The 64,455-nt window shown below is 42.0% G+C and overlaps 2 protein-coding genes, 1 long non-coding RNA gene and 4 gene segments (V, D, J or C); 2 read left to right on the top strand and 5 right to left on the bottom strand.

Annotated features, from left to right (window-relative positions):
• Nucleotides 1-8,149: 8,149 nt before the first annotated feature.
• Nucleotides 8,150-11,133, bottom strand: LOC139299296 (Ig kappa-b4 chain C region-like). The segment is given in 3 exon segments: nucleotides 8,150-8,620; nucleotides 9,419-9,545; nucleotides 11,116-11,133. Coding segments are annotated over 3 exon segments (477 nt in total).
• A 14,531-nt stretch (nucleotides 11,134-25,664) lies between these two features.
• On the bottom strand, nucleotides 25,665-27,320 carry LOC139299295 (Ig kappa-b4 chain C region-like). The segment is given in 3 exon segments: nucleotides 25,665-26,084; nucleotides 26,886-27,012; nucleotides 27,264-27,320. Coding segments are annotated over 3 exon segments (513 nt in total).
• A 1,895-nt stretch (nucleotides 27,321-29,215) lies between these two features.
• On the bottom strand, nucleotides 29,216-31,006 carry LOC139299294 (Ig kappa-b4 chain C region-like). The segment is given in 3 exon segments: nucleotides 29,216-29,745; nucleotides 30,540-30,647; nucleotides 30,988-31,006. Coding segments are annotated over 3 exon segments (468 nt in total).
• A 1,520-nt stretch (nucleotides 31,007-32,526) lies between these two features.
• Nucleotides 32,527-34,180, bottom strand: LOC139299291 (Ig kappa-b4 chain C region-like). The segment is given in 3 exon segments: nucleotides 32,527-32,995; nucleotides 33,794-33,920; nucleotides 34,172-34,180. Coding segments are annotated over 3 exon segments (468 nt in total).
• Nucleotides 34,181-35,371: 1,191 nt separating this feature from the next.
• LOC139299397 (uncharacterized) lies at nucleotides 35,372-36,951 on the bottom strand. The gene is made up of 3 exons (XR_011598778.1): nucleotides 36,685-36,951; nucleotides 36,376-36,501; nucleotides 35,372-36,071 (listed from the first exon to the last, which is right to left on the bottom strand). It is a non-coding gene; the product is annotated as an uncharacterized lncRNA (long non-coding RNA).
• Nucleotides 36,952-39,243: 2,292 nt separating this feature from the next.
• Nucleotides 39,244-47,983, top strand: LOC139298975 (CD209 antigen-like protein E). Its single transcript, XM_070921807.1, has 6 exons — nucleotides 39,244-39,395; nucleotides 41,336-41,464; nucleotides 43,143-43,319; nucleotides 43,416-43,600; nucleotides 43,791-43,906; nucleotides 46,368-47,983. The coding sequence occupies exons 1-6, from the start codon at nucleotides 39,287-39,289 to the stop codon at nucleotides 46,546-46,548; spliced, it is 897 nt and encodes a 298-aa protein (XP_070777908.1). The 5' UTR covers nucleotides 39,244-39,286; the 3' UTR covers nucleotides 46,549-47,983.
• Nucleotides 47,984-55,934: 7,951 nt separating this feature from the next.
• gnb3b (guanine nucleotide binding protein (G protein), beta polypeptide 3b) lies at nucleotides 55,935-62,566 on the top strand. The gene is made up of 8 exons (XM_070921363.1): nucleotides 55,935-56,003; nucleotides 56,647-56,792; nucleotides 57,419-57,482; nucleotides 57,956-58,112; nucleotides 58,255-58,321; nucleotides 58,934-59,135; nucleotides 59,854-60,070; nucleotides 62,460-62,566. Exons 1-8 carry the CDS (start codon nucleotides 55,935-55,937, stop codon nucleotides 62,564-62,566), a joined length of 1,029 nt encoding a protein of 342 aa, XP_070777464.1.
• The last annotated feature ends 1,889 nt before the right edge of the window (nucleotides 62,567-64,455 follow it).

Genomic DNA, 64,455 nt, shown 5'->3' with positions numbered 1-64,455 from the left:
CATCAGGTCAAAAGATCCTGACTCAGTCTCCTGGATCTCAGTCTGTTGTTCCAGGACAGACTGTCTCTCTCAGATGTAAAGCCAGTTCAAGTGTTGGTACGTGCCTCAACTGGTACCTTCAGAGACCCGGTGAAGCTCCTAAACTCTTGATTTATTATTCTACAAACCGTCAGTCTGGAGTTTCAGACCGTTTTAGTGGAAGTGGATCTGGGACTGACTTCACTCTGACCATCAGAGGAGTCCAGACTGAAGATACAGGAGATTATTATTGTCAGCAGTGTAACAGCTGGCCGTTCACACAGTGATACAACGTCGTACAAAAACCTCCCTCAGCTGGAGAGGAACTGATCTGAATCAGCAGCTGCACAGAAATAGAGACACTTTAGAAGTTTGACTGACAATGAAGTCCAACACATTAACACTAGTTTGAATATTAGAATATTTATGACTTTTACAGATAATTCTTCAAGTGTAATTTGAAATTAATTTCATTGATATTGAAGTTTAGTTTTCAACAAACATAAACACATCACATGTTTTTAATGAGCTTGTGTTCATAGTAAAACACACAAGTTGTGTTATATTTTGAGATCACACTGCTGATACTGTTATAATATGCTGATGATATCCTACTTCATAATTCAAATACTTTGCAGTTTACTCATATTCAATAAACTTCATGAACACTACTAAAACTGTTTCAACATGAGTGTTTCTACCAACGGCACCCTTCATCTATAAAACACATACAGTTCATCTGATTGACATTTAAATTTTTTGGGGGGCATTTCTTGTTATTAGACAATGAAAGCTGTAGATAGACAGGAGAGGTGGGAGGATGATGCAGCAAAGGGCGTTAAGGACTCAGCCTTAACAGTACGCGCTCGACTAGGTGAACTACTCGGGCGCCCCTGAAAGTTCATTCTTGACCTCTGAAAAAGAAAAGCAATCTTCCCTCAATGTCCATCCACTGGCTGGTGTGGAGCTTTCAATCACACCACTTGATCTTCTTCAGCAGATGGAGTCACCCAGTTGTCTTTGAATTGTAGATGGGTTAGGGTTACGTTTCATCCCGATTTGTTCCACTGTGGCACAAGAAGTGTCTGACACACAACTTTGTTACAGCAACCTGATAGTCAGTCAGAGCATTTCCATAGAGAGCCACTTTGCATCAGCAGCTCCATGCTCCAGTGCTCTGGGAGAGTTTATAGTCCTGAGAGTTGAACACTGGATGACTGACAGCTGTCCTTCATGACAACAGAAGCCACAGAAATCCTCCTCATCAAAAACATGACTTTGACCTCCGTCCTCATCTGGACTCTCCTCTGCTGCTGCTTCACAGGTAAAGTCCAGAGAATCAAACCGCTCTCCTCTATGAACATCCGTCCCTCTGAAATGAAGCCCACAAAACCACGACGCTGCTTTATGTTGTTGTCTCTGTGTCCTCAGAGTCCAGAGGCCAGGTCACAGTGACTCAGCCTGGAGCAGTGAGCTCTGCTCTGGGAGGCTCCGTCTCCATCAGATGTAGGACCAGTCAGAATGTTAATGTTTGGAACAACAACCACCGTTTAGCCTGGTACCAACAGAGAGAGGGAGAAACTCCTAAACTCCTCATTTACTTTGCTAGCACTCCAGCATCAGGGATTCCAGGTCGTTTTACAGGCAGTGGATCAAACTCTGACTTCACTCTGACCATCAGTGGAGTCCAGACTGAAGATGCAGCAGTTTACTACTGTCAGAGTGCTCACCATATCAACAGTCAGTGGTTGTTCACACAGTGAAAAAGCGTCGTACAAAAACCTCCCTCAGTCAGACTGAACAGAAACTGAACTGACTGCTGCAGCTGGAAGCTACTGCAGAGACTGATACACTTCACTGAGGGCACATTACTCCATTAGAAAAACCAAAAGCAGTTATTTTACTTTGTCTCAAATTCACTGTTATACAGAGCAGTAACAGTGGAGACCTGAAGAAGAAATTGTGTAAAATCTAAAATAAGAAAATAAATGTTATCACCTCATGCTGATGACACTCTACATTTTCTTTCTTTTTCTTTTCCCAAATACTTTTATTGAAATCTACAATACAATACTTTCAATTTCAGAAATACAAATTGCCTTTTCTTTTCTTTTTTACCCACACATACGTACACAGTCACACATGCAAAACAAAACAGAAACACTCTGATAAAAATGTAGGAGAAAATAATTAAATTAATTTACAGAGTGCCACATAATAAACAGTGAACAACCCCCCACCCACGTCCCCACTCGGCTCACCACGACCAACACACATACTACTGGTTATTCATGTAATATAAAAGGTACAACAGTAACAGGCACACATTCAATCAGGTAGTACCTCTAAATTCGTGAAATAGGAAATAAAGGGTTGCCATTTGTGAAAAAAATTGACTGTACATCCTCTCAACGTATATTTAACTTTCTCAAGTTTTAAAAAAAAACATGATGTCTTTAAGCACCCAGGAAATAGATGGATATTTAGCAGACTTCCAATGCAACAATAATAAACGTCTTGCTAGTAAGGATGTGAAAGCTATAATATCCTTTTGTGTAGAGTTAAGTGCAAGTGAGGGGTCAGGAATCCCAAATATAGCAATCAGAGGGCAAGGTTGGATATTTACCCCAAGAGCAGTGGACATAATAGAAAAATACCCCGCCCAGTAACCTTTCAGATCAGGACAAAGAAAAAACATGGTGACAAGGAGAGCCATGGCATTCATCACATTTGTCTTCCACTTCCGGATACAATTTAGATAGTCTAGACTTAGAGAAATGTGCCCTGTATAAGACCTTAAATTGAATAAGTCCAAGACGAGCACAAGAGGTGGTAGATCGTACCCTCTGTATGGCCTGTTCCCAGGTCTCCTCATGTATTTGTATTCCCAGTTCCCCTTCCCATGTACACTTAAGATTAACATTTGGGTGGGTACTAAAAGCCAAGATAATATCATACAACTTTGAAATGATTCCTCTGTGATGAGGAATAAATGTTAGCATGGATTCCCACTGGTGTTCTGGGGGTAAAGAGGGGAAATTAGGGAAACACTTAGTAACAAAATTGCGAGTCTGAAAATAGCGAAACAGATGAGTAACAGGGAGGTCATAGCGAGATAACAAATTGGCAAAATTATCAAAGACACCATCTACATATAAATCTTTGAATTGTGTCATACCTTTGTCATGCCACACTGAAAATGTCGAGTCCGAAAGTGATGGAGGGAATAAATGGTTATTATTTAGAGGACCCGAAGAAGATGCAGCTACAAATTTATAGTGCCGTCTAAATTGAAACCAGATTTTGAGTGTGTTAAGAACCACTTGATTAACAGTATATAGAGAGGGTTTTGTAGGTAGAGAGGAATAAAGTAGAGCAGGTATAGAAGATCCCTTCAAGGAAGATAGTTCCAATTTACACCAAGAGGATCCAGGAGATTTTAACCAGTAGCAAAGTTTATGGATGTGGGCAGCCCAATAGTAAGCTAGAAAATTAGGTAATGCAAGTCCTCCACTAAGTCTGCATCTTTGCAGTAAAGATTTACGAACCCTAGGTGACTTCCCTCCCCAAATGAAAGAACCAATTATCTTGTCCAGTGAGTCAAAAAAGTGTTTTGGCAGAAAGAGAGGAATTGACTGAAATAAAAATAGAAGTTTTGGTAAGATATTAATTTTAACAACATTGATCTTGCCGATTAATGAAAGGGGGAGATTACCCCATCTTTGAATATCAAATCTAATCTTTGAGATGAGAGGAGTGAAATTAGCTGATGCAAGGCAAGATAAAGAACGAGTCACGTTAATACCTAGGTATTTAAACCCCGACGGACTAAATTGAAAAGGTAAATCTGACTGTTGAAGATGACGTGCTGCAGTATTAATGGGAAAACACTCACTTTTCCCCAGATTTAATTTATAACCTGAAAAGGTTCTGAAGTTCTCCAGAATACTTAAAACAGCAGGGATAGAGCGTGTAGGATCAGTTATGTACAATAACAAATCATCCGCATACAGCGATAATTTATATTCGACTCCATAATGGGTGATTCCCTTAAATAAGGGGGAAGATCTTAATGTAATAGACAAAGGCTCGATGGCGAAGAGCAATGGAGACAAAGGACAACCTTGGCGACATCCGCGACCAAGAGCAAAATAATCAGAATAAACATCATTAGTACGGACACTGGCTTTAGGGGACGAATAAAGGAGACGAATACAGGAGATAAATTTATCACCAAATCCGAATTTCTTCAAAACTGCAAACAAGTACTCCCACTCTACCCTATCAAATGCCTTTTCAGCATCTAAAGAAATCACAAGTTCAGGATGTTCAGTCGAATGTTCTGAATAAATTATATTGTAAAGTGTACGGGTATTAAAAAACAATTGACGTCCTTTTATAAAACCATTTTGCTCTTCAGATATAATATAAGGAAGCACATTCTCTAAACGCGATGCAATTACTTTAGCCAACACCTTAACATCAGCATTAAGCAAAGATAATGGTCTATAGGAACTACAGGAGGTTGGATCCTTGTCCTTTTTAAGAAGGAGAGCAATAGTTGCTTGTGTCAAAGTTGGTGGTAATGAACCACTTTCTAAGGATTCATTGAATACAGATAAAAGTAGTGGTGCCAATTTACCAGTAAATGTTTTGAAAAATTCAATCGGAAACTCATCAGGGCCAGGGGCTTTGTTAGATTGCATAGCTTTAATTGCAATTGGTACTTCTTCAAGGGAGAGTGGGGAGTCCAGTTGCATGGCAGTATTAGTATCGATGACAGGATTCGATAGGTTCTGAAGAAATTTGTTCATTTTAGTGTTGTCCGTAGGAAATTCAGATTTATATAATGAAGAGTAAAAAGATTTAAAGGTAGCATTAATTTCCAAGGGATCTGTAGTAATAGTGTCATGAATGTTTTTAATACTAGGTATCAAACGGGAAGTAGCTTGTCGTTGTAACTGATGTGCCAATAAACGACTTGCCTTGTCGCCATGTTCATAATATGAGCCACGACTACGTAGTAACAAGCGCTCTGCCTCTTTAGTTGAAATGAGATCGAATTCTGCTTGCAAATCAAGACGCTGCTTAAGTAGTTCCGGAGAAGGGTTCAGTGCGTAACTTTGATCAAGGTTACTAATTGCAAATGTAAGTTCATTAAGCCTAGCATTCATCTTTTTATTAGAAAGAGCAGTATAAGAAATAATTTGACCTCTCAGGTAACATTTAAGTGTCTCCCATAGCAATGAGTGTGAAGAGGAGTCATTTTGATTGAAAGAAAAGAACTCATCAATAGAATTTGAAATGAATTCGCAAAATTCTTTATCTGCCAAAAGAAGAGAGTTAAATCTCCAAAGTGGTGGGCTACGTTTATAGGTAGAAAGCTGAATATCCAATAATAAAGGTGAATGGTCTGATATTACAATACCTAAATAGTCAGATGAATTTACACATGAATTAAGAGTACCGTCAATAAAAAAGTAATCGATCCTAGAATATGAATGGTGCACCTGGGAGAAGAAAGACAATTCTTTAATAGAAGGGTTACTAAATCTCCACGGATCAATAAGACCATTCTGTTTCATAAAATCTGAGAATGTTTTAGACATAGCAGATTGAGTTAGATTGCCAGGATTCGACCGATCCAAGATTGGGTCAAAGACACAATTTAGATCTCCTCCGAGGATCAGCAGATGAGTATTCAAGAAGGGGATGTTTCCCAGCAATCTGTTAGCGAATTCAACATCATCGAAATTCGGGGCATATACATTTACCAACAAAACCTTTTTTTGCATTAGGGCACCAGCAACTATGAGGTATCTGCCATTCCTATCAGCGATAACATCAGTGGATAAGAACTGAACTTTCTTGTTAATGAGAATGGCGACTCCTCTAGCTTTCGTGTTAAAATTTGAGTGGAAGACTTGACCTACCCAGGGGCAATGTAACCTATGGTGATCTTTAATGCGAAGAAGTAAAAATACTATAACAGAGTTTAAACGTTTCAAGTGTGTAAAAACCTTAGATCTCTTAACAGGATTACCCATACCTCTGATATTCCAACTAATAAATCTGAGAGGTGTGCCTGACCCAGCAATGCTGGGATTTATATTGCCATTAACCATTTAAATAAAAAAAAAAATAAAAAAATGCAAATGGTCGTAGAGAGCCGAGGTGGGACACCCTCCCCCCAATATACCCCTACACACAAATACACCCAAAGTCCCCCTAAAACTACAGAACAAAGGAGACAGCAGTGTTTCCCACAATAACCAAAAGTTGTCCACAATAGTGTTGGAACAACCGGGAGACTAAGAAGAGCAAACAAAAGCAGAAGAGAGAAAGAAAAAAGAAAAAACTCCCGCCGACATCAACTCTTTAACCGCTGACGATAAACACGGTATATTGAAAAAACTCACATTACAAAATGTTGTTTCATCTAGGTGAGCATTCCAACAAAACAAAAAGATGATCACCTTAATAACACAAATACAATTTCCCCAAAGATCAGATGGATACAGTAGCAAAGCAAGTGAAAATACAAATTAACAACTAACAGTCAGTCCTGTACAAGTAGATGCAGATAGCATAACTGAAGTGCAAAAACACAAAATATGGTATAGCCTTGTTTTAGCCAGTATTCATTAAAAATGTATGCTATAAACAATCAATAGTAACACTAAGCTAGTTAGTGCAACAAACCAAACAACCACTGCACAGGTATAGAGTTAAGGCTAGTGAGACCACAAACTCTAAGCAATGATACAACACAGGACTAAAAAGCTACTGGAGCTCAGCTCACCCAGAAATCAAAGTTTTGACATAGTCGCTGGCTTCCTCCGCTGAAACGAAGTCCTTCTCAGCACCGTTGTATGTGATGCGAAGTCGCGCTGGATGAATCAGACCATACCGAGCACCGTCAATGCCACGAAGTTGCCGCCTGACCTCGTTGAATGCTCGGCAGTGTGGTCAGGGAAGACTGAGATGGTCAGGTCTCTGACTTTAATCTGTCGGAGCTCTCTAGCGCGGCGTAAAATGTCAACACAGTCACTGTGGTAATGAAATCTGCATACAATGGCTCGAGGACGGTCACCGGGCTTGGGTTTAGGTTGGAGGGTCCGGTAGGACCGGTCCAAAAGCGGCCCCTTTACCAGATCAAATGCTTCCTTTAGTAAGGCGGCTACAGCGGCAGTGGTACAGGTGTCAGGACCCTCCGGTACTCCCACTATCCTAACGTTGTTACGTCTCGACCTGGACTCCAAGTCTTCACATTTATTTTCCAGCTTGGTTACGTTAGCAGTTAGGGACTTGATAGTAGTTTTCATCTCGGCGATGTCATCGGAGCACTCGGTGAGTGCGTGTTCCATCTCCCCGACCATACCTTTTAGCTTGGACATGGTAGCATCGGTAGCAGCTTTATCGTTTGCTAGCTGTGTCCTCACCGCTTGCAGGTCGAGCTTGATAGTAGACAAAGCATCTCCGAGAGTATCCTGGAGTTCCTTTTTAAAGATGTCAGCAATATCTTTCCTCAGCGAGACCAGCAACTCGAGCTTGAGGGTAACAATGTCAGGGTTAGCATGCGTCGAGGCGACCACTGCAGGGACCAACGGCGCACTCTAGGATGTAGTCGCGGTTTGTGGACCAGGCCTCAGTTGTGTCTGAATAGTATTGCGAGTTTTAGGGTTCTTTCCAGCCATTTTACGCAGTCCAGAGTAAAACTTCCCAACAAAAAGTACTGCGGAGTAAGACAGGACTAAAAATGTGACAAAAAAGCGCAGAAGAATAACAATTTTAATCGAAATCGGCGGGAGCTTCCAAACTCACGTCCTACTCCATTAAAGCTCAGCAGCGCCCCCCCCTACATTTTCTTTCTAATCCTCAAAACACTCTTCAGTATTTTAGATTTATGTAAACACTTTGATCTACTTTTATAAAAATGGCCTCCTTCCATTCTTCATTCACACATTCTCATCACCAGTAAAGAGAAAATCTCTCTCTGACTTGAGTTATAATCCTGCTCCTTTAAAAATATAGAAAAAGGCACCTGTTGTTGGAATAAAGTCAACCATGAAAAGACGAATTGATCTGAAGAAAAATGATCTTTATTGTTTTACAACATTAAAAGCAGCAGCATTATTACAACGATGAAAATGTGAAGTTGCATAATGTTAAGTTTGTTTGAAGACAGAAAGAGAGAGAGACAGTGTCACAGAGTGCAGACTGAGAGCAGTAGCAGAGTAAAACCAGCAGCAGAGTCCCAGTGAGTCGGGTCAGGACTGGGAACACTGGTCTCTCCTCAGTGTCTCTGAGAGCGTAGCCTGGGAGCCCTGGGTGGCCTCGCAGGTCACAGAGCCCACCTTCCCCCACTGGTCTGCAGTTAGCCTCAGGGTGCTGCTCCAGCTGTAGTGGCCGTCCTTCTCCAGCACCCCGGGGCTCCTGCTCTCCTCCCAGCTGCTGCTGCTGCTGCTGCTGCCGTCCACCTTCCAGGCCAGACTCCAGTCTGAGGGGAAGCCCTTGTTGGCCAGGCACATGAGCGTGGCCTTCCCCTTCTCAACCTCCTCACTGGAGGGGGGCAGCACCGTCAGGGTGGGACGGACATCACCTAGGAGACACCAATCAGCTTAGAGGACGGGGACCACACAGCTGTCAATCAACCACCAGACACTTGGACACCTTCACTGTGTGAGAGCTGATTTTCTCCTTTAAGGAGTTTCTGTCAGATGGTTTTTCTGCTCCACCAGTCACTCACTCACACATTGTTTCACTTCCCTTTAAGAAGCCTCTCATGCATCTCAGCACAGAGAGAATCATCATACAGGACGACCTGAAATATATCAAACTACACTGGAAATAAAAGGAGCACGTTTGGCAAAAGATCTCAACTATACATAACTTTAAAGTATTCAGTGGAAACTTGAATAAATACAGAAAATGAACTGACGACAATCAAATGTCCATGTACATTTAAATCATCATCAGCAAACAGTTGAAAAGATTTCCAAACAGGATTTGAGACAATATATGACACAATAAAGAGATCAGAGATTTTACACATGTTCAAATACCCGTCTTTATCTTCACTCTGTTCAGTTTTACTTGAGCACGTTTGAATTCATCATAACAACAGTTATCATTGTGGTGTAAAATGTAAAACTAATCCTGGTGATTAAAGTTTGATCTTTTCTCCACTTGAAGCTGTTTAAACTTCAGTGTGACAGGAATGTGTAAAGACAGTTTAGTAAAGCTGCTCTGAGTCAGCCTCCATGATAAAGGAGGAGAAATAAAGACATGAAGACTAAAAGTGTTTAAACAAGATATATTTATCTGCCTCCAACATCCAAAAAGTGGATTTAAAACATTACTTTACAATATTTTATTGAGTATTTGTGCAGAAACTTACTTCCAACATCCAGTCTGGTTCCTCCACCGAACGTGTACCACAGTGATACAAAGTCATTGAGCCGCCGTACAAAAACCTCTGACTGTAGAGAGACACGGCTCTCTGACTCTGACAGACTGAACTGAACCTACAAGCCCTCAAGATGCAACTTTACCATTAAAGATGGAAGTAATGATTGGTCCTCCGGATTAATGTTTTATATTTACTACAATGAGTTTTGAATTTATATTGTTGAAGTGAACTTTGTCTCAGTGCAAAATATTTCTGTAAAAATTATACATTAATATAGAAAGTCAACCAGTTTTCTGGCATGCTGAACATGAAGGAAGAACAACAGCTACTGAAGTAAAAGAGGTTTTTAAAGGTTTGACTTACTTCCAACATCCAGTCTGGTTCCTCCACCAAAAGTCCACCACAGTGATACAAAGTCATTGAGCCGCCGTACAAAAACCTCTGACTGTAGAGAGACACGGCTCTCTGACTCTGACACAAATAAACTCAGCAAAATTAGATTCTGTTGCTCAAATTCTGTCAGATAAAATGAAAAGTGACAATAACACAGAGCCCCAGATTTACAGAATGTATGTCTTTATTACATATATATTCATTTAAAATCAAATCTATATTAACATTATATAGCAACAAATTTATAGAAGACAAAACATTTTGAAACTAAATTTGTCCTCGAGCATGAAGCCAGAATCATATAAAATGTGTATTAAATAATTTCAAATCAATAATGTGATAAAGTGATTGATCCATTGATTAACAGCATCATCAGAGTGATCCAAGTCCCTGTTGGAGTCAGTCAGAGCATTTCCATAGAGAGCCACTTTGCATCAGCAGCTCCATGCTCCAGTGCTCTGGGAGAGTTTATAGTCCTGAGAGTTGAACACTGGATGACTGACAGCTGTCCTTCATGACAACAGAAGCCACAGAAATCCTCCTCATCAAAAACATGACTTTGACCTCCGTCCTCATCTGGACTCTCCTCTGCTGCTGCTTCACAGGTAAAGTCCAGAGAATCAAACCGCTCTCCTCTATGAACATCCGTCCCTCTGAAATGAAGCCCACGAAACCACGACGCTACTTTATGTTGTTGTCTCTGTGTCCTCAGAGTCCAGAGGCCAGGTCACAGTGACTCAGCCTGGAGCAGTGAGCTCTGCTCTGGGAGGCTCCGTCTCCATCAGATGTAGGACCAGTCAGAATGTTTATAATAACTTCGGATACCACTACTTAGCCTGGTACCAACAGAGAGATGGAGAAGCTCCTAAACTCCTCATTTACTATGCTAGCACTCGAGCATCAGGGATTCCAGGTCGTTTTACAGGCAGTGGATCAAACTCTGACTTCACTCTGACCATCAGTGGAGTCCAGACTGAAGATGCAGCAGTTTACTACTGTCAGAGTTATCACTATATCAACAGTCAGGATGTGTTCACACAGTGAAAAAGCGTCGTACAAAAACCTCCCTCAATCAGACTGAACAGAAACTGAACTGACTGCTGCAGCTGGAAGCTACTGCAGAGACTGATACACTTCACTGAGGACACACACACACACACACACACACACACACACACACACACACAGTCATCAGATTGAACATTTCACCATTGTTGCTTTACAATGAAAAATGAATCAAAACAAGTTAAATGACTGGAAACTAAATTATTTTCTACATGACAGCTTCTCACCATCTCCTCGTATCTCATTATAACTCCATGTCCCAAATGAATAGAAAGGAGCCAACGTGGGATAATAAATATGAAAAGTCTTGGTCGTGATCTTTGACCTCAGCTTCATATTGAATCCCAGAAATCAGGAAAACCAAAAGCCACACAACAATCCCAGGCTGAGAGGCAGCAAGACCAGCAGTCCTTTCCAGGCCAGGTGCTCCTCACTGAAGACTGAAGATCATGATGTAGCACACCTGGGCAGAGCCAGAGAGGACAGAGGAGGCAAAGGAGACAAACAGCACAGGGAACGCATACAGCCCTTACAAAGGGACAGACACAGATCCAGGGCTGCTGCTGGCTTTGTGGTGCCCCCCCCCCCCAGAACTATACAATAACAGTATATATAAGAACATATATTAATATAGTATGTAGCAGGAGTATTCAAATACAATTCAAAGAGGTCCAGTTAGAGAAGATTTCCTCAAGCATAAAATAAAGTGCTTAATTTCAGAGAAGTGACAGAAAAAGTGTAGCTTGAGTTTGGCTTTTCCTTTTTTGTGAACTCCATTTTGGCTGTCTGTTTTCTCTTTTCAGAGCACGCCATGTGAAGTGACTTTTCTTTGACTCGTTGACTCTCGTCTCTCCTTTATGTGCGTCTCCCTCACCGACTCCAGTCGCAACACATGCAACTGGTCTGTGAGGTTCCTGGGCCGCTGAAACCAGTGCCGTAAAGGAAATCAAACAGAAGCGCTCCGTCAAAATGTAATAACTCTCCAGTTTCTGTCTTGGTGCCTCTCACATAGATCAGCATCCGAAACCTTCACAATCAAAATATTATTTTAAATATATAAACTCATGTTATGCAGCGAAAAAGCTCAATATTCATTGGAATCATTAAAAAAAGACATCATGACCTTCTTCGTATTACTAATTAATGATAAAATTCTCACTATTAGAGACAGAATTGATCACCTCCTGTCTTCAGGTGGTATCTTACCTTCAAACACAGGAATCTCAGAAATAGCTGTAAAACCTGATGTATATTTAGATTGCTTTTCTCCCATTGACCTTCACCAAATTACTAAAACCATCTCTTCATCTAAGCCATCAACTTGTCTCTTAGACCCCATCCCAACCTGGCTGCTCAAAGAGGTTTTACCTTTAGTCAGCACTTCTTTACTAGACATGATCAATCTGTCTTTATTAACAGGCTACGTACCACAGTCCTTTAAAGTAGCTGTAATTAAACCTCTTCTTAAAAAGACCACTCTTGATCCAGAGGTTTTAGTCAACCATAGACCTATATCTAACCTTCCCTTTCTCTCCAAGATTCTTGAGAAAGCAGTCGCCAACCAGCTGTGTGATTTTCTACATGACAATAAGTTGCTTGAGGACTTTCAGTCAGGTTTCAGAGCTCATCATAGCACAGAGACAGCACTGGTGAAAGTTACAGATGACCTTCTAACTGCATCAGACAAAGGACTTGTCTCTATACTTGTTTTGTTAGATCTTAGTGCTGCATTCGACACCATTGACCATCATATCCTATTACAGAGACTGGAACATTTAATTGGCATCAAAGGAACCGCACTAAGCTGGTTTAAGTCGTATTTATCAGATCGATCTCAGTTTGTACATGTTAACGATGAATCCTCCATGTACGCCAAAGTCAGTCACGGAGTTCCACAAGGTTCTGTGCTTGGACCAATACTATTCACCTTATATATGCTTCCTTTAGGAGATATCATTAGAAAACACTCCATACATTTTCATTGCTATGCGGATGATACCCAGCTATATTTATCGATCAAGCCAGAAGAACCTCATCAGTTAGCCAAGCTCCAAGCATGCCTTAAGGACATAAAGACCTGGATGACCTGTAATTATCTGATGTTGAACTCGGACAAGACAGAAGTTATTGTTCTTGGCCCTGAACACCTCAGAAACACAGTATCTAAGGATATTGTTACCCTAGATGGCATTGCCCTGGCCTCCAGCGCCACCGTGAGGAATCTCGGAGTTGTCTTAGATCAGGACATGTCCTTTAACTCCCACGTAAAACAAACTTCAAGGACTGCCTTCTTTCACCTCCGTAACATTGCAAAAATCCGGAAGATCCTGTCTCAAACAGATGAAGAAAAATGAGTCCATGCATTTGTCACGTCTAGGCTTGATTATTGCAATTCCTTATTATCAGGCTGTCCCAATAAGTCCCTGAGGACTCTCCAGCTGATCCAGAATGCTGCAGCACGTGTACTGACAGGAACCAGGAAAAGAGATCATATTTCTCCTGTATTAGCTTCGCTGCACTGGCTCCCTGTAAAATGTAGAATAGATTTAAAAGCCTTCTCCTGACTTACAAAGCTCTTACTGGTCAGGCACCATCATATCTTAAAGAGCTCATAGTACCCTATTACCCCACTAGAGCACTCCGCTTCCAGAATGCAGGGTTGCTTGTGGTTCCTAGAGTCTCCAAAAGCAGAACAGGAGCCAGAGCCTTCAGCTATCAAGATCCTCTCCTGTGGAATCGGCTCCCAGTTTGGGTCCGGGAGGCAGACACACTCTCTACTTTTAAGAGTTGACTTAAAACTTTGCTTTTTGATAAGGCTTATAGTTAAGGTTATGCTGCCCAGTTATGCTGCTATAGGCCTACACTGCTGGGGGACTTCCCATGATGCACTGAGCTTTCCTCCTCTCCCTCTTCATCTTTGCACATTCATCACAGTCCAATGCATGTTACTAACTTTATTTCTTCCCCGGAGTTTCTTTGTGCTTTGTCGTCTGGCAGGTTGCTGTGGATCGTGGTCCTGGTACGCCTGGGTGCTGCCGCCATGGGCCTGCCTGACTCTCATCACTACAGTTATTATGTTTAGTCGTAGTTCTGTTACTATTAAAGCTGCTATTATTAATGTCAGCTAGTATTACAGCTGTAACTATTAGTATCAGTCATATTTCCAGTATTATTATAATTATAGCTGCTATTTCTACGGCTAGTGCTGCCATACATCTCTGCCTGTCTGTCTGTCTGTCTGTCTATCTGTCTCTCCCCCTCTCTCTCTCTCTCTCTCTCTCAAACCCAACCGGTCAAAGCAGATGACCCCCCCAGCTAGAGTCTGGTTCTGCTCGAGGTTTCTGCCTCTTAAAAGGAAGTTTTTCCTTGCCACTGTCGCCAAAGTGCTGTCTCATGGTGGGACCTGTTGGGTCTCTGTAGTAACATTATAAAGAGTCGGTCTAGGTTATGCTGCTTAAGGTTATGCTGCCCAGTTATGCTGCTATAGGCCTACACTGCTGGGGGACTTCCCATGATGCACTGAGCTTTCCTCCTCTCCCTCTTCATCTTTGCACATTCATCACAGTCCAATGCATGTTACTAACTTTATTTCTTCCCCGGAGTTTCTTTGTGCTTTGTCGTCTGGCAGGTTGCTGTGGATCGTGGTCCTGGTACGCCTGGGTGCTGCCGCCATGGGCCTGCCTGACTCTCATCACTACAGTTATTATGTTTAGTCGTAGTTCTGTTACTATTAAAGCTGCTATTATTAATGTCAGCTAGTATTACAGCTGTAACTATTAGTATCAGTCATATTTCCAGTATTATTATAATTATAGCTGCTATTTCTACGGCTAGTGCTGCCATACATCTCTGCCTGTCTGTCTGTCTGTCTGTCTGTCTGTCTATCTGTCTCTCCCCCTCTCTCTCTCTCTCTCTCTCTCAAACCCAACCGGTCAAAGCAGATGACCCCCCCAGCTAGAGTCTGGTTCTGCTCGAGGTTTCTGCCTCTTAAAAGGAAGTTTTTCCTTGCCACTGTCGCCAAAGTGCTGTCTCATGGTGGGACCTGTTGGGTCTCTGTAGTAACATTATAAAGAGTCGGTCTAGACCTGCTCTATTTGTAAAGTGTCATGAGATGACTTTTGGTGTGATTTGGCGTTATATAAATAAAATTGAATGGAATTGAAATTGAATACTATATCGCCATTTATCTCTCCACATCAGTCGTCCACTAACTTTGTGGAGCTTTCAGTCATATCACATGATCTTCCTCAGCAGATGGAGTCGCCCAGTTGTCATTGAATTGGAGGTGCTGAAACTCCCATTCCTCCGAGCATTTGTGGGACTTCTTGGCCATGTTAGCTTCAAAGTTCAAAGGAATCCATGACACTAATATTAATATCACTAATTATTGTCATAAAAGACCATATTACCAAACTTGAAAGACAAAAAACTGTCCTCAAATCACTGGATGAGTTTACTACCAGACTTTTGGTGGTGACTCGACCAAGTGCAGAGAGAGAGACTAATAAAGTTCATATGAGGGAAACTAAACTCCATCCTGTTGGTTGCAGCAGAGGAGGCTTCTAGTTCTGTTGGTCCTCCTTAGATCAGATGAAACTGGTCTTAAACGTTTCACTTCCCTGTCTGAGCTCAGTAACCATGGCAACAGGTAGACATCGCTGCTGAACCATGGAAACAGACAGGTTTCAGTAGTGAAGATAAAAAGTTAAAGACGTCAAACTACAAAAATAGTTTTTCAGTAAAATGTATGACCTGATATTAAAACTGTGAGGTTTACATTGAAAACACCCCCGAAAAGACCTTGATGGTGTGTTTGCTTTGTTGATTTGCTTTGATTGATCCATTGATTAACAGCATCATCAGAGTGATCCAAGTCCCTGTTGGAGTCAGTCAGAGCATTTCCATAGAGAGCCACTTTGCATCAGCAGCTCCATGCTCCAGTGCTCTGGGAGAGTTTATAGTCCTGAGAGTTGAACACTGGATGACTGACAGCTGTCCTTCATGACAACAGAAGCCACAGAAATCCTCCTCATCAAAAACATGACTTTGACCTCCGTCCTCATCTGGACTCTCCTCTGCTGCTGCTTCACAGGTAAAGTCCAGAGAATCAAACCGCTCTCCTCTATGAACATCCGTCCCTCTGAAATGAAGCCCACAAAACCACGACGCTGCTTTATGTTGTTGTCTCTGTGTCCTCAGAGTCCAGAGGCCAGGTCACAGTGACTCAGCCTGGAGCAGTGAGCTCTGCTCTGGGAGGCTCCGTCTCCATCAGATGTAGGACCAGTCAGAATGTTTATGGCTCTGACCGTTTAGCTTGGTACCAACAGAGAGATGGAGGAGCTCCTAAACTCCTCATTTATCGAGCTAGCACTCGAGCATCAGGGATTCCAGGTCGTTTTACAGGCAGTGGATCAAACTCTGACTTCACTCTGACCATCAGTGGAGTCCAGACTGAAGATGCAGCAGTTTACTACTGTCAGAGTTATCACTATATCAACAGTCAGAATGTGTTCACACAGTGAAAAAGCGTCGTACAAAAACCTCCCTCAGTCAGACTGAACAGAAACTGAACTGACTGCTGCAGCTGGAAGCTACTGCAGAGACTGATACACTTCACTGAGGACACACACACACACACACACACACACACACATGCACATTTCATTTTATTTGAGAGACTACACAGTTCACCTTTCATATCTGTAATTATGAGTCACTTCTACACATCAGTACAAATGTATTTACAAAGCTCCAGTAGACATGACATCCTGTATCTCCACCACTTATTCACGTCTAAATTTAACTTCTGGTTTCTTCCATCAATAAAAGCACCAACATCTCAGATTCCCATCTCAGTCGCACTTTATTAAAACAACTTTTGTGCATATGACATCTTTCATATGTACAGCAAAGTTTAATCCACATTTCAGAACATGAAAATACTTAACTCAAGTAAATCCTCTGACCAAGAGAAATAAAACACACAAGCATTTAAACAATTCATGCAAATTACAAGAATGGCAGTGATGCACAGTGCCACAACACAAAAACACCCTTTATTTCTTACATTCCCAACAGGTAAGACACATCATCACATGTAAGACCAAGAGTGTTGTTTATTGTTTTAAAGGTTCTTGAGACAAAGGCCACCCATCCCCTGAAAGGGAGAATTAATCAACATGAAAGTTCAGTAAAGCAAAATGATTTTCATTATCCTGTTGGAAGTCACTTCTGTGAATATTCAGATCCTGTTTCTTCCCTTTAGATTTTAAAGAACTGAACATGGGAAGCTACACAAAAGAGAGATTCTGGTTCGGGTCGGGCTAATTACTGGAATGTGTACATGTTCAGTTAAGTGTTTTCTCCTTCTGTGATAACTCTGAAGAAAGTTTGGACATAATTAAACCAAGTGTACAGATCATTGTGTACAGACATTTTTTTAGCATGTTGGTAAGGTAATGAAAAGTATCAATCTTATTAAGTTTTAATAATTTAATAGAATCAGCACCACCCTAAATGACTGATGAAAACCAATTGAAGTTCTCCATCACGGCTCAAAGCCATCGTGGAGTGAAACATTAAACGGTTAAAGCAGTGAGGTGGAAACACCATGACGTGTTGAGGACAGCTACACTTCACTGACTCTGTGTGTTTGCATGTGTGTCCTGCCTCTCTGCTCCCAGACGTTAAGAGGACAGTGTTGATCAGCGGCTGTCCAGGCCTTTCAGAGCCACTGACACGCCGGCAGCACAATGATGATGTCACTGCTTCTACTGCTGGCCGCCCTGGGGCTCCTTGTTCAGGGTGAGACTCTCTTGTGAACACCAGGTTCACCACAATGATGTTCTGCTGTGACGGAGAAACACTGAAACAAGCAGCATTGACCTTCTTCCATCTATTCTCCGTGTTAAAGAAATTAGACTCTTCTGTTTGGATGTTGATCATCTTTCTCCAAACTGGATTTGCCTCAATAACCCTTCTCCTCTTGTTCATGTTTTCCAGGTTCATCAGGTCAAAAGATCCTGACTCAGTCTCCTGGATCTCAGTCTGTTGTTCCAGGACAAACTGTCTCTCTCAGATGTAAAGCCAGTTCAAGTGTTGGTACGTGCCTCAACTGGTACCTTCAGAGACCCGGTGAAGCTCCTAAACTCTTGATTTATTATTCTACAAACCGTCAGTCTGGAGTTTCAGACCGTTTTAGTGGAAGTGGATCTGGGACTGACTTCACTCTGACCATCAGAGGAGTCCAGACTGAAGATACAGGAGATTATTATTGTCAGCAGTGTAACAGCTGGCCGTTCACACAGTGATACAACGTCGTACAAAAACCTCCCTCAGCTGGAGAGGAACTGATCTGAATCAGCAGCTGCACAGAAATAGAGACACTTTAGAAGTTTGACTGACAATGAAGTCCAACACATTAACACTAGTTTGAATATTAGAATATTTATGACTTTTACAGATAATTCTTCAAGTATTTTAAGTGTAATTTGAAATTCATTTCATTGATATTGAAGTTTAGTTTTCAACAAACATAAACACATCACATGTTTTTAATGAGCTTGTGTTCATAGTAAAACACACAAGTTGTGTTATATTTTGAGATCACACTGCTGATACTGATATTACCATGTTATAATATGCTGATGATATCCTACTTCATAATTCAAATACTTTGCAGTTTACTCATATTCAATAAACTTCATGAACACTACTAAAACTGTTTCAACATGAGAGTTTCTACCAACGGCACCCTTCATCTATAAAACACATACAGTTCATCTGATTGACATTTAAATTTTTTGGGGGGCATTTCTTGTTATTAGACAATGAAAGCTGTAGATAGACAGGAGAGGTGGGAGGATGATGCAGCAAAGGGCGTTAAGGACTCAGCCTTAACAGTACGCGCTCGACTAGGTGAACTACTCGGGCGCCCCTGAAAGTTCATTCTTGACCTCTGAAAAAGAAAAGCAATCTTCCCTCAATGTCCATCCACTGGCTGGTGTGGAGCTTTCAATCACACCACTTGATCTTCTTCAGCAGATGGAGTCACCCAGTTGTCTTTGAATTGTAGATGGGTTAGGGTTACGTTTCATCCCGATTTGTTCCACTGTGGCACAAGAAGTGTCTGACACACAACTTTGTTACAGCAACCTGATAGTCAGTCAGAGCATTTCCATAGAGAGCCACTTTGCATCAGCAGCTCCATGCTCCAGTGCTCTGGGAGAGTTTATAGTCCTGAGAGTTGAACACTGGATGACTGACAGCTGTCCTTCATGACAACAGAAGCCACAGAAATCCTCCTCATCAAAAACATGACTTTGACCTCCGTCCTCATCTGGACTCTCCTCTGCTGCTGCTTCACAGGTAAAGTCCAGAGAATCAAACCGCTCTCCTCTATGAACATCCGTCCCTCTGAAATGAAGCCCACGAAACCACGACGCTGCTTTATGTTGTTGTCTCTGTGTCCTCAGAGTCCAGAGGCCAGGTCACAGTGACTCAGCCTGGAGCAGTGAGCTCTGCTCTGGGAGGCTCCGTCTCCATCACATGTAGGACCAGTCAGAATGTTTATAATAATAACTACTTAGCCTGGTACCAACAGAGAGATGGAGAAGCTCCTAAACTCCTCATTTACTTTGCTAGCACTCGAGCATCAGGGATTCCAGGTCGTTTTACAGGCAGTGGATCAAACTCTGACTTCACTCTGACCATCAGTGGAGTCCAGACCGAAGATGCAGCAGTTTACTACTGTCAGAGTCTCCATAACATCAACAGTCAGTGGCTGTTCACACAGTGAAAAAGCGTCGTACAAAAACCTCCCTCAGTCAGACTGAACAGAAACTGAACTGACTGCTGCAGCTGGAAGCTACTGCAGAGACTGATACACTTCACTGAGGACACACACACACACACACACACACACACACACACACACAGTCATCAGATTGAACATTTCACCATTGTTGCTTGACAATGAAAACGAATCAAAACAAGTTAAATAACTGGAAATCAAATGATTTTCTACATCACAGCTTCTCACCATCTCCTCGTATCTTATTATAACTCCATTTCCCAAATGAATAGAAAGGAGCCAACCTGGGATAGTAAATGTGAAAAGTCTTGGTCGTGATCTTTGACCTCAGCTTCATATTGAATCACAGAAATCAGGAAAACCAAAAGCCACACAACAATCCCAGGCTGAGAGGCAGCAAGACCAGCAGTCCTTTCCAGGCCAGGTGCTCCTCACTGAAGACTGAAGATCATGATGTAGCACACCTGGGCAGAGCCAGAGAGGACAGAGGAGGCAAAGGAGACAAACAGCACAGGGAACGCATACAGCCCTTACAAAGGGACAGACACAGATCCAGGGCTGCTGCTGGCTTTGTGGTGCCCCCCCCCCAGAACTATACAATAACAGTATATATAAGAACATATATTAATATAGTATGTAGCAGGAGTATTCAAATACAATTCAAAGAGGTCCAGTTCGAGAAGATTTCCTCAAGCATAAAATAAAGTGCTTAATTTCACAGAAGTGACAGAAAAAGTGTAGCTTGAGTTTGGCTTTTCCTTTTTTGTGAACTCCGTTTTGGCTGTCTGTTTTCTCTTTTCAGAGCACGCCATGTGAAATGACTTTTCTTTGACTGGTTGACTCTCGTCTCTCCTTTGTGTGCGTCTCCCTCACCGACTCCAGTCGCAACACATGCAAGTGGTCTGTGAGATTCCTGGGCCGCTGAAACCAGTGCCGTAAAGGAAATCAAACAGAAGCGCTCCGTCAAAATGTAATAACTCTCCAGTTTCTGTCTTGGTGCCTCTCACATAGATCAGCATCCGAAACCTTCACAATCAAAATATTATTTTAAATATATAAACTCATGTTATGCAGCGAAAAAGCTCAATATTCATTGGAATCATTAAAAAAAGACATCATGACCTTCTTCGTATTACTAATTAATGATAAAATTCTAACTATTAGAGACAGAATTGATCACCTCCTGTCTTCAGGTGGTATCTTACCTTCAAACACAGGAATCTCAGAAATAGCTGTAAAACCTGATGTATATTTAGATTGCTTTTCTCCCATTGACCTTCACCAAATTACTAAAACCATCTCTTTATCTAAGCCATCAGCTTGTCTCTCAGACCCCATCCCAACCTGGCTGCTCAAAGAGGTTTTACCTTTAGTCAGCACTTCTTTACTAGACATGATCAATCTGTCTTTATTAACAGGCTACGTACCACAGTCCTTTAAAGTAGCTGTAATTAAACCTCTTCTTAAAAAGCCCACTCTTGATCCAGAGGTTTTAGCCAACTATAGACCTATATCTAACCTTCCCTTTCTCTCCAAGATTCTCGAGAAAGCAGTCGCCAACCAGCTGTGTGATTTTCTACATGACAATAAGTTGCTTGAGGACTTTCAGTCAGGTTTCAGAGCTCATCATAGCACAGAGACGGCACTGGTGAAAGTTACAGATGACCTTCTAACTGCATCAGACAAAGGACTTGTCTCTATACTTGTTTTGTTAGATCTTAGTGCTGCATTCGACACCATTGACCATCATATCCTATTACAGAGACTGGAACATTTAATTGGCATCAAAGGAACCGCACTAAGCTGGTTTAAGTCGTATTTATCAGATCGATCTCAGTTTGTACATGTTAACGATGAATCCTCCATGTACGCCAAAGTCAGTCACGGAGTTCCACAAGGTTCTGTGCTTGGACCAAGACTATTCACCTTATATATGCTTCCTTTAGGGGATATTATTAGAAAACACTCCATACATTTTCATTGCTATGCGGATGATATTTATCGATCAGGCCAGAAGAACCTCATCAGTTAGCCAAGCTCCAAGCATGCCTTAAGGACATAAAGACCTGGATGACCTGTAATTATCTGATGTTGAACTCGGACAAGACAGAAGTTATTGTTCTTGGCCCTGAACACCTCAGAAACACTGTATCTAAGGATATTGTTACCCTAGATGGCATTGCCCTGGCCTCCAGCGCCACCGTGAGGAATCTCGGAGTTGTCTTTGATCAGGACATGTCCTTCAACTCCCACGTAAAACAAACTTCAAGGACTGGCTTCTTTCACCTCCGTAACATTGAAACATCAGGAAGATCCTGTCTCAAACAGATGAAGAAAAATTAGTCCATGCATTTGTCACGTCTAGGCTTGATTATTGCAATTCCTTATTATCAGGCTGTCCCAATAAGTCCCTGAGGACTCTCCAGCTGATCCAGAATGCTGCAGCACGTGTACTGACAGGAACCAGGAAAAGAGATCATATTTCTCCTGTATTAGCTTCTCTGCACTGGCTCCCTGTAAAATCTAGAATAGAGTTTAAAATCCTTCTCCTCACCTACAAAGCTCTTACTGGTCAGGCACCATCATATCTTAAAGAGCTCACAGTACCCTATTACCCCACTAGAGCACTCCGCTTCCAGAATGCAGGGCTGCTTGTGGTTCCTAGAGTCTCCAAAAGCCGAACAGGAGCCAGAGCCTTCAGCTATCAAGCTCCTCTCCTGTGGAATCGGCTCCCAGTTTGGGTCCAGGAGGCAGACACACTCTCTACTTTTAAGAGTTGGCTTAAAACCTTGTTTTTTGATAAGGCTTATAGTTAAGGGCTGGCTCAGGCCTGCCTGGACCAGCCTCTAGTTATGCTGCTATAGGCCTACACTGCTGGGGGACTTCCCATGATGCACTGAGCTTTCCTCCTCTCCCTCTTCATCTTTGCACATTCATCACAGTCCAATGCATGTTACTAACTTTATTTCTTCCCCGGAGTTTCTTTGTGCTTTGTCGTCTCGCAGGTTGCTGTGGATCGTGGTCCTGGTACGCCTGGCTGCTGCTGCCATGGGCCTGCCTGACTCTCATCACTACAGTTATTATGTTTAGTCGTAGTTCTGTTACTATTGAAGCTGCTATTATTAATCTCAGCTAGTATTACAGCTGTAACTATTAGTATCAGTCATATTTCCAGTATTATTATAATTATAGCTGCTATTTCTACTGCTAGTGCTGCCATACATCTCTGTCTGTCTGTCTGTCTGTCTGTCTGTCTATCTGTCTCTCCCCCTCTCTCTCTCTCTCTCTCTCTCAAACCCAACCGGTCAAAGCAGATGACCCCCCCAGCTAGAGTTTGGTTCTGCTCGAGGTTTCTGCCTCTTAAAAGGAAGTTTTTCCTTGCCACTGTCGCCAAAGTGCTGTCTCATGGTGGGACCTGTTGGGTCTCTGTAGTAACATTATAAAGAGTCGGTCTAGACCTGCTCTATTTGTAAAGTGTCATGAGAGTACTTTTGGTGTGATTTGGCGCTATATAAATAAAATTGAATTGAATTGAAATTGAATACTACATCGCCATTTATCTCTCCACATCAGTCGTCCACTAACTTTGTGGAGCTTTCAGTCATATCACATGATCTTCCTCAGCAGATGGAGTCGCCCAGTTGTCATTGAATTGGAGGTGTTGAAACTCCCATTCCTCCGAGCATTTGTGGGACTTCTTGGCCATGTTAGCTTCAAAGTTCAAAGGAATCCATGACACTAATATTAATATCATTAATTATTGTCATAAAAGACCATATTACCAAACTTGAAAGACAAAAAACTGTCCTCAAATCACTGGATGAGTTTACTACCAGACTTTTGGTAGTGACTCGACCAACTGCAGAGAGAGAGACTAATAAAGTTTATATGAGGGAAACTAAACTCCATCCTGTTGGTTGCAGCAGAGGAGGCTTCTAGTTCTGTTGGTCCTCCTTAGATCAGATGAAACTGGTCTTAAACGTTTCACTTCCCTGTCTGAGCTCAGTAACCATGGCAACAGGTAGACATCGCTGCTGAACCATGGAAACAGACAGGTTTCAGTAGTGAAGATAAAAAGTTAAAGACGTCATTTTTTTTATCGGCAAGCTACAAAATTGTTTTTCAGTACAATGTATGACCTGATATTAAAACTGTGAGGTTTACATTGAAAACACCCCCGAAAAGACCTTGATGGTGTGTTTGCTTTGTTGATTTGCTTTGATTGATCCATTGATTAACAGCATGATCAGAGTGATCCAAGTCCCTGTTGGAGTCAGTCAGAGCATTTCCATAGAGAGCCACTTTGCATCAGCAGCTCCATGCTCCAGTGCTCTGGGAGAGTTTATAGTCCTGAGAGTTGAACACTGGATGACTGACAGCTGTCCTTCATGACAACAGAAGCCACAGAAATCCTCCTCATCAAAAACATGACTTTGACCTCCGTCCTCATCTGGACTCTCCTCTGCTTCACTCAGGGTGAGGAAAATCATTTTTCTGTGATGTGCAAATCGTGGAGTGTAGCTGAGTTTCACCTCACCAACTCATGTCCAGTGTTTCTTCTCTCTCCTCAGGGTCTGTTGGACAAAATGTTGTCTTGACTCAGCCAGCAGCCAAATCACTGCAGCTGGGTCAAACTGTCTCTATTGATTGTAAGGCGAATCAAAAAGTAGCTCAGTACTCTGGTCCACAATATTACCTGGCCTGGTACCATCAGAAACCTGGAGAGGCTCCTAAACTTCTGATCTACAGAACATCAGACAGATTTTCTGGAATCTCCTCCAGATTCAGTGGAAGTGGAGCAGGGAATGGAGTTGACTTCACTCTGACCATCAGTGGAGTCCAGACTGAAGATGCAGCAGTTTACTACTGTCAGAGTTATCACTATATCAACAGTCAGTGGTTGTTCACACAGTGAAAAAGCGTCGTACAAAAACCTCCCTCAGTCAGACTGAACAGAAACTGAACTGACTGCTGCAGCTGGAAGCTACTGCAGAGACTGATACACTTCACTGAGGACACACACACACACACACACACACACACATTGTAAACACAACTTAATCAAACAGATTGAACATTTCACAATTGTTGCTTTAATGATAATTGAACATGTATCAAAAAAACAAAAAAAGTTCAACGAAAGTTCTCACCATGTGTTTATATCTCAGTATGATCCCATGATCTTGTCTGATTTGTCAAATATTCAAGAGGAGACATAAGTGACCTACATACATGAGTTTATTACTGTCAGCAGTGTGACAGCTGGCCGTTCACACAGTCATACAACGTCACACGAAAACCTCCCTCAGCTGGAGAGGAACTGAATCGTCAACATGTCTATACTACATTTAATGAAATCAATTTTATTCTTATCGACCACCTTGTTTTTGTCTCAAATGTATCGCCTTCTCTGAGTTGTAGTCAACTGATGTCAACTCTCTCACCAGACAGGTTTAGATGGCAATACTTTGTTTCTCCAATAAATTCAACAATCAGTGTTGAAGTAAATCCCTGAAATTGAACTGAAAAACATACAAGAATGATGAATTTATAAAGTCATGAAATCGGAACCTTTTTCACGCATGGTGAGTGTCTTTTTTATTCCACAAATTCAAACTCACGTCAGACTATTGTAGATTTCTTTAAAGGTCATTTCAACATGACCTTCATGCCCACAGGAATCCTGTCTGCTGTGTTATACCTCTGCAAACTGAAGACATTATCATGTTTTATGTAGTCAAAAAACCTCAGAATTGTTCTTATAAAATGAGCTACAACAAATAGAAGATGTCCTTCATTATCATTTGTTTAATACTTTTAGATGTTAAATACAATGAGACATTAGATTAAATAATAACTTCCTTGGAAACATTTTTGATTTAAAGAAAAACATCTTTATTGTCTGAAATGTTAATATGAGGAATAGAAAATATCACTATTGAAAATTTTATTAAGTCAGAGAGAGAGAAAGAGAAAGAGAGAGAGACAGTGTCACAGAGTGCAGACTGAGAGCAGTAGCAGAGTGAAACCAGCAGCAGAGTCCCAGTGAGTCGGGTCAGGACTGGGAACACTGGTCTCTCCTCAGTGTCTCTGAGAGCGGAGCCTGGGAGCCCTGGGTGGCCTCGCAGGTCACAGAGCCCACCTTCCCCCACTGGTCTGCAGTTAGCCTCAGGGTGCTGCTCCAGCTGTAGTGGCCGTCCTTCTCCAGCACCCCGGGGCTCCTGCTCTCCTCCCAGCTGCTGCTGCTGCTGCTGCCGTCCACCTTCCAGGCCAGACTCCAGTCTGAGGGGAAGCCCTTGTTGGCCAGGCACATGAGCGTGGCCTTCCCCTGATCCAGCTCCTCAATTGAGGGGGGCAGCACCGTCAGGGTGGGACGGGCATCACCTAGGAGACACCAATCAGCTTAGAGGACGGGGACCACACAGCTGTCAATCAACCACCAGACACTTGGACACCTTCACTGTGTGAGAGCTGATTTTCTCCTTTAAGGAGTTTCTGTCAGATGGTTTTTCTGCTCCACCAGTCACTCACTCACACATTGTTTCACTTCCCTTTAAGAAGCCTCTCATGCATCTCAGCACAGAGAGAATCATCATACAGGACGACCTGAAATATATCAAACTACACTGGAAATAAAAGGAGCACGTTTGGCAAAAGATCTCAACTATACATGACTTTAAAGTATTGAGTGGAAACTTGAATAAATACAGAAAATGAAATGACGAAAATCAAATGTTCTTCGTGTACATTTAAATCATCATCAGCAAACAGTTGAAAAGATTTTCAAACAGGATTTGAGACAATATATGACTCAATAAAGAAATCAGAGATTTTACACATGTTCAAATACCCGTCTTTATCTTCACTCTGTTCAGTTTTACTTGAGCACGTTTGAATCCATCATAACAACAGTTATCATTGTGGTGTAAAATTTAACACTAATCCTGGTGATTAAAGTTTGATCTTTTCTCCACTTGAAGCTGTTTAAACTTCAGTGTGACAGGAATGTGTAAAGACAGTTTAGTAAAGCTGCTCTGAGTCAGCCTCCATGATAAAGGAGGAGAAATAAAGACATGAAGACTAAAAGTGTTCAAACAAGATATATTTATCTGCCTCCAACATCCAAAAAGTGGATTTAAAACATTACTTTACAATATTTTATTGAGTATTTGTGCAGAAACTTACTTCCAACATCCAGTCTGGTTCCTCCACCGAACGTGTACCACAGTGATACAAAGTCATTGAGCCGCCGTACAAAAACCTCTGACTGTAGAGAGACACGGCTCTCTGACTCTGACAGACTGAACTGAACCTACAAGCCCTCAAGATGCAACTTTACCATTAAAGATGGAAGCAATGATTTATCCTCCGGGTTCATATTTGATTATTATTACAATGAGTTTTTGAATTTATATTGTTGAAGTGAACTTTGTCTCTCAGTGCAAAATATTTCTGTAAAAATTATACATTAATATCGAAAGTCAACTAGTTTTCTGGCATGCTGAACATGAAGGAAGAACAACAGCTACTGAAGTAAAAGAGGTTTTTAAAGGTTTGACTTACTTCCAACATCCAGTCTGGTTCCTCCACCAAAAGTCCTCCACAGTGATACAAAGTCATTGAGCCGCCGTACAAAAACCTCTGACTGTAGAGAGACACGGCTCTCTGACTCTGACACAAACAAACTCACCAAAATTAGATTCTGTTGCTCAAATTCTGTCAGATAAAATGAAAAGTGACAATAACACAGAGCCCCAGATTTACAGAATGTATGTTTTTATTACATATATATTCATTTAAAATCAAATCTATATTAATATTATATAACAACAAGACAAAACATTTTGAAACTAACTTTGTCCACGAGCATGAAGCCAGAATCATATAAAATGTGTATTAAATCATTTCTAATCAATAATGTGATAAAGTGATTGATCCATTGATTAACAGCATCATCAGAGTGATCCAAGTCCCTGTTGGAGTCAGTCAGAGCATTTCCATAGAGAGCCACTTTGCATCAGCAGCTCCATGCTCCAGTGCTCTGGGAGAGTTTATAGTACTGAGAGTTGAACAGTGGATGACTGACAGCTGTCCTTCATGACAACAGAAGCCACAGAAATCCTCCTCATCAAAAACATGACTTTGACCTCCGTCCTCATCTGGACTCTCCTCTGCTGCTGCTTCACAGGTAAAGTCCAGAGAATCAAACCGCTCTCCTCTATGAACATCCGTCGCTCTGAAATGAAGCCCACAAAACCACGACGCTGCTTTATGTTGTTGTCTCTGTGTCCTCAGAGTCCAGAGGCCAGGTCACAGTGACTCAGCCTGGAGCAGTGAGCTCTGCTCTGGGAGGCTCCGTCTCCATCAGATGTAGGACCAGTCAGAATGTTTATTTTAGCAGCCCATACCACTACTTAGCCTGGTACCAACAGAGAGATGGAGAAGCTCCTAAACTCCTCATTTATCTAGCTAGCACTCGAGCATCAGGGATTCCAGGTCGTTTTACAGGCAGTGGATCAAACTCTGACTTCACTCTGACCATCAGTGGAGTCCAGACTGAAGATGCAGCAGTTTACTACTGTCAGAGTCTCCATAACATCAACAGTCAGTGGTTGTTCACACAGTGAAAAAGCGTCGTACAAAAACCTCCCTCAGTCAGACTGAACAGAAACTGAACTGACTGCTGCAGCTGGAAGCTACTGCAGAGACTGATACACTTCACTGAGGACACACACACACACACACACACACACACACACACACACACACATGCACATCTCATTCACTTTATTTAAAAGACTACACATTTCACTTATTCACTTCTAATTTGTACTTCTGGTCCCTTCCATCTTCTTGTTGTGGCGCTTTCAATCCTATCACATGATCTTCCTCAGCAGATGGAAATTCAATCACTGACAGCAGATCAAGTGTTTCAAATGAAGCATTCACAAACAAACAGAAGGGCAAACAATGAATATGAAGCTGTCAAAATAAGTGTGATATGAAGATCAAAGTCTTTAAAGCTTCAGTTGAACATCAGGATCAAGGTGTCTCCACAGCACAGCAGGTGATTGACAGTTCTGTGTAGCCTCTACCTGTTATCTGCTCTGGTTCTGACACAACATTAGAGGGCAGAGATGTGCATTAACTCCATTAGAACAACCAGAAGCAGTTATTTTACTTTGTCTCAAATTCACTTTGTTATACAGAGCAGTAACAGTGGAGACCTGAAGAAGAAATTGTGTAAAGTCTAAAATAAGAACTATGTGTTATCACCTTACGCTGACGACACTCTACACTTTGTTTCTAGTCCTCAAAACACTCTTCAGTATTTTAGATTTATGTAAACACTTTGATCTACTTTTATAAAAATGGCCTCCTTCCATTCTTCTTTCACACATTCTCATCACCAGTGAAGAGAAAATCTCTCTCTGACTTGAGTTATAATCCTGCTCCTTTGAAAATATAGAAAAAGGCACCTGTTGTTGGAATAAAGTCAACCATGAAAAGACGAATTGATCTGAAGAAAATGATCTTTATTGTTTTACAACATTAAAAGCAGCAGCATTATTACAACGATGAAAATGTGAAGTTGCATAATGTTAAGTTTGTTTGAAGACAGAAAGAGAGAGAGACAGTGTCACAGAGTGCAGACTGAGAGCAGTAGCAGAGTGAAACCAGCAGCAGAGTCCCAGTGAGTCGGGTCAGGACTGGGAACACTGGTCTCTCCTCAGTGTCTCTGAGAGCGGAGCCTGGGAGCCCTGGGTGGCCTCGCAGGTCACAGAGCCCACCTTCCCCCACTGGTCTGCAGTTAGCCTCAGGGTGCTGCTCCAGCTGTAGTGGCCGTCCTTCTCCAGCACCCCGGGGCTCCTGCTCTCCTCCCAGCTGCTGCTGCTGCTGCTGCTGCTGCTGCCGTCCACCTTCCAGGCCAGACTCCAGTCTGAGGGGAAGCCCTTGTTGGCCAGGCACATGAGCGTGGCCTTCCCCTGATCCACCTCCTCAATGGAGGGGGGCAGCACCGTCAGGGTGGGGGTGACTCGACCCACTGCCGAGAGAGAGAAAGATTAATAAAGTTTATATGAGGGAAACTAAACTCCATCCTGTTGGTTGCATCAGAGGAGGCTTCTAGTTCTGTTGGTCCTCCTTTGATCGGATGAAACTGGTCTTAAACGTTTCACTTCCATCTCTGAGCTCGGTAACCATGGCAACAGACAGACATCACTGCTGAACCATGGCAACAGACAGGTTTCAGTAGTGAAGATAAAAAGTTAAAACTGGCACAGAAGATGCAGATTCTGAGGCTCTTCTTGTTTTAACTATCTTCAATATTTCTTGTCTCAATCCAAAACCTCATAAATGATGATATGTGTTTGTTCTCTTCATGTAAAGATGAATCATCACTGAACAGTCCGGCTTCATGACTGAAACATTTTATTAATATTGTTAATGACTGAACTCGTGAAATTCTCATTTAAAATATGTCGAATGGATTTAAAATCATTCGTCTGGGAGAAAGATCGAGTAATAGCCATGCACCTTAAACACTGAACCAAACGTTACTGGCAGAGTTCTTGAGCCAGAATATTAAAACTTATATATTATTATATATATATATTTCCTTTATACAATGCAGAGAAGTTTTTTACAATTTAATATTAAGAATGTACAAGTTTTAGTGCAACAACATTATTCATTGGAGTGGATTTTATTTTGGTTCACGACACTGTGAAGCCTTCAAGAACTGCTGCAAATACATCAAATTTCTAATGTCAGACAAAATATTTAAGTCAGATCTACAGCTATAAAATTTAAATAGAATACATATGTACATGTACTTACAGTTAACATCCAGTCTGGTTCCTCCACCAAAAGTCCTCCACAGTGATATAAAGTCATTGAGCCGCCGTACAAAAACCTCTGACTGTAGAGAGACACGGCTCTCTGACTCTGACACAAACAAACTCACCAAAATTAGATTCTGTTGCTCAAATTCTGTCAGATAAAATGAAAACTGACAATAACACAGAGCCACAGATTTACTGAATGTATGTTTTTATTGTATATATATTAATTTAAAATCAAATCTATATTAATATTATATAACAACAAGACAAAACATTTTGAAACTAAATTTGTCCACGAGCATGAAGCCAGAATCATATAAAATGTGTATTAAATCATTTCTAATCAATAATGTGATAAAGTGATTGATCCATTGATTAACAGCATCATCAGAGTGATCCAAGTCCCTGTTGGAGTCAGTCAGAGCATTTCCATAGAGAGCCACTTTGCATCAGCAGCTCCATGCTCCAGTGCTCTGGGAGAGTTTATAGTCCTGAGAGTTGAACACTGGATGACTGACAGCTGTCCTTCATGACAACAGAAGCCACAGAAATCCTCCTCATCAAAAACATGACTTTGACCTCCGTCCTCATCTGGACTCTCCTCTGCTGCTGCTTCACAGGTAAAGTCCAGAGAATCAAACCGCTCTCCTCTATGAACATCCGTCCCTCTGAAATGAAGCCCACAAAACCACGACGCTGCTTTATGTTGTTGTCTCTGTGTCCTCAGAGTCCAGAGGCCAGGTCACAGTGACTCAGCCTGGAGCAGTGAGCTCTGCTCTGGGAGGCTCCGTCTCCATCAGATGTAGGACCAGTCAGAATGTTTATGGCTCTGACCGTTTAGCCTGGTACCAACAGAGAGATGGAGAAGCTCCTAAACTCCTCATTTACGCTGCTACTTATCGAGCATCAGGGATTCCAGGTCGTTTTACAGGCAGTGGATCAAACTCTGACTTCACTCTGACCATCAGTGGAGTCCAGACTGAAGATGCAGCAGTTTACTACTGTCAGAGTTATCATGAAATTGGGAGTCAGTATCTGTTCACACAGTGAAAAAGCGTCGTACAAAAACCTCCCTCAGTCAGACTGAACAGAAACTGAACTGACTGCTGCAGCTGGAAGCTACTGCAGAGACTGATACACTTCACTGAGGACACACACACACACACACACACACACACACACACATGCACATCTCATTCACTTTATTTAAAAGACTACACATTTCACTTATTCACTTCTAATTTGTACTTCTGGTCCCTTCCATCTTCTTGTTGTGGCGCTTTCAATCCTATCACATGATCTTCCTCAGCAGATGGAAATTCAATCACTGACAGCAGATCAAGTGTTTCAAATGAAGCATTCACAAACAAACAGAAGGGCAAACAATGAATATGAAGCTGTCAAAATAAGTGTGATATGAAGATCAAAGTCTTTAAAGCTTCAGTTGAACATCAGGATCAAGGCGTCTCCACAGCACAGCAGGTGATTGACAGTTCTGTGTAGCCTCTACTTGTTATCTGTTCTGGTTCTGACACAACATTAGAGGGCAGAGATGTGCATTAACTCCATTAGAACAAGCAGAAGAAGTTATTTTACTTTGTCTCAAATTCACTTTGTTATACAGAGCAGTAACAGTGGAGACCTGAAGAAGAAATTGTGTAAAATCTAAAATAAGAACTATGTGTTATCACCTTACGCTGACGACACTCTACACTTTGTTTCTAGTCCTCAAAACACTCTTCAGTATTTTAGATTAATGTAAACACTTTGATCTACTTTTATAAAAATGGCCTCCTTCCATTCTTCTTTCACACATTCTCATCACCAGTGAAGAGAAAATCTCTCTCTGACTTGAGTTATAATCCTGCTCCTTTGAAAATATAGGAAAAGGCACCTGTTGTTGGAATAAAGTCAACCATGAAAAGACGAATTCATCTGAAGAAAATGATCTTTATTGTTTTACAACATCAAAAGCAGCAGCATTATTAGAACGATGAAAATGTGAAGTTGCATAATGTTAAGTTTGTTTGAAGACAGAAAGAGAGAGAGACAGTGTCACAGAGTGCAGACTGAGAGCAGTAGCAGAGTAAAACCAGCAGCAGAGTCCCAGTGAGTCGGGTCAGGACTGGGAACACTGGTCTCTCCTCAGTGTCTCTGAGAGCGGAGCCTGGGAGCCCCGGGTGGCCTCGCAGGTCACAGAGCCCACCTTCCCCCACTGGTCTGCAGTTAGCCTCAGGGTGCTGCTCCAGCTGTAGTGGCCGTCCTTCTCCAGCACCCCGGGGCTCCTGCTCTCCTCCCAGCTGCTGCTGCTGCTGCTGCTGCCGTCCACCTTCCAGGCCAGACTCCAGTCTGAGGGGAAGCCCTTGTTGGCCAGGCACATGAGCGTGGCCTTCCCCTTCTCAACCTCCTCCCTGGAGGGGGGCAGCACCGTCAGGGTGGGACGGACATCACCTAGGAGACACCAATCAGCTTAGAGGACGGGGACCACACAGCTGTCAATCAACCACCAGACACTTGGACACCTTCACTGTGTGAGAGCTGATTTTCTCCTTTAAGGAGTTTCTGTCAGATGGTTTTTCTGCTCCACCAGTCACTCACTCACACATTGTTTCACTTCCCTTTAAGAAGCCTCTCATGCATCTCAGCACAGAGAGAATCATCATACAGGACGACCTGAAATATATCAAACTACACTGGAAATAAAAGGAGCACGTTTGGCAAAAGATCTCAACTATACATGACTTTAAAGTATTCAGTGGAAACTTGAATAAATACAGAAAATGAACTGACGACAATCAAATGTCCATGTACATTTAAATCATCATCAGCAAACAGTTGAAAAGATTTCCAAACAGGATTTGAGACAATATATGACACAATAAAGAGATCAGAGATTTTACACATGTTCAAATACCCGTCTTTATCTTCACTCTGTTCAGTTTTACTTGAGCACGTTTGAATTCATCATAACAACAGTTATCATTGTGGTGTAAAATGTAAAACTAATCCTGGTGATTAAAGTTTGATCTTTTCTCCACTTGAAGCTGTTTAAACTTCAGTGTGACAGGAATGTGTAAAGACAGTTTAGTAAAGCTGCTCTGAGTCAGCCTCCATGATAAAGGAGGAGAAATAAAGACATGAAGACTAAAAGTGTTCAAACAAGATATATTTATCTGCCTCCAACATCCAAAAAGTGGATTTAAAACATTACTTTACAATATTTTACTGAGTATTTGTGCAGAAACTTACTTCCAACATCCAGTCTGGTTCCTCCACCGAACGTGTACCACAGTGATACAAAGTCATTGAGCCGCCGTACAAAAACCTCTGACTGTAGAGAGACACGGCTCTCTGACTCTGACAGACTGAACTGAACCTACAAGCCCTCAAGATGCAACTTTACCATTAAAGATGGAAGTAATGATTGGTCCTCCGGATTAATATTTGATATTTATTACAATGAGTTTTTGAATTTATATTGTTGAAGTGAACTTTGTCTCTCAGTGCAAAATATTTCTGTAAAAATTATACATTAATATCGAAAGTCAACTAGTTTTCTGGCATGTTGAACATGAAGGAAGAACAACAGCTACTGAAGTAAAAGAGGTTTTTAAAGGTTTGACTTACTTCCAACATCCAGTCTGGTTCCTCCACCAAAAGTCCACCACAGTGATACAAAGTCATTGAGCCGCCGTACAAAAACCTCTGACTGTAGAGAGACACGGCTCTCTGACTCTGACACAAACAAACTCACCAAAATTAGATTCTGTTGCTCAAATTCTGTCAGATAAAATGAAAAGTGACAATAACACAGAGCCCCAGATTTACAGAATGTATGTTTTTATTACATATATATTCATTTAAAATCAAATCTATATTAATATTATATAACAACAAGACAAAACATTTTGAAACTAAATTTGTCCACGAGCATGAAGCCAGAATCATATAAAATGTGTATTAAATAATTTCTAATCAATAATCTGATAAAGTGATTGATCCATTGATTAACAGCATCATCAGAGTGATCCAAGTCCCTGTTGGAGTCAGTCAGAGCATTTCCATAGAGAGCCACTTTGCATCAGCAGCTCCATGCTCCAGTGCTCTGGGAGAGTTTATAGTCCTGAGAGTTGAACACTGGATGACTGACAGCTGTCCTTCATGACAACAGAAGCCACAGAAATCCTCCTCATCAAAAACATGACTTTGACCTCCGTCCTCATCTGGACTCTCCTCTGCTGCTGCTTCACAGGTAAAGTCCAGAGAATCAAACCGCTCTCCTCTATGAACATCCGTCCCTCTGAAATGAAGCCCACGAAACCACGACGCTGCTTTATGTTGTTGTCTCTGTGTCCTCAGAGTCCAGAGGCCAGGTCACAGTGACTCAGCCTGGAGCAGTGAGCTCTGCTCTGGGAGGCTCCGTCTCCATCAGATGTAGGACCAGTCAGAATGTTTATAATAACTTCGGATACCACTACTTAGCCTGGTACCAACAGAGAGATGGAGAAGCTCCTAAACTCCTCATTTACTATGCTAGCACTCGAGCATCAGGGATTCCAGGTCGTTTTACAGGCAGTGGATCAAACTCTGACTTCACTCTGACCATCAGTGGAGTCCAGACTGAAGATGCAGCAGTTTACTACTGTCAGAGTTATCACTATATCAACAGTCAGAATCTGTTCACACAGTGAAAAAGCGTCGTACAAAAACCTCCCTCAGTCAGACTGAACAGAAACTGAACTGACTGCTGCAGCTGGAAGCTACTGCAGAGACTGATACACTTCACTGAGGACACACACACACAGACACACACACACACACTATATGTATACATCAATATCTTTTAATGACAAGGATTTACAAGACATAAGTGTTCTGTATCTTCCATCAGGAAATGCATTAATTTGCAGACTTTGGAATCCACATATCATTAAAACATTAGGGTTTGAGAAACTGAGAAAGCGACAGGAAACAATCTTCAGGTTTTTGTTACCTTAACAACAACACTGTTGTCTTCACTCTGTTGTGCAGCAGTATTAATCCCATTCGGACTGTGCTGTCGCTGTTTCAGAGTTGAATAAATTATTTAATGGTGACATCTTCTGGTGTAAGAGTGACATTGCATATGTTTAAGGGAGCACAGATGATAATAGCAGCAAGACAGCAGTTTGGACATTAACTATTTTACCAGACCAGACCTTGTAGGACTTGGATACTTGAGTTCTACCAGCTATTCACTGATTATTGTTCTGCCTCTTTTTCATATGGTTTATGTCTGACCTCGTTAGCCTCAAAGTTCATGGTGACTCTGACACTGTGGCCATTTTATATATTTTAGGGTCTTCTTTTCAAAATAACAGCGGATTAAAGACAGCAAATACACAAACCAAAGTTATTTTCTTTTTGTCTCAAGTTTGATCTAATTCACTAAACTTTCTTGGAACTTTTGAATTGTATTTCTGTGATCATTTGTAGGAGCGCAATTATCAAGCCCATCCAGAGACACGGAGACACAACGACAAAATAACTAAAAGGGGAAGAAAGAAAAGGAATTTCAGTTTCTACAAAAATTACATTTTTGACTTTCACCAGTAACCACACCCAACAGAGATGTGATGGTGTACTGGCAGACCATGGGGCACTCCTCTACAGTAAAAAGTAGCTGCTGTTAGGTTCCTCTTTATTGTGTATGAATCAGGTATTCTTTTACGTTTACACATATGGTATGTAGTAAGGAATTTTAGCTTTTATATAAGTCATGTTCCATTAAAGTATCTGAAAGTATTCTGTCTATCATTATTTAAAACCACTAAAACAGCTGCAGTACTCACAGATGACAGTGAGGCTGAAGGGGGCGCCCTTCTCCATTTCCAGATGGGTGGCAGCCGCGCAGTCGATGGGACCAACCGGGTCTGAACTCAGAATACACTGACAGTCAGCGTACTGGACGTGGCTTCCTGCAGTGACAATAATAGAAAGTGAACAGAAGACAAATCAATGGAATGATTAAGAGAAAGAGATAATTAAGAGACTGAATTAATGAGATACAAATTATTCAATAAAAAGAGCCATAAATACTTTCTTGTTTGGTTCAGTCAAGTCCTTTGTTATTGCAGTCCAATCCATATTCAAAATCTCACCTCTTTAATAGCGAGTCGTGTGTCGTCGGCCATGATGGGTGCGGCGCCGTTGGTCCGGGAGAATTTGAGGAATGAGCCCTTGGCAGAGCAGGTGAGAAGCACAGTGCTGTTAAACACGTTGGCTCTGATGTACGGCTGTAGAAACAAGGTCACTTAAGAGGTGAAGTGGCTCTGAATGGTCCAATGCATGGTACTAACATTGCCAGGGTCAGTGGCTCTACTCTGACACTTTATACCCGTCCAAGAACAGTATATATGTAGGACACTATCAAGCTCTTTCCCTAAAATCAGTAGACGTTTGGCAGAAAGAGGCAGTGCTCCTTGTTGAAGAACACGCCCTTGTGAGAACCAATGCAGCCGTTTGTGTGCAATGACAAGACCTGACAAGCCTCGTTCAGCCTGACGGTGAATAGAAGAGGAACAACATGGGAATGTCTGTTCCTTATTATTATCATCCTTTATTGTATCCTCATCTTCATTCTCATCCTCCTCCATCATTTATCCTCATCATTTCTTCATCAACCTTGATCCCTCTCATCATCCTCAGCCATATCATCCTCTTCTAGTCTTCATCAATGCTCTTCATCCTCATTCATCCTGTTTCACACATCCTACCTTCCATTTTTTTTCAACCTCACCAACAACATTTATTGCACATCTTCATCCGTGTCATCGTATATCAAAGTTAATTAAAATGTTGACCTGATGATGGCGCTGGATTAAAAGTTAGGGATCACCAAAATGACTACAGTTCATCCTGATGGGGACGTCAATGTTTGTACCAAAGTTCAAAAAGCCAAACACGTCCTGACGTGATCATCATCACCATCATCAGTGACGTTGTGGGGGTGCAGCTGGACTCTCTGACGGTGGTGTCAGAGAGGAGGATGCTGTCTAAGCTGCAGGGCATCTTGGACAATGTTTCACATCCTCTCCATGACGTACTGGTCGGACACAAGAGCACCTTCAGTGGGAGACTCATTGCTCCCAAATGCACAACTGAGCGACACAGGAAATCATTCCTGCCTGTGGCCATCAGACTGTTTAACTCCTCTCTCTGAATGTCAGACACTCAGGAAGAGACTGGAATCCGTATCTGTATCTACCTCACCTGTTCATACACCACCTCACTATTTATTCAAATGTTTAAGTGCAATACATATATAGTCACACACTTTAGTGCAACACATACATACATATACATTGTTATTGTATATATTTTTACCTCATTTCACTTAAATACTGTAAATGTGTATATTTTGTATTTTCATTTCATTTTTCATTTCACCTCATTACACTTAAATACTGTAAATGTGTATATTTTGTATTTTGTATTTCTTATTTTTATATTTTGTACAAACTTTTAGTTCTAAATTATGCTACTTTCTACTCTTGAATGGGAGCACCGGTACTGTACAATTTCCCCCCGGGGATCAATAAAGTATTTCTGATTCTGATTCTGATTCTGACCAGTTTATTGAGATGGACCTGACAGACAGAGTGATCATCTGATCATTAACTGATCCATCAGGAGACACTGTGACTTGTCTGGACAAGTCCTGACAGACAGAAACACAACAACAGGCTTCTGACACACAAATGCTGGAAACTCTTACACGTGTTCCCGTAAACCCCTCCAAGAGAAGACGGCAGAGGTCTGGGGGGGGGGGGGGGCGTGGGTTTACCATAAATAATGTGGACGTCAGAGAGCTTCGTCAAGCTCTCTGCAACAACACCGGAAAGCACGCAAGTACGCCTTCAAATTAAGAGCCTTAAATACGTCACGTTAGAATAGAGACGTGACTGACAACAGATGTTTATATGAAAAGTCTGTTTTCGTTGTGAAAATCAATGCATTCTGAATACATGTACTGTGTGTTTGTATGTAAATATGTGTATTTGTTATTGGTTTAAGTACAATAATTGTGGGCCTTGTTATTGACAGTAAGAATTTGGTGAAATGCGTTTAAGAGATACTTGTACTTTACTTGAGCATATTCATGTTATGTTACTTTCTACTTTTACATTTCAGAGGAAGATATTGTACTTTTTACTCCACTACATTCATCTGACAGCAGTTTATTTATACACTTATTTATGTATCATAAATATTTCACACACAAACTGCACGAAATATGACTGTTATCGATTTATCACCCTAAAAGTATATGAAATAGTTGAAATTAGCATTAATGTATCTTTGATAATAGTCCAATAATAATCCAATATAATTATATACAAGATGATAATATTACACTGACAGGGGCCCTTTTGCCTGCATAATGAGTACTTTTACTTACATATTTGAAGCATGTTTTATTGTTAATACTTCTGTACTTTTAGTTAGGCAACATTCCTCATTTTACATTCCTCCACTGGTTTTCAGCTAGAGCTTTTGTTCTGAAACCAATGACCGGAAGCTACCTCAGTTCCTGTGCGGTACTTGACTCCAGTGCAGTTCATAAACAGCTGGAGCGGGGGGGGGGGGGAGCAGGGGGAGGGACTCGGACCTTCACACGGACTTTGTTGCTCGCGTTCACTCCGCACTGAAACTTATTAAACTTTTACTTTCCATCCTTTTTCTTTTTCCTCCACCGCTGAGATGTCGACCCCCGGGAACTCCCTGGCCGGGGAGGGGATGTACTCCCAGCTGATAGACGACGAGGGTCCATATGACGACTTCAACCGCAGGCCAGATGTTGGACTCGGCGGTAAGGACTCAGCACAGAGAACAACCTAAAGCAGTTTTTATGCGCTGAAGACACAATCTGAAAAATACTGACTATTATTTTTTGTTATTGTGATAATAATTATAAGGGCCGCCAGTTTTTTTTTATTATCGATTAATCTGATCATTCATTTCTCTATTAATTGATGAATTGTTTGGCCTACTGACTGTCAGAAAGCTATGCTGGCGTCTCCAAAACCCAAAGATGTTCAGTTCACTGTCACGTACGACAAAGAAAAGCAGCAAATCTTCACAATCTGTTGCTTGCTTAAAAATGACTAAACAATGAATTGATCATCACTTTATAGACTAATTGTTTCAGCTCTAAAGTTTACTTATAGATCACTTTACAAAACAAGTTTTACAGCATGAGAGGAGAACAGAAGAACACAATAATGCAACATGTGAAACTGTGGTCACAGGTTCCTAGAGCAGAAGGTGACGCCTTGAAATTGTACCTTTTGTCTAAAAAACAGCTGGTTGATTTTCTGTTTGTTCAACATGATTATGCCCTCAGCGAAGACGGTGAACATCATACCTCCTAAACATCAGCATTGTGAGCATGTTAGCATGCTGGTGCATTTATCTCAGAGCTAACTGTGTTAGTTTAGTAGTCATTTTTCAGGGCCCCATGTTTACACAGAAATGGGTCACTCAAAGAAATGGTGGAGGGTAAACGTGTGGCTCTATACAGTAAACAGGAAGTGATTTCAGACACAGTCTTGCCTTTGAGGAGGATGTACAGATGTTATAGTATAGCAGACAGTAATAATAGTATTCACTCAGTGTTCTCTGGCAGATAAGGCCTCTTGTACATGTTAGTATGTTCATCATGAATTAGTAAAATATCTAAAATGCAGTGAAATACTTTTTTCGTTAGGATCTTTATGTTATGGGTGAAAGTCTTAACGGGTTAACTGGGAATGTCCCTGCAGCACTTTTCCTCTTGACTGCACACAAACTGTCTTGCTTATCTTTTAACATCTGATTTATTGATTAAATGGCAGGAATTCAAATATATTGATCATGAACAAAACAGCCTGTCTCTGGCTGGTCTACTGCACCCCATAAATATCATGTCATATACGTCAATTCATATATTCCTACAACATTAATGATAATAATACTAAATCTGTGTGGGAATAAATGTCCCCCGCTGGTGATGGCTGCCTCACATCCCAACAGCCTTCACTTCTGTCTGCTTGATTTGATCATTGCAGTGCAGCCAGATTTCCTGCATCCCATAAACTCTCAGACACGTCTGATTTTCACAAGTCTGAACAGAGCAGAGGAGATTCCTTTGTGGATAAACAGGCTCTGCTTCAAGAAAATGTGTTTCATCAGTAAGTGTAAATACATTATATAGAGTTCTAGAGGCCACGAAATGTAAACACATAAGCCACATAAATAAACAATCTTCTAAAAGCAGATTCATGTACCGCAGCTGTTCATACAGGAGCACAGTGATATTAAACTCACTTTTCAGCTGACAGTCCTGTCAGAGCAGTGGAGGGTTGAGGGGTTACTGCAGGGCGTTTGTGTTTACAGCACTTCAGCTTACACTTTGTAAAGTGAAAATACCGTCCAGTCTTATGTCAGCGTATTGCTGCCAACATTTGCTCAGTTTCTTGTTAAATTTGATTAAGAAGTGATAATTGATTAGCAGAAGACATGAAAATTGAAGCACTGAAAAGGAAGAATAATTAGTTATTTTTGTATAATGTAAATAGTAATGAACCGAGAATAGACCCCTGTGGCACCCCACCACTGATGGTAAGAGGGCTCAGCACCATCAGCTGATTAACATCCATATTTAAAGGGCTCAATATTGTGGTTATTTAGCTTGAAGTACATCAGTATGCAGTATTCAGACACCTTGGTTTATTATATTAATCAACAATCTTCCCCCCTTGCCACCTCCAGCTCACCCAGTCTCCCCAGTCAGACTGATCCCCAGGCCGAGCGGCCCCGGGCCATACCGCTTCGCCACCATCTGCCTGGCTACGCTGTGTGCCGTCCTGCTGATCTCCATCATAGCCGTCACTGCACACTGTGAGTGCACACACTGTCAGATACTCATTTCTTGCATTTCCTTTTTTGCTTTGTGTATTAGTAAAGTAAATTAAAGTTAGAAAACTCTGTAGTAGTAGTATTTGGAGTAGCAATGTGCCAATTAAACAGGTGAAGACTGCCAGCTGACGTAAAAATAAAAAAATGCAGGTTTCAAAACTTTTAAAAAGGCTTCGCAAAAGTTTTGAGATATCAAATGCCATTATTGTGTTCTTCAATGAGGACAATTCAAACTGTTGAGAAAGATTGAACTTAACTCCACAGTTTATTGAGCCTTTTGTGTTAACCGGTAGTATCAGGTTTCATCTAGAACAAATAAAATGTCTACTTTTTTGTTCCATCTCTATGTTTTGTTCTGTTTTTTATCTCTCAATAATGACTAATATTGAATGTCCAGGTATTTACTTGTATGTTAGGGTTAGGGTTAGTAGTCAGACCATGCTAATGTTGGTTGTAAGAATGTCTCTGTTTTATCTATTTGAGAGCTAATGTGAAGATATCTTGAGCTTCTTTGGCAAATCTTACCAAGAAAACTGTATTTTTGTACTTGGAGGAACTAAAAATAGCCTTAAAAGCCATTAACATTTTGAAATAACTTATGTAGGCATCCTGTGCTTTGCTCTTTTCTGGTCTTAAAATTCTCCCACATGCACTGTTCACTGTTGATAATCTGGATGCACGGCCGGACATTTCGGGAGACAAAACAGGAAGATACAAAATAAATCCCACTACGTGACTGGTGCTCATCATGAGTCCACGCCGTGAAAACGAATTGAATTCAAACTTGCAGAATAAGCAGTTTCAAAAAAACCAAATGAGGATGCAGCGGTTTGTGCTTTGCAACACTGAAAGCAGCCACGTAATCCAATAGCATGCCTGTGTTTTTATACACATTTAGGACATGTACGTGTGCGTTCGTCGTGTTGAAACAGCCACACAGTCAGGAGGCTGAAAAGCTGCTTTCAATGGGCTCGTTGGCTGAACTGCTGCCAGCTGAGCCAGAGTGATTAAAGTTTAAAGTACAGACTTTCAGTGTTTTTTAAATGTGATAGTTGGGCTGTAGATGAATGAGCACACTTAGGCTAGAAAATAATTATTTTGTTTATTTAGATAATTATCGTGATTTCAGAGTAAAATGTCTACAATTGAAATGCAAAGTGGAATAGGACCGAGCAGTTCAGATGATGTGATGATGTACAGTGTGTGTGGTCGGGAGGAGAGTAAAGAAGTGCGTTATTATAGACTGTGTCTCATCAGAAGACTGGTGTCATTTGTATTCTGTTGCACTCTGTCCAAAAGAAGAACTAAAACAAAGAGAAAATACATTTTACATTATTTATCATTCGGACTTATTCTGGGTGTGTAGTTACGATACTTTCACTGTTTGATTCTGTCAGTTTATTGTGTCAGTGTGGCCCTCTTGTTCAATAAATTCAACATTCAGTTACCGCTAACACTCAAAAGTAAGATGGTGAACATACCTGCCACAATGTCAACGTCAGTGTGTTAGCACTGTGAGCGTGTTGCCCTGCTTAGCATTTAGCTTAAAGCACCAAATGACGAAGGATCCTGAACTTTTCTACTGTGCTTGTTTTGGTCCAAGACGTTCTTCATAAAGTGTCTGTTAACTTATTAGTCCGTCGTTCCATTTGTTCCACAGATAAGAACAAACCTCAGGGCGGCGGTGAAGCGACCTCAGAGATACAGAAGCAGACGCAGGATGCAAACGTGACGGCTCTGACCGCCTCCATCAGCAAACTGCTGCAGGAGAAAAAACAGCTGCAGAAAGAGAAAGACGAGCTGCTGGCCAAACTGGCTGCCAAGATGACCACTAAAGGTCGGGGTTATATATTTGTAAATGTGTGTGCTTTATGTCACACATTTGATTTTGAGACTTATGTTTCCTAATCTCTCGCTTTCTGTGTGCCATCAGCTCCCGACGTGATCAAACCGACAACGAAGGCGACGCCGGCCCCCATCGTCTGCCCCGCGGACTGGCTTCTCTTCAACAGCAGCTGTTACTTCATCTCCAGAAACACGAGGGATTGGCCGGAGAGCCAGTCGTACTGCCAGAGCCAAGGAGCTCACCTGGCCATCATCCACACGGCCGAGGAGCAGGTACAGTACGACAAGCTGCACGGTTAGACTTTCTTACTGACTAAAGGGTTTTACCTTGTAGATCCACTTCATTTACTTCTACTCTAGTTCAAAAGCAGCCCCAACTGTGTCAGAGAAAGTTACTTAACACTGAAGTTATACGTTGATACAGTGTGAACACATTTCCTTTGTGTGTGCGTTTTCCTCTCAGACGTTTCTGTGGGATCATCTTCCCAGAGGCCACTGGAACGCCTACTGGTTTGGGATCAGTGATGAGCACACGGAGGATCAGTGGAAATGGGTGGATGGCACCCCGCTGGTCGGAGGGTAGGTTCACTTCTTCCTCAACTCATCTGCCTCCTCACATGTTCAGAACCACACTGCACAGCTGACGTCCCGTCCTGTCTGGCCTCTGTTCCAGCTTCGGTTACTAAATGCAATCTGTCATTCGGCATTTCTTTCATCTGTCTTTCTACAATTACTTACAGAAAAGTGCAGCAACCTGAATACTTACTTCCACCAACAGAGTCAAATTGTTATCTACAAGTAAATAACAGCTTGACTCTGCTGGTGGATAAATCGAGTAACAAGCTTTGAAACGATCAACAGAGTTCATTTCTGCCCAAACTGTGGATCCAGACTGTCCGTCAAACACACACACTTGGACAAACACCCACAGACAGACTGACTGACCATTGGACTTTCACCTCTGTTGAATATTGACCTGGTTTTGTCCTGCGAGCTGCACAGTGACGGCTGTTAGCCTGGTTTACACTAAACATGGCCAAACGGAGAGAGTCAGGCGGCCAGAGGGAAGATGCAGCCAGCGGAGGGAAAAGAGGAACTAGACGAGGCGAATAGGAAATATTAAGTGCAGTCTTCAACCCAATACTTCCTGTTTCACTGGGAAGTTATCCAGTGGGGGAAGAAACATTTTTTGGAGGGCTGGAACCAAAAAGAGAACTGAAGTTCCTGGACTCTGGAAAAGTATAGTGTTTAAAACTATAGTCAGTTTGAAGCCAATCTGATCCTTTTTAGCCACACTGATGGCTGCATGCATGGCTCGACGTGCTCCATCAGAAGTGCAACTAGGATGAACTGACAAGGGAACAAAATGTGCGTGTAGAGAGTGAAAAAGAGGGAAAGTTTGAGGGCACCTGGAAGGAAAATGGCAACGAGTGGGCCTGGAGAATCATGTGATCTGAAAATGTACATCATTTTTAAACAATATTACATACTTTTTCACCAAATACCTGCAAAACTCTCAGTTGTACTTTGTGTTTAGTGTTAATTAGCAAATGCTGACACGCTAACACAAGATGGTGATCATGGTAAACAATATACCTGCTAAACATCAGCACGTTAGCATTGTCATTCTATCAAAGGAAATAACCCACTTTGACTAGCTGTGTTTTATGCACCACTCAAATGTAAATTGACGGAGTGTGGATGATAAGTGCAGAAACAATGAATAGGACAGAGTCGGTGAAGAGTTAAAGGTTCTAGATGTTCCAGATGTGAGATAACAGCTGGATGGAGGCCAGGATCACGTGTGCCTGCAAACAGCAGCTCTGAGCAGCGTTATGCAACTGCTGTTAAACTGCTGCAGGGCGCTGCACTGCAGGTGACCCCGACCTCCGACCTCTGATGAAAAACAGATGTGTCAGAGCCAAAGACTGAGCTGTGGAAAGATGCATTCTGCTTTAAAGTCAGGTCATCTCCATCTTCTAGTTTATATACATGGTAATATTTTCTCATCTGTGTTTGATTTTTTTCCTTCAAAGTTTCTTCCCCATCTTATGCCAACTCAACAGATTTCTAATAACCATCTGATTTCTCTTCCTCATTTTGAAGTATTTCTTCATGACTACCCTTTTGTCATTCCTCTTTTGCTCCCTGCGTTCCTTCCCTTCCTCTTTTCCTGCTGAGATGTTTCTTATTTTTTCCTCATGTTGTTTTGGCTCGACTCTGCTCAGCTGTTGCCGGTGATTTGACATTTACGAAGTATTTCACCTTTAACCTCTTTACACCGTCTGCAACTTTTATGTTTATCTTCTGCTTTTCAGGCGTGTGTTGAAATCTCTTATTGCTGCCGCCTGATCAAATGAATCATTGCTGGCGTGCTGTCTGACAGTCAGAGACTCGAACGTGTTATGAGATTGTCAATGAAAGTTCAAAGTAGAAGACGTCTGTTCTAATTACCAATATATAAAATATATCAATAACTTAATTCAGGGCGCAGTATAGGTATTGGTTTATTTTTGGAACTATTTGAGGTGACCAACAATAACCTGGTTTCTTGTGTCAGTGTTTAAATGAGTGTCCCGTCAGTAGAGGGACACTAAACACAAAGTACATCTGAGGCTGATAGGAGTGTATTTGGTTTTGCAGGTATTTGAACCTGAAATGTTTAAAGGATGATGCTGCAGTCACCTAAGTTATTACAGTTCCTCCTGAGGGGAACGTGAATGCCAAATCTTCTGACAGATACATAAAGTGACTGTAATTTTCCTGCATAAAAATAAAATGATGCTCGAGGTAAAGTCAGGAGATCATCACAGTCATTAGTATACATCCTGTGGGGACCATGAATGTCTCAGACCTGTTGGTCTGTGACAGGAAGTGAACTGGAGTCCACCACCCAGACCCCCACATCTTCACATTGCTCTATAAACGGCACACTGCTTCCATTGGCAGTGGATGTAAATCATGAGCTGCATAATGATCCATTATGACACTAAAGCGTTTATGTTTATGGATGACTTTAAAGACGTTGTTGCTTTCTTAGTTTTTGGGAAGTCGGCGAGCCCAACAACCACATTGACGAGGACTGTGGCTACATTGTGAAAACACGAGTGATGGAGCGAGTGCCGATCCGGAGCTGGTACGACGCCCCCTGCAGCATGAACTGGCCCTTCATCTGTGAGAAAGAGATGGGCGCTGGTCCCAGCACCGCCATACCACACTGAGAAACACCGATCATCAGCAGTTTGTCAGGTTTTCACAAACTGCTGCACGAACTTTCTCTTCCCCTTAAAACCTGAGATCGAGAAGGCTCACCTCTTACAGAATGAACACGAGATTAACCTTTTCCTGAAATGAATATATGGTATTTTGGACAAAAGCTTGGATGGCGCACTTTGTCCTGAGCCCTGGACACAAGCAAGATTAAAAGTGTTATTAACATGGGTTTACAGTGCAAAGGAAGTTAAAGGTAGCTGTACTCTGAAGCAGTGGATTCCTTATAGTGTTTTTGACCTTTACATATTCCTCATGTAACTGCCAGTATAATGAATATCAGCACCTTTATGAGATTATAAGGGTGAAAAAGACATTTAAATTGTAGAATCATTGAAGGAAATCTTAATGACTAAATAGCATCGGTTAGGTTAATCAGTATAAACTGCATGAATACTACTAACTCTGACACACACATTTCTCCATGTATATATAAGTAACACAAAGTAATACCTACATTTACAATAGACTGGCAGTTCATTTTGATATATTTCATGACCCCTGAAACTGTTATTGGAAGTTATTTTACAGCTTTTACAGCTAATTACATGTTTGATTATGATTGAGCTGCACTTTTCTTTGCAACTGATTTTCACGTAACTTAAGTCCTCACTAGCTAAGACATTGCCTAAGTTTTAATAGTGCAGCCCGATGTAGTAAATCACTAGAAACTACTTCTTAGTAAATCGTTGCTACTCAGGAGAAACTTTATGGATTTACAATTAGCTGGTGCAACGCAATCCTCTTCTCCTTTAAGGGAAATAAACTTAATTTATGTCAAGTCAACATTTGATATACTCCCTCTATTATGAAAAACACGTTGATACGAGTAACCAATCACCATATTATAGTTTCAATAATTACCCGCGTGTCCTGGATTGTATAACTACATAGAAAGTCTGTGTGTTGGAGGAGGTCAGTGGTTGTTTCTGAAGCCTTGCAGGAGGATTTTGGTGCTTCTAGAGCTTCATGCGACCAAAGGTGTTATAGAGTTGTGGCGCTGCAGTGAATCAGTGCCTTTTATCACATGAATATCATATTTTTAAACAATTCTATTTTAGAATTTATAGATCAGGGATTCAAGATAACTATTAATGTTTTCATTGATTTATGTAAAATTGGGCTTTTTAGCAACGAATAGTGTTTCTATCAGATTTATATTCACTGTACATAACGCAAGTGTCATGATGTTAATTATGCGTGAGTATGATGTGTTAGTGATGTCACCGCCTCAGTAAGAATGATCAATATGATGTCAAAGATTTCATATTGTTTTAGTCACTCAGTTGATTGAGTCGTATTAAATGCAACACAAATCAAAATGAAATGATGCATCAATGTGTCCTGTGGATCTTGTAAATGATTAATAAAGATAATTGTTTTGTATCTTAAAGTCTCACCTTACTTGTATGTGTTTTATCTTCTTAAAGCTGCTCTAATCAATATTTTATGTAAACTAATGTGTCTAATGTGAAAGATATCGCTAGTAGTGGCAAAACCTGAGAATGTGAGTATTTTAGCATCTTTCATCTCTTTAACGTTTCGATTCAGTCTCACCGCTCTCATCAGCGTCGCTTCCAGCTGCAGCAGACGAACAAAGTTAGATATTTTTCTCAGGAGTTGGTGGAGACCAAAGTGAATATTGAAGTTAGATTCATCTGGAGGACGAAAGCACGACTCCAGATGCCTGTTAATGTTGTTCTGTGTCTACTGGATGCGTGATTGAGCTACTGTTTGCTAACAAATTCACCAAATCAACAATATAAATTGACAACAATTGTTGTTGTTGTTGTTGTTGTTGTTGTTGTTGCCCAGCAGATGGCACTACTAACACAAGCAACCTACAGTCAGTGTGTTGACAGGAGTCTTCAGACCACATTTAAAAATAGGAGCGTTGAAGAGCAACTGCTGCTTCATTTGTAGATGAGAAAGTTTCAGTTTTAAAAGTAGAAAACTACACACAAAAACAGGGACACCAGACTTAAAAAGGGATTGAGTTAGGCTTTGATGCATTTTAATAAAAACCTTCTGATGAACTCTTCTCCATCTACTGCGCAGCAGATGAAGAAATGCATTTACATTACATTATAGCTGGAATTTATCTTCCAAAATCTAAATGTGTACTTTGACCTATACTAAGTTCCCCTTAGGAAGTTCTGAGATTTCTATTAAACATTTTCAACAATTAAATGTCTTATTCAAAGAAGGAAATTCATATACAAATACCCAGAAGAAGTACAAAAATACACAAAGTAAAACTAACTTTTCAACTTTTAGCTTTCCCCCCCTTATCAATTAGACCAGCTGCATAAAGCTGTTTTTTTCTTTCACATATACAAAACCCAAAGTCCCAAATCTCCCCATTTCATCTCGTCCTCTCTGGGCTGAAAGGCCGACCCTCTTTCTTCCATGTCATCTCGTCCACTTCCTGTCTCGGCAAAGTGGGCTCAGAGCGTCCCTGAATGAAGAAGCTAAAGGTGGAGGTGGAGGGGGGGGGGTATTTGCTGAGTGCATGGTTTGTACTCCAGCTTCTCTCCTGAGCTCGTTACCACAGGGAGTTATCAGGAAGTCAGCTAGCCCTCTTCTGTCACACTTCATTAGGATTAAAGGCCGACATTTACTGAGAGACACACAGGCTGTGTGATAATGTCCCATCAAGTCAAACAACCAACCAATGAGACAGAAAGACAGATTTAAAGTTTCGGTACGCTGCAAAAATATAAGAAGCACAAACAACACATCTGATAGTATGATAGAGGGACGACATGAGCAGAAAGTGCAGAAAAAACAGCACTGAGGAATTCATCTAGTAGCTGTCATCAGACAAACTGTCTCCAGTAGATATCCCTTCTCTGAAGAAGAATATCTTTTTTTTCATGCATCAAATTAAAAAACAGAATTTACATTAATGGAAAGAAATTACAATGTACAGAATTTCTTCTTTGTGTTTCCACAGACTGCGTTTCCTTGCTGAGCTGCAGCGCAGGGATGGTCACACCAAAGGGGAATTTTATCCTAAAAAGACTCAAACTGGAAAATACACACTTGATTTGTCAAAGTCAGACTGCTGAAGCCACATAACTGTGAAAGATTGATTTATCTAAAGGCGGGGACACGCGTTGCGACTGTTGAGGCGATCGTGAATGCGATTTGTGCGTGACGACTGATCGGACCACGTTGGACCGGGTCTGTTCCAGTCTGGGCCAGTTGGTGTTGACGGTCAGCAGATTAAATCACATAGTGTGTGATATGTGAAGAGTCTGAAGTCTTCAGATCCGGTCGCTGCCAGTCGTTCTCAGAAATATATTTTTAATGTTGTTTGATGTTTGCGTCTGACGTACTGATAAAACAAACAAACAAAAAACAGCTTTACCTGAAGTTAGCTTCAGTCCAGTTCCCTCTGTAGGCTGTACAGTCCTACAGGTGGTCACTCCAGTCTTTCTCTTCCACTGAAACCACTTTAGAAAGGGATCCATTAATGGTGAGATGAGGCTGCATAATCCCTGAATTCATTTTAATGACAGAAAATGATAAAAACATAGTCAAGTGGGGAAGCATCCTGGCGAAGAGTGCGAGGATGTGGAGATGTTGGTTTAAATCCCAGGAGAGTAAAATAAGACTGGTTGATTGATTCATTGAAAATAAAAACTACGTTGTGTTAAAGAGGACATTTCATGTGAGTGGATGACAGTGTTACGAGTCTTTTGGGGACATAGAAGTCACAGCTGGTACTTTGACAAGATAGCTGTGTTCGTCGATTGTTTGGTTTCCTGGAAACTGAAGAAGAGGAGGCAGAAATACATAAGACAGACTGACTTATGCTGGCTTTGGTATTGCTTTTGAAGAAGAGGAAGAAGAAGAAAGAAAGTGGAGCGCGTATCTTTACCTTCACACACATAAATGTACTCAAACTACATGCACAGAAGCACAAATCTGATATTAAAAATAGTGTTCTATTTCAGTGGCCAAAAACACCTAAAATTTCCGAATGACAACCGATATACTTCAAGACAACTTGATATTCTGAATACATAAAAACAGATAACAAGTTGACTTTCCGAAGACTGAATTTTATTTATTCAATTTAACATATTTTATTCAACCTCAACATAGTGGGACTTCACTTGCTTACGGACACTTTGACAGAACACGTGATTCATAACGGACCCTGCAGGCATTAAACCTGTGTGTGCGTTTGACTTGTGGATGGACCACAAAGCCATCCAGGGCTGCGTAACACTGAAGCCGCTGCATGATGTCATCGGGCCTGAGCCAAAACCTGTTGCATCAATCACTAAAAAAAAGTCACTGCCAGAGGTGAGGCTTAATCTAAAGGTCCCCGTCAGAGGAGGCCATCAAACATCTCCGACGATCTCTGCGTGTGGCCGCGATGCATGAGGTCAAACGCTGGATTAGCAGGATATTGAACCAATGAGGACGGGACTTGTGGCTTAGAGCGGCGCTGTAGTAACTAGGCTACATCACCTGAGCATGAGCAGAGAGGTGAACATTTCCCACTTCAGTTTTCTCTTTGAAAGCTCTGATGTTTCAGCGTTTCCCTTTCTTTGTATCACTTGACCTTGACATTATCAGCGATTTGTTGTTTGTACAAATTTTGCACATTTGAAAACAGGCTTAAATATCTGATAACATTTAGACAAAGTCACTAAAGCTCATTCAGTGAGATGAAATGCTCACTGGGCATCATAATCCTGAAGTAGAAACTGTTATGTGAGCTCCTCATGAGGCTGCGACCCACAGCTCTTTGACTGAACTCGGGCAGGAAATGAACCTCTTCCTCTGGATACTCTGGATATGTTATGTCACACTGACCGGTAGTGGAATAGATCAGACATTATACAGTAATATTACAGCCTCAACAAATTCCTGAAAGTGCAAGAAGTGCTGTAAAGCTGCACCAGTTGCCCTCAGCCCTACAGAGCATTTCACTGTCTTTCAGTTCATTGTTTTGGTCGTCCAGCCTTAATATTTTGGTTCACTGTCACTGAAGTTGATTCGTTTTTTCAAAGGCGTCTCATAAATTGTGAAAACGTAAAACCAACTGAGGTAAGTTGATGAAACTTGAGAAAACAAGTTTTTAACAGTAGATATTACATTGATTTAACTATTCAGTCGTTACAGAAAGAGTCAGCTCTTCATTGAACACGAAGAGTTTACCGCTCAGTGACTTCACTGCTAACCTTTTTAATATCACATTACGCCAGGTTATTACCCACGTGGGGTTCCCGACCACCAACTTTTCCTAGAAGAAAAAAATAAAACTCCCTTGAAGCCACAAATCAGATTACAGGATGCCAAGGGGGCGGACCAAACAAGATCATCTCTCATCGAACACCAGTACCTGCTCTGCTTCCTGTAATGTCTCGACCAGAAACCTCCCTCCTGTCCTGCCTCGCTGTGGGCATCCAAATATATCTGACCTCCGGCGTTTCTACCTGTCTGTGTTTGATTTGACCGTTTCATATAGAAAGGAGAGAAGAAATGCTGTCCAGAGTGCAGATGATTTGGTCTGTGAAGGTTGAAACAGTGGTTCTTCACAGGGCACCGCTTTCTCTCTTCAATTTTGAACGATTGTTGAAAAGAGCGGCTGCCACAGTTCACGTCTCATTTTGAGGTAAAACTCTTGACTCTTGATCCACTGTTCGTCCCTGACTTCGCTGTGTGTCAGGTGTGACGCACATTTTACCTGACCTGCTCTAATTCCCTAACGAGATTGGCCATCCCCGGATATCCCATTAGACCCTGATTAACCGGGCTCAGCTCATTAGCTCTGACAAACCAATTCACCCCTGTCAACCTCCGCCCCAGACTATCCATCCCAGCTCCTGCATCCTGACTGAAAAACATGCACTGCAATGCCAGGAGTCAGAGTACAATGTCACCTCTCTGTTTTCACAGGACGCTGGGGACGGACGTGTGTCCTGGAAATCAAACCAGAAATTAAAAGTTGTGAACAAGAGGTTGACAATGATTTAATGTGCCTTTTTAAGAGGATTAAAAGTTGTTGGGAAACGGCTCATTTGTTTCTTTAGTTTGCTTTCATTGCACTTGAAACTCATTAAAACGTGTTGGTCATAGCATGAATCATATAAATACACCACATATTTAATTACAGGTGTAATTTCTTTGCACCTCCACTATCTTTTTCCTCCTGTCTCATATTCTCACATTTCACCTCCACCTGTTCCCTTTCTCTTCCAGCCTTGTTCTTTCATTTCCTCACCTGCTCTTGTCTTTTGACCTCATAACCTGATTTTCTCCCTCCAATCGGTTTACCTACCTCCTCTCGCCACGCTCCCTCTCCCAGTCTCTCTCTCTCTCTCTCCTTCTCCTTCCCTCTCTATTTCCATCTTTGAGCTTTATCCCTTCATCCCTTATCTCCTTCATCCCCTCCAATCCTCATCTGTTCTTCACTGTGGAGGAAGGGACAGAGAAAGAGAGAGTTTCTCACAAGTAAGCTGCTATCAGTCTGCCGGGGGAGAGCGTCGGAGGAGCCAGCCAGCAGATTTGTGCACCTTTGGGATTGTGGAATCTAAAAAAGCTGAAAGGGGAAGGCAGAGCCGGAGGTGTCTGGGACCAGGAGCTGCACAGGTGCAGAAGGAAGAGAAGGGACCACGCTGTGAGTGGAAAAGGTGAGTTTCTTCTTTTATGCTTCTGTAGTTGCTCTGTCTTCAGGTGCTGTCTCTGCTGTTGGAGAATGAAATGCTGCATCAAAGGAAGTGGATTTTTTTTGCTTTTGTGAGATTTGACAAACAGGAATTGGACTTTTGCTTCAATGTGCAACGTAGGGTTTTGATGGGAAACTTATATTATATATATTATATATTATATTATTAAGGATCTTCTGGCCGCCTGCAAACCATGAAATGTAGCCGCTGCTGCAGTTTGTGCATTTGCAGTGGTTTTGGAGAAGCACGAGCTTTCCTTTAATATTCACTAAAATTCAGCAGCCATTTTTCATGCAAGAAGGCTTCTCCACTCCTAATATTCCTAAAGGCATCTTCAAGCATTGATTTCCTGCGAGTGATAGAATAATGTCAGTCCTGTGTAAGACTGCATCCAATGCAATGATTCCTTAAACCCTCTGAAGGTGATCTTTGGATTGTAGGGAAGCTGCTAAAGAGGATTGGTGCCTCAGGTGTGGCAGCAGTAAGCTGCAGCCTGATCTATCACACAAGGCCAAACCTCTTCCAGCTCTCTTTGTCTGCACTTCTGCGGTTGCTATTAGAGGGTTGTAGGGTTTTGTCTTTCTCCAGGACAAAAAATGTTTCTTGACTTTAGCAGATCATTTTTAACTCTAGAAAATGGTTTCACATGAGAGTAGATACGTTTATGTTTTGGGAGAGAATGGGACAGTCGAGGAGGAGCTGCTGATGTGTGACTACAACAGAGCCTCCACATCTTCACCGTCCACATCACCCCCCGTCTCTCTGATCCGGAGGTAAAGAGCAGTCAGTAATCGGATGACAGGAGATTTGACCGGTAAAGCTTCCCATAAGATCTCCTGCCCGGGATTTAAAGCCCTGTAGCAAACCCCCAACCACCACCACTGCCCCTCCCATATCCTCCACCCTCCATCCTGCATCCTGTCACAGGTTCAAGCTGCTACCTGTGCTGCACGTAGGTCACGTCCTAAACCTTCATGTCTACTGTTAAATGGATCAGGACACACATGAAGGGCTACAACTTTACATCTGCGATGATTCTTTGGATCAGTGTTTCCGTGTTCAGTCAGAAAATAGTCTATCACAATTTGTCAAGGTGACATCGGCGGATTGCGTCTTTCACCCACTGAACATTTTGAAACTTAAATGTATTAAATGTGCAAAGATAGAAAACAGAAAAAAAAAGCTGCGAATCCTCACGATTAATTGATGGTTAATTTTCTAATCGTGTCATCATCTCTAAAGGTTTTTATTTTCCCGGTCTGACATACTTCACATATTTGCTGGTGCAAATTAGTATATATATATATATATATGTGTGTGCATATATAGTATTATATAAACTTATCCTTGTTCATTTTGTGTAAAATATAGAATTCAGTTTTGCGTTTTATCCACCATGCATTGCCTGTTGTCTTTGTCTAAATATCAGTATGGAATGATACTCTTGGAATTGTCTTTTATTGATTTTCATTCATGTTTTCCTCATTTGTGGAGGAGCAGCGTTTTTACTTTTAAAAGAGTTTCCTTGGCGATGAGCAGAGTCATGCTCGCAGGTAGCTGGTGTTAAATTAGACGTCAGTATCCTATTACAGAGTATTAGGCACACACTGTGAACTGCTGCACGCAGGGCTTCTGAAAATGATATTACAGTAAAGGAACCAGTCAGTTAGAAAAGACAATGAGGACATTTAATACCGGGAGTCGAATGTTTTCATACGTTAGATATTAGAAACACGGTTTCTGTTGCATGGCCGTGATGTTTGAAAAATGTTAAGCTGATTTTACAAAACTGATCATAAAAGAAAATATGGACAAAAATGCTTTACAGAGCCGGAGTTTCTCTCAAAATGAGAATCACAAAGCACAAAGAGGAAAATTCTGATGCAACTTTAACTTGAATTAAAGCGTCAGCGTCTGTTAATAAAACATAAAGAGGAGATTTGTTATTTGGATTTATTTCAACTTTTATATTGAACATTAAAACTCCTTCAGAAATGTACTGATACAAAAGTCTAAGTTAGTTCACTTCCATCCTAACTTATTCACACCTCTCTCCCTTCTTCTCTCCTCTCCTTTAGCTCTTTCCCTCATTTGATTCTTTCCTCGCGATCTTCTTTTCAGCCTTTCTTTTTTCCTTGTTTCGTTCCTCCACGTACAGTATTTGTTCCTCCTCATCTCCCCCGCCCTTCACACTCTGTACGTCATAGCTGGACCAGGACGAGAGCTAACAGTATTACAACTTTGGTTTAGGGGGGGATAAAACCTCAGGTATTTGTCTAATCTTTGCTCTAGACTTGATGGTGTAACAGCAGCCCAAGTGTTCCAGATCAAGGTATCAGGGTCACTGAGTGATGCACAGCCTGTTCTGTGGATCTTTGTGTACCTGGACTGGACTGCAATGCAGGATCAAGCCTGTAACACAAGGATTTTGACAGCAATGGTCTCACATCCGAACTGGGACCACATTATTCACCAGAGGCAGTAAATTCCTTCAGGAGTTCACTGTGTCTCACCAACTGTTCCTCAAGGTCAATCTAATTATTCTGTCGTTCTCCTCTTTATTCCCATCCTCTCCTTTTCTATCTCTTCCCTGTTTCGCAGTGACAGTTTTCGTTTTCCGTCAGTAACATCCCCTAGGAACCGTCGCCATGGCAGCTGAGAAAGCTGAAATGGATGCACTGAAAAAGGAGTGCGATGGCCTCCGTGCACAGATTGAGGTGAGCACCTCCCTCGGGTGAAACATACAGCACTTCCTGTTGAGGGTTATTCAAATCTGTGGAAGCATCGATTACACAAAACACGTATATCCAAACACAGCCTTTGTAGGAACGCATCATCAGATAAACCAGTGGGTTTTAAAAGGGTTCATTTAGTTTAAGAAGTCGGAAACAGTTCATCTTTCAGTTTACAGGAAAATACATACATGGTTCTCACTGAGCAGTGACAGCAGGTAAAATAAGCTTTGTTAGCTAATACTATTACTACTACCACTAGTACTATTACTGCCAACTGCTGCTGACCACCAGTAAGGTTACTGTGTGCTATCACTAAAAAGAGTACTACTATTACTAGTACTAGTACTGTTTCTATCACTTTTGCTCGCAGTACCACTGAACTTAACGCCTTTAAATGACTTACAGCAGCATGCTAAGTTGTTCTGCAGGGTCACCTGAACGCAGGTGAAAAGATGAAAGATTGAGCCTGCATAACATAATATTAATTATCTCTACTTCAAACTGCAGGTTGGGGGTAAATTTGGGGGGGCTAACCCATCTAAGTGGAGTCTACCTTCCTTTCTCTTGTCTTGTGTCTCCTCTCTGCGCTTTCTCCCCAACATGTAATCCCCTGTGTGTCCACCAGGCGGCCCGCAAGGCTGTGAACGACGGCAGCCTGACAGCAGCAGCAGGGAGCGCGACTGCAGTGGGCCGAGTCCAGCTGAAGCTCAGGAAGACCCTCAAGGGTCACCTGGCTAAAATCTATGCCATGCACTGGTCAGCTGACTCCAGGTGAGGACGAGGAGGTGGACAGGAGGTCGTCCGCTGCACATCACAGTTATAAAATCCTTTAATATAATGCATGTCGCTGGCCATGACTGTGTGACAGCATGCACAATACCAGGATCCTGAAACTGGGGCAGCTAAATGGAATTCAGCCATCACTAACTTTATTATTTACTTGTGCTTTTCTGTGACGTGTTGAAAGGCCCGTTATACAAGATGGCAGAAACAGTTCTTTGGTCCCTCGATTCCTCTGCTGCACCTTCAGCTTTGACAGTTTCTTCTTCTTCTTTTTTTTTTTTACAATGGCATTCAGGTTGTTGGCAGGTCACGCTAACTGGTTAGCCAACTAGCCCAGATAGCTACAGCCTCGTGGGCAGTTTTAAATGTGGAAGCTCAGTAATAATCTATCATGGCTGCTGTGTGTTTATTCACCTGTCAGATTATTTTTAGGTTTAGGTTTGTAGGTTTGTCTCCAACAACAAGTATGGAGTTTAAAAAGATGATGATGATGATGATGATGAGCTGTAACAGGCGACAGTGGCATTATTATTATATATATTATATATATTATAGAATTATTATTAATTCTTTGAGTCACCTTCTTCAAACACAGTGAATCATCTCTCTCACAGGCAAATGGTCAGCGCATCACAGGATGGCAAGCTTCTCATCTGGGACACCTTCACAGGGAACAAGGTACGATCCACACACCCTGTGTTATATTATATATATATACATATATATATGTTTATACTAATGATATTGTATTTTATCATGTATTAGACTATTAACTGTCGCATGCTGGTGAGGCAGCGTTCTTGCTACGCTGCAGCTAAGAAACAGAAAAACCTGCGAAAAGACTTTCTTTACTAGTTTTATTTAGTGATTCTTCGATCCTGACAATCAGTTTCATAGTTAAAGGAGTTGAACGGAGCCTGTGATTGGCTGGGTTAGATTAAACATTCTGCCTCTAATCCTCAAATAATTAGATTAGTCTGGATTTCAGTGGTGAGTTAAGTATCCAGTGATGGTTTAACGTTTCCAGCTTGTCAGGAATGAAATCATGGTGGGCAGACTGACTGGTTTTAAATGTCAGCTTAAAACATGCAGTTTATTCCCTCATATGTGAAGCATATGTTGTTAAACTAAACTAAATTTCTGCTTCCCAGTTGGTTGCCGTCCCACTAAAGTCAGCCTGGGTGATGAGTGTCGCCTTCGCCCCCTCTGGTAACCTGGTGGCCAGCGGTGGTCTGGATAACATGTGCACAGTGTACAACATCAAGGCCGCCAGCCCCAAGACCCTCAGGGAGCTGGACGCACACACAGGTGAGGATGACACTCACCGGCGCCATTTTGCGTCCTTGAATGGATGAAAATATAAACATCAAAATGAAGTTTATGTCATATAAAAGCGTGAAAAAAGGTGAATTGACATGGATATAAAACTATTTCTCTCCGTCCCACCCAGGTTACCTGTCTTGCTGCCGTTTCCTCAGCGACACTGAGATCCTGACAGCCTCTGGTGACACCACCTGGTGAGTTTATCATTGATCATTTTGCCTTCGCCTAGAATACATGGTGAGCAAAATGGACTACAGTGCCGCTGCAAACAGCTGCAAACAGCTGCAAACTGTCATGTTTCTAGAGGAAAAGTGGCCAGATGTTTAATCCAAAGCAGCTCCACTGACTATGGCTCACTGCTGACAAGTTTGTTTCCCAATACACTTTAAATTAAATTTAATTAAAGCCCATCACTTGTCCTGTGGTGTCCTTTGGTTTCACGACGGCGCCCCCCCCCCTCAAGTATTCGTAGATACAGACCGTGTTTCCGTACAGCCAATCAAATCTTGTGTTTTTTTTAGTGATCATTTTTGTTTCTTGTCACTAAACATGACACTGAAATGCATAAAACATGAAATAGAGGTTTTCACAGATCTTAAATTTTGGATCAGATACGAAATGGAATCGAGGAAAACCTCCCAAAAACCAGCATCCATGAATCAGTTTTCACACAAAAAAGAAACCTGATCCAAAGGGGCCAGACCCGATCCAATGAGACCCAGTGATAATAAGACCGGATCCTTTCATTCTTTCTTTTCCGCGCACTCCTTCATCTATAACGCTCTTCCTCTTCCTCTGCTCTCCAGCTGTCTGTGGGACCTGGAGACTGGCAAGCAGAAGATCATCTTCACCAACCACATTGGAGACTGCATGTCGCTGGCTCTCTCCCCCGACATGAACACCTTCATCTCTGGAGCCTGTGACTCTCTGGCCAAGCTGTGGGACCTGAGGGAAGGGACCTGCAAGCAGACCTTCTCTGGACACACCAGCGACATCAACGCCATCAACGTGAGGATCCCACCCGCCGTCCCGTCACACACACACACACACACACACACACACACCTTTATACCTGTCTTGTTTGTTATACTAAACTCCGTATGATCTCAAAGTACAAGCAAATTATTCTTTTTGTTAGTTTCTATCATTGCTTATGTGGATGTTTTCTGAATGTTTGCACTGGCTTTGGGACGTGCTAAAGTACATTTACTCAAGTATTGTACTCAAGTAGTATTTCCATTTTATGTTGCAGATTCAGAGTATTAATACAAAACTATAGACTAAGCTACCCAGCAGTTTATAACAGTTTATCAATAATTATAATCCAATAATATAATATATATCATTATGAAAATGTTATTCTGCATAATGAGTACTTACTTCTGGTACTTACAGTATATTTTGATGTTAATACGTTTGCACTTTTACAGAAGTAAATGATTGAGTACCACACCTTTGTGACCCTCTAACATAATTACATAACTGTGCCTGTAACTAACCAGCTTTTGTTTTTTTGGTAACACTAATACAGGAAGTTGTTTTTCATAATAATTTGTCATTAGATACGAGCGTTTGTGCAGAGCAGCCTCTGTATAAGTAGACAGGATAACAAAAGTTTAACAGATGTTTTCTTCTGCTGAGTCCGTTATTTAAATCGTCACCACTCATATATATAAACACAAACTGTCCTTTTCTTCTTCTTCTTCTTCTTCTTCTTCTGCCTCAGTTCTTCCCCGGCGGTAACACCATCGTCACAGGCTCCGACGACTGCAGCTGCAAGATGTACGACCTGCGCTCCGACCAGGAGGTGATCGGCTACCAGGACACCAGCCTGAACGCCGGCGTCACGTCTTTGGCTCTCTCCAACTCAGGCCGCCTTATCTTTGCCGGCTACGACGACTTCAACTGCCACATCTGGGACTCACTGAAGGGAGAGAAAGTTGGTGAGTGTTTTTAATTTATTCTGTATTTGAAGATAAAACACCAGTCTATCATGGTTTATAAAGAACTACAGTCTGTTAAAGGTCTACCTTCATCGAAGCTTCATTTACACCCACAAACAGGAGCGATGTGAAGAGGCTCCAGATGTAGAGGTTTCAGAGGGGGGGGGTTAATGTTCGTGTCAGGAAGGACAGAGACAAACTCTGATCATGTGATCGCTCAGGGAGAGAAAACCATCGATAATGAAAGAACCTGACTTCTGAAATATAAGAATTGGCTTGATGAACTGTGTAATGAATAGAATAAAAGTGGTTGCAGGTAGGTGGCGCTGCTGCTCTGTATGTTAACTGCATTATTAGAAAAAGAAAAGGACGTCTTCCTCCAACAGGAAACAGCTGCTTCGTCCTTTTAACATTTCACACATTTTTAAATCTACTCAAATCTATTAAACACAAATGAGCAGCGACTCAGTGGGAACGAGAACAAAAGTCTCTCCTTTATCGTTGCTTTCTTTCATTTCCATCCTTCCTCTTCTTCCTCTCCTTCCCTTTCACTTTTCATTTCATTCCTCGCCTCTCTTCCTTTTTCTCTTTTCCTTTTTCTCTTTTCCTTTTTCTCTTTTCCTTTTTCTCTTTTCCTTTTTCTCTTTTCCTTTTTTCTTTCCTTCCTGTTCTTTTCCCTCTCATCTGCTTCCTTTTCTGTCCTTCTCTTTCCTGTCTTTTGGTTCTTTTCCTTTACTTTCATTCCTTTATTTTGCATACTCTCTCCTCTCTCCTCCTCTCTCCTCTCTCCTCTCTCCTCACATCTCCTCTCTCCTCACCTCTCCTCTCTCCTCTCTCCTCACCTCTCCTCTCTCCTCTCTCCTCACATCTCCTCTCCTCCTCTCTCCTCACCTCTCCTCTCTCCTCTCTCCTCACATCTCCTCTCTCCTCACCTCTCCTCTCTCCTCTCTCCTCACCTCTCCTCTCCTCCTCTCCTCCTCACGTCTCCTCTCCTCCTCTCCTCTCCTCTCTCCTCTCTCCTCACCTCTCCTCTCTCCTCACGTGTCCTCTCCTCCTCACCTCTCCTCTCTCCTCACGTTTCCTCTCCTCTCCTCTCTCCTCTCCTCCTCACCTCTCCTCTCTCCTCACGTCTCCTCTCCTCCTCACCTCTCCTCTCTCCTCTCTCCTCACGTCTCCTCTCCTCTCTCCTCTCTCCTCCTCTCCTCCTCACGTCACCTCTCCTCTCTCCTCTCTCCTCTCTCCTCACGTCTCCTCTCTCCTCTCTCCTCACGTCTCCTCTCCTCTCTCCTCTCTCCTCACCTCTCCTCTCTCCTCTCCTCCTCACGTCTCCTCTCCTCTCTCCTCACATCTCCTCTCTCCTCACGTCTCCTCTCCTCCTCTCCTCCTCACGTCTCCTCTCCTCTCTCCTCACATCTCCTCTCTCCTCACGTCTCCTCTCCTCCTCTCCTCCTCACCTCTCCTCTCTCCTCTCTCCTCACGTCTCCTCTCCTCTCTCCTCACATCTCCTCTCCTCCTCTCCTCCTCACGTCTCCTCTCCTCTCTCCTCACATCTCCTCTCTCCTCACGTCTCCTCTCCTCCTCTCCTCCTCACGTCTCCTCTCCTCTCTCCTCACATCTCCTCTCTCCTCACGTCTCCTCTCCTCCTCTCCTCCTCACGTCTCCTCTCCTCTCTCCTCACGTCTCCTCTCCTCCTCACCTCTCCTCTCTCCTCACCTCTCCTCTCTCCTCACCTCTCCTCTCTCCTCACGTCTCCTCTCTCCTCACATCTCCTCCTCTCCTCCTCACCTCTCCTCTCTCCTCTCTCCTCTCCTCCTCTCCTCCTCACCTCTCCTCCTCTCTCCTCACATCTCCTCTCTCCTCTCTCCTCACCTCTCCTCCTCTCTCCTCACATCTCCTCTCTCCTCACGTCTCCTCTCCTCCTCACCTCTCCTCTCTCCTCCTCTCCTCCTCACGTCTCCTCTCCTCTCTCCTCACATCTCCTCTCTCCTCACGTCTCCTCTCCTCCTCTCCTCCTCACGTCTCCTCTCCTCTCTCCTCTCTCCTCACCTCTCCTCTCTCCTCACATCTCCTCTCCTCCTCACGTCTCCTCTCCTCTCTCCTCACATCTCCTCTCCTCCTCACGTCTCCTCTCCTCTCTCCTCACATCTCCTCTCCTCCTCTCCTCCTCACGTCTCCTCTCCTCCTCTCCTCCTCACGTCTCCTCTCCTCTCTCCTCACATCTCCTCTCTCCTCTCTCCTCACCTCTCCTCTCTCCTCACGTCTCCTCTCCTCCTCTCCTCCTCACGTCTCCTCTCCTCTCTCCTCACATCTCCTCTCTCCTCTCTCCTCACCTCTCCTCTCTCCTCACATCTCCTCTCCTCCTCACGTCTCCTCCCCTCTCCTCCTCCAGGTGTGCTGTCCGGCCATGACAACAGGGTGAGCTGCACCGGCGTCCCCGATGACGGTATGGGCGTCTGCACAGGATCCTGGGACAGCTTCCTCAAACTGTGGAACTGAGGCGTCCCGGCGGAGGAAAACACTAGGAGATGGAGAGGAGGAGGAGGAGGAGGAGGAGAGGAAGAGGAGGAAAGGGGGAGGAAAAGGATGAGAGGAAAAGAAACTGGGAGACAAGTGAGGATGGAGGATATTTGGTGCAGATCTCCCTCTCTTTCTGTCTCCCTCTCTACTTCTTCCTCATTCATGTATGCAAAATATGAGAGGTCACGAATGAGTCACGTTGTATAAATGGCATCAGGTAAACAGAGCACGATGCATCCCGCTGTACGTACAAGAGAGTTTTATTGCTGTCGAGACGATTCAACCAGTGAAAAACATAAAAACATTTTAAAAAATAGCACATTATTCAAAATGATTATCGAGCAGAAAATAAGCTCTAATTGAGTCAATTAAACACATATAGATTTTTAACAATAAAAAAAAAAAGAAAGAACATGTGGATATTGAAAATAAGACTTATTAGATAAATAAGATTTATTTTTATTGTCTTTGACCTGTAAAAGAGCCCTGCACTTATCTAGATGAAAGATTGATATGTACATTTATTTGTATTTTATAGTTTAACACATTAGCATGGAGAGTTGATGTACAGTGTCTTTTGTTTTTTCTTTTTGGGGTGGCTGCACATATCCAGAGTATATGTGTACGGGAGAGCTGCCATCTTGGGTCCCCTGCTAACGACCAGCAGACTTTGATCCAAGATGGCTGCTGCCGTTTGCCCCGTTTCACCGTGAAAATCCCACGATGTACCCAGACGACTGAAGGTTGAGAGGTGGAGCCGGGCCGGCAGGCTGTGAGACTGGCTGCCGGGTGGCGGTCTGACCTGTGAAACACTCTGTAAAGACCTGTCAACTTTATTTTACTCCCCTGGGTTCAGCTGCATTTTGTAGTACTTTTACACTTGTGCAGTTCCTCTGTAAAAAGACGAAATGTTTGTTGAAAATCTTTCTAATAAACATAGAATTCTGCATTAACACCATGTCAGTGTGTGTGTTTGTGTGTGTTAATGGCTGGGAATGATTTTAAATACGATATGAAGGAATGACACTACATGTGCATGTAGAAAAGAGCTGTTTAAAGTTGCCCCCTGCAGCTGCAGCTCTTGAGCTCTGGAGGACAAATTAGTCTGGAGGGAAGTTTCAGGACCAAGGTCAACACACATCAGCAGCATGACTCACACCTGCACACAACAGCAGGGAGGACATGCAAATGTTGTGCAGAACTGTATCCTTCTAATGGACGGACACCAAAACCCTTTACAGTTTACGGTTCATCGTCGAGATGTTTTCTAGTATTTTATTCTGTTAAATGCAACATCGTGTCCAGTGGAATAAAAAACAGCACCAGCATCCTGGAAGTTCATGTCAAAATCTCACATATGATGGATATTTATCAGGCTGATTTTTACAGTATTATATATGTTTTATAAATCTGACATCTTTTAGGCCAAAAACATGAATCAAGTATTTTCCAACCAAACAACATTTAGGGATTTATATTGGTACATAAATAGGCAATATAATTGAACGGATAACTGAATTAATAAAATACTTTGTTGTCGGGTAAAACTTTTGTCAGAGGGAGGAGAAAATGACCTCAAGTCCTGTTATATGAAAATAATGGAGGCGCAGAATGCTGTATTGTCTCTGCCGACTCCTTTGTTGTAATTCATTTTGGTTAAATCTGCTGGTTTTGTGGCTTGAGGCATCAGTGTTGTTGCTATGGTTACCTACAGTGAGATGTAGCTTGCACGATGATGATACAACAATTAGTTAATTAATTACAATTTATAAGACAATTTAAGGTTGATTTTTCTTCACCAGCAGATCATTTACACACAAAATGAATGAGTCCTTCTTCCACAGGAGGGAACAACAGACCTCTCAAAC

Source organism: Enoplosus armatus, chromosome 16 (assembly GCF_043641665.1).
Source record: "Enoplosus armatus isolate fEnoArm2 chromosome 16, fEnoArm2.hap1, whole genome shotgun sequence".
Classification (NCBI taxonomy): Eukaryota; Metazoa; Chordata; class Actinopteri; order Centrarchiformes; family Enoplosidae; genus Enoplosus; species Enoplosus armatus.
The sequence above is the reverse complement of the archived record's forward strand: the minus strand, read 5'-3'. Positions and strand labels throughout refer to the sequence as shown.

Bases quoted from the DNA above. Each gene is read 5' to 3' on its own strand.
- LOC139298975 (XM_070921807.1), top strand. From the start codon at position 39,287: ATGTCGACCCCCGGGAACTCCCTGGCCGGGGAGGGGATGTACTCCCAG. The intron at 43,601-43,790 runs GTACAGTACGAC...TTTTCCTCTCAG, and splicing joins TCCACACGGCCGAGGAGCAG to ACGTTTCTGTGGGATCATCT. The intron at 43,907-46,367 runs GTAGGTTCACTT...TTGCTTTCTTAG, and splicing joins GGCACCCCGCTGGTCGGAGG to TTTTTGGGAAGTCGGCGAGC.
- gnb3b (XM_070921363.1), top strand. From the start codon at position 55,935: ATGGCAGCTGAGAAAGCTGAAATGGATGCACTGAAAAAGGAGTGCGAT. The intron at 56,004-56,646 runs GTGAGCACCTCC...TGTGTCCACCAG, and splicing joins GCCTCCGTGCACAGATTGAG to GCGGCCCGCAAGGCTGTGAA. The intron at 58,322-58,933 runs GTGAGTTTATCA...TCTGCTCTCCAG, and splicing joins GCCTCTGGTGACACCACCTG to CTGTCTGTGGGACCTGGAGA.